Raw genomic sequence first — 56706 nt, 5'->3', positions numbered from 1 at the left:
AGCGGCGTAAAATTCATGTTATTCGCATCAGGAAGAAAATCAAAGCTCACTCCGGCGATGTCGAAGAGGCTCTCGGTTATTTTAGGTTGATTATGCAATCAACTTCGATGGCTCAGGTGCTCCACGGCGCGACTAACGATGGCACTTAGCACAGAGCAGGGCAAAGATAGGACAAAAGAGAAAAGAATTAGCGCCCAGCTGCATACAGCCGCAAAGTGCAAAGTTTCTGAATAATAAACACTTCTTAATTATACTAAAACATGTCAGTCGATATTTTAAATCGAGTCGGTTTTCGTCCTTAAATCGATTTCGTTCCGCATCTCGGACGACGATTCCTGCGGCTCCGGCATGATCTCAAGAGTGCGAAATAAAAAAAATCCGTATCGATAAGTTCGCGTTTAAAACCGAGTGTAAAGAAAATCGAGCGTCGTTGAATAATAAACATGTTTATAAAAGGAAATGAACTTTTTATCTGTTCGACCTTTGACATCCTATACAAAGACCAGTGTAGTTGATTGACACTTTTCATTTGGTCTTGTTTTCAATTCAAAGCCATCTCGTGTCGAAAAAAATCAATGGTCGTGTCAAAATTTTAAACGAAAAATCCATTGTCGAAGAGATGTGGAATAGTGATAGTGGCGCCCTCCTTGCTCGCTTCCGATTTTTCTATAACCAATTGGGCCAAGTTTGCGTTGGGTTTCGGTTCGTCGGTATCGATCCGGTCCTGATAAGATAATTCGACTGAACGGCACAAACATGCTACAGTCCGTGCACCTGTTGACTTGTAATTAGTTCGATGATCTCCGAACAGTTACCTGATTATCCTGCGAGGGAGGGAGTCCTGTCACATAGGAGCGTGGGCGTATCTATTGACAGTTTTCTAGTAGCCAATCGCAGCAGGTCAACCGTTACCGTGGTTACCATCTTTGTCCTTACTTGTGATAAAGCAATCTGTTCCTTCTACTTAGATCGCCGGATCTTCACAAAAACCGACCAACACTCCCGATTATTGCAGATTAATGTCCTTGAAGGATCTGATATGGGTTGCTTTGCAACCGCGCGCTACACGGGATTTTCATATATCTGAAAAAATTTTGTTTGTACATCTTCGTGATAAGGATGTTATAGATGTACGCAGCTCTTTAATTAGCAAAGTGATTGGAATTTTTAGGCATACATCAGCAAAACAACTATTTATAGTTCGATAAAAGTACACAGTGGCGGCGGAAATAGCACAAGTCCACTCATCGCACATGGATGCTTCAAACTGGCGTCGCTGATAATGTGAAGAAATGTAATAAATTAAGTAAAAAATAAAATATATTTCCATAACAAAAATGAAGTGAGTGAAATAATGTAATAATAAGATAAAGAAAAAGAAAAAAGAGAACACTTGATGAAAATATTTCAAAATGGAACCAACATAGTTAAAAAATTTAGTGTAATAAAAAAAGCGCAATATGGTAAAGGTAGCAACACATGAAGAATATTATTGTCGACAAGACAATATTGTGTGTTTTTTTTTTTAATTTGGCGTCGAAGTTGGATTTGAAGAGTCGATTGTGAATGAACAACTTAAGACGTTAAAAATACAGATTTTTCAAACCGCAGATTAAAAACAGAAACAACGCAAAAAGTGAGGTTAGATTCAAACAGCTGATGAACCACTCGTCTTAAAAAAGACAGATTTTTGCATATTAAAAACACGGAAAAAATGAGGTTAGATTTAAACAGCTGATCAGAGTTGCAATCCGGTGGTGCTTTCACAATCGACTCTTCAACGTCAACTTCGACGCCAAATTTAAAAAAACACCCATTATACTTAGTTCTTGATTCAGAATCGCCTAAATTATAATATTGTCCAAAAACTCTTTCGATATTAAAATGATCTACTTTAAGTGTAAAAAAGTTTGTAAAGTAAGTTACTCGTAATATTCTCATTTTCTGAAACAAATTATTTAGAATTTTTAAATATTTAAATTTAAAACTTGTGAATGGATGTTAATCATTTATTTAGTTGGGTATTTAATTTTTATTAAGTGTTAAGATAATAATTTTTTTTTAACAAAATATACCGTTTGAATGCATTAAACGCAAAGTAAAAAATATAAATAATTTAAGAAGTAAAGGTAATGTTGTTTTGATATACACTGTGCACAAAATTTCGTCAAGAACAACAAAATTGTTTTGTACAATTTTTTTTTAAATATAATTTTCATTTCAGTACCCTCCCGTAAATTAACGAGCTGTCTATTTACTCGTATTTTGTAGTTATTTAACCCAATGGCAGTGACCGTGAAATAATAGTTTTTGTAAAAAAATCTGCGCAAAACATTGTGTTTTTAGAATAGTTTTTTCACTCAGCGGTCGAGGTAGAGACAAGAGGTTTGCATTTTTAGTTAGTTTTATCCGACCACAAAAGCCAGGTGTTTCCGTGTTGATTTTATGATTTAAACTAAAATTTTGTGTAAATGGTGCGTTTATTTTCGAATAGTGAATACATAGATGTTGTGTTGGCGTTTGGTGAAGTGTGCGGGAGTGATCCTCGAGTCCAGAGAATTTTCGTGCGACTTCTTCTTGTACCCCCAGTACATGAAGGACTTCGCATATTCGATCCCAATTGATACAATTAAAGTTTTAAATGAACAGGTAAGAAATGCTGCCATAACAATTCGCAATAACAGAGGTATGCTGGAAAGAGTAGAAGAATCATTTCGTCGGCGTCTTCATTATTGTATTGACAATAACGGCGGTCACTTTGAACACTTCGTGTAATGATTAGTGATTACTATGATTACTTCATGAGAATTTTTACGGGTTAGTACTCTAATTTTAGGAGACATTTTGTCATTATCTTAGGTATGGACGATTCATTAGGGTCAGTTTAAAATATTTATTATTATTTTCATTTAATATCCTTTCGTCTCCACTACCCTTATCAATTATCATTATATGTTACAGCAACGGGTGCAGCAGTTAGCCGTTGTGCTTAAGTTAGCAAAAAACAAGTGACAGTTTTCTTACATTTGTTTTTGTCGGCGGCGACGAAGCAAATATGTAATTCACATAGGCGGGTAACGAAATTTGTGCCAAGTCTTTCAATAATTTTAATTGGATAACTTCAAGGTTTAGGAAAAAAATATATTGAAATATATTGTTTCTATTAATGAGTTCTATTACCAGTTAAAATTAATGTGTAGGTACTTATTTCTGAGACACGTTGTATATTCGAAAGGGTTAAGTTTTCTCGATCAATCACGAATTTTTCAAAATTTTGGAAACGGGTGAATGATGGGTGGTATGTCACAAACGCGCTTATGTGTTGTTATATCAAATCAACTAGTAAAAAATAATAAACGTAAATTTAAAAATCTGTAATATGACATGAATGCAATAAAATCAAATTTGGTGAAAACAAAAGAGGAATTATAAACTTGGAGCTTGACTAGTGTAGCCCATTTATGAAAATAAATCAGATAAATGTGTTTTGTTTAATAACGTGTAGGGCAAATGACTTTCTGACCGCCACTGGAGTCATTGTATTTAATTAAACCTTTTTAAACGATGGCCTGACTGTGGTGCTTCAAAAGGCATAAGATGTGCGTGTATGTAATAAAACCTTATTAAACAAATCTGAAAATATCTGGAACAAAATGACGTAACTGCAGTGTTGTCGTATCCCCAATCTCTAATAAGAATTGACCTTTGATTGACACCAATAAAGAGTTGTTGAAACAAGCCAAGCTATGTACAATACGGTCCTGGCAATGCAACGAGCTGGCGCCCTCGAACTTAATTGAGACAAATCTTAATACAACACAAACAACAAAATTTAAGTGACGTTCAACTGGGCGGCATACCTACATTTTCATTCATTACGTTAATTATTGTATTAATTAAAGAGGTCAATGGTCTATCAATATGTTTCAGAACAGTTATATAGGACAAAATTAATGATTGCTTGTGATGAACAAACACTAAAATGTCACACGGTTGTCCCGATTCATTTATAACGAAAATCATTTGTCGGGTTTAAAAGGACAAAGTGACAAATTCTTCCAGGTATGCGAAATTTCAAAGAAAAACCATTAGCTCAAATCGATTAAGACCCCCAAATTTCACAATTAGATAACATACGTCAATATTTAACGACAGTTGTTCAAATTAACTGCCATGTGACCCCAAAGTACCACTAACAAAACACCCGATCCTGTGGAAAAACGTCGTCGTAGTAATTAATGCTATCAACACTTTCGTAAGCCGGCGAAAACAAATTTCAAATTGCTTAATCTCCAGACAGAAAAATGTTGTTATAATAAATATCATATGTATAATGAAGTGATTACAACGTTATAGAAATTTCCTGGTACATTATCGTACCAAAAAAATCCTTATTTGTGACTGGAAACGTAACAACAGGATATTATTTCTTTAGAAAAAACACAATTTTAAACAAACAAATCAGACAAAAGGAAACGTTACAACAAAATTGATACAACAGTTTATTTCACCAGAAAGATGTTGTCATGATTTTAAATTTGTTTAAAAATACAATCGACTCAAACACATAAACATTTTAACTTTAACCATGTTTAACATTTGTTGTAAACTGTAATACAATTATATACAACGTGTCTCAGAAATAACAAACAAAATTGTTATGTACTGACCATTTTTTCGAAATATTTCATTTCAGTATTTTACCCGCCCATAAATTAACGAGCTGTCTATTTTCTAATTATATGACCCAATGACATTGACCGTGAAAGAGTAGTTTTTGTAAAATGGGCGCAAAACATTGTGTTTTTACAATAAAGTTTTTTCGCTCCGCGGCCGACACAAGAGGATTACACTTTTAGTGTTTTATCCTACTCTACAAGCCAGGTGTTTACGTGTTGATTCTGAGATTTGAGCCACAACTTTGTAAAAAGGGCGCGTTTATTTTCAAAAGGTACAAAATAGAAAAAATAGTATTAAAAAAAACCTGTTTCATAAGGCGTTTATTCGATTCATCCCTTATATAACTCGCGCTTCGCAACTCGTTTTATAAACTTGGACTCATGAAATAAACACTTCCTTATGAAACTCGTTTTTTAATATACTATTATAAAATCGGCGCAAAACATTGTGTTTTTAGATTAAATTTTTTCCGCTCCGCAGCCGAGGTAAAGACAAGAGGATTACATATTAGTTAGTTAGTTTTATTCGACTGCAGAAGGCAGGTGTTTCCGTGTCGATTCTGTGATTTAAGCTAAAATTTTGTGAAAATTTCGAGTAATGATAACGTAGATGTTGTGTTGGCGTATGGTGAGCGTGCGGGAGTGCTCTTCGAGTCCAGAAAATTTCCGTGCGACTTCTTCCCAATTGATACAACTGAAGTTTTAAGAGAACGGGTGGAAAATGCTGCCACAACAATTCGCAATAACAGAGGTATGTTGGAAAGAGTGGAAGAATCATTTCGTCGGTGCCTTCATTATTGTATTGACAACAACGGCGGTCACTTTGAATACTTCGTGTACAGATTAGTGATTACTCTGATTACTTCATGAGAATTTCTACGGATTTATAGGTACACTAATTTTAGGAGACATTTTGTCATTATCGTAGGTATGGGTGATTCATTACTTCATTCATTAGGGTCAGTTTAAAATATTTATTATTAATTAAAATTGTTTTCATTTAATATCTACCATATGATTCTTTTTTTTCTTCCACCCTTTTTAATTACATATTATTATATGTCGCAGTAACGGGCGCAGCAGTTAGCCGCTGTGCATAAGTTAGTAAAAAACAAGTAAAAGTTTTCTTGCATTTGTTTTTTCTTTTTCGCTTATCAGCATCGACGAAGCAAATAATTTGTGCCAAATCTTTCAATACCTAATTTTAATTAGATAACTTCAAGGTTTCGAAAAAAATTAAACATATTGTTTCTATTAACGAGTTCTATTACCAGTTAAAATTTAATGTACTTATTTCGAGACACGTTGTATAATTTCTTACGAGTTTGTTTAAAATGTACTTTGAAAATACTAAAAGATTTTATTTTCACGTGTAAACTTTTAGAATTTATTTTAAAGTTTTCGGCAATTAAACACACTCTCCGTTTTCAATGTTTTTAAAGTGGTGGAAGCAGCAAAAGATCACATCTCAAGATATCTTGTGGCAAAACATGTGATTACTGAAACTACTTTATATTTAATCGCTTGTTTTATGGTGAATGATGTAATAATAATAATTTAGTCACGCTATACCTATATAGATGCAAAATACATTTTTTCAACTAGCAATTAACGCCAAAATGTACAATCACTCTCTCCAGTCGTTACTGTCATTATTATAAAAAAAACCGTACACACAATACCACCTGTTATTTTTTGTATTGATAACTTTTCGTATATCGCACGATTAAGATCTGGAAAGGCCATGACTATTGAGAATCATGTCTGAGCTTGATTGGACGCGACCGTAATCGCTACACAAGTTCGAAAACAAAAATTCACACAGACAAAGAACGCGTTTTTAATATAAAATATAAAACAATAATGTGTTGGGGATGCGAACGGTTTAAAGCACGAATGATGAAACGTTTCTGTATTGTCGTTTCAGTTTTTGCAATGAATGGAGGGAAGAAATTAATTTTAAAAAATGCAAAAATTTTCTGATACGGTAAGCACGAAATGATATCATGGAAATAAAATGAAATTCCTTGAAAATTTCGAATAAAATATGCCACAGCCATTAAGCCAGTTCCAGTAGGGGAATCCGAGATAATTTATGTGCAGTAAGAATTTTGCGGAAGTATCTTTTTTATGTAAGCACTTGATTGTAGGTTATCAAGATATATAAAATATTAGGTTGTTTAAAGAATGCCCTCATCCTCACATACCGTTCCGCCGTAGTTTCATAAGGCGTGCTTCATTAAAAGTAATTAGTTTGAGAGATTGATGGCTTACATTTGTACTCCACACTCGGGTCAGCAAAGGCCAAACTAGAGGTGTCCGTGTGATTTGATCCCCTAATCCGCACCCTCATTACACGCCCTTTTTTAAACAGCTTCATTCCGACTCAACCGTTCAAATTGATATTTTTATCTGTACAAGCTAATTGAAAAAGTTACACCTGTGCACATTTATTGAGTCGTACAAGTCTCTTTTGAGCAACTCCATCAGAGAAAACGATTTTTGCGAACGTGTGAAATTTGCCTAAATTAACTAAACTAAATTACCACGTAACGGAATGACGGTTTGTGTGAAATCTTGGGGTTCAGTATTTAAGTCTCGTTGATCGGAAGCAAGTGGGGTGCGTACGTGATTTTGATTGTTTCACAAAACCTAGGTTTTAATTTAGAAGAGCTCCGGTTGTACCTCTAACACTATTAATCGTAACCTGTCCGGAGATAATGTTTCATTTCTTCTTGGTGTAACACAAAGTATTAGCGGCTTTTTTGAAAAGGAATCGGTAATTAAAAAGCTCATCTTAAAGTAACGGTTAAGCACGGAGTAGGTACAATATATCCTTAAATAACTTTGTTATTTTTGAGATTACGAAAAGGTTTGTTAACAAAATTCCTTTCGATTGGTTGTAAAAGCAGTTTAATTCATCCGATCTGTTGAATTATCATAAGAAGATGCGGGCATTTTGTGACTACACCTAAATCAATCGTTAAAAAGTCACTAACCCGTTTAGCTTGTATCTACACCAATTAACATTTTTATTGGGTGTGGGTTAAATCGTTTTAATAACGAGCTCCGTAAAATATTTTCCGGCATGAAATTAATAAAAAAATAAATAAATAAGTAAATAAAAACGGTGCGATGATTTATTTTTATAAAACGGGGAAATTTCATCGGCACCTAAGCTAGAAATTAGAAGTGACAGCCACTTAGTCCGGCTTCAGACGGCGCCGCAAATTGTCACATGTCACACCAACGAATCTTTTCGTTCTACCAATTTATACGAATTGAAGAAGTGTGTATTCTTTAGAACCCCTGAGATGCCGGAGAGTCCCTCCCCACAACTTTGATTCGACCAAATTACATTATTAACCCCGAAAGTGAAAAATATGCATCACAGAAATATTTTTGCACGTAAGGGGTGTCGTAAAATATAAAAAATTTAAAACCGGTCATGTCCCTTTTATAGCTCTCGGCTTATATCAAAGCATAAATGGATATTGGAGGGTGTATTATAAATGATTCCATGCTGCTTAACCATTCCATAAGATTGCTATAACAGAGGCACTCTAATGACTCTACTTAACAAGTTATTAGCCCAAGTCCTTAAAATCGCATCAATTATTTAAATTTTAAAAGCAATTTCTATTGGACATATAACAGAATCAAAAATGGCTTCCACGCAAACAATAATTAATGAATCGCCTTTTATGATAACTACCTTGAATAAAGCACACAGTATTAATAGATTTCGATTATTAAAATCGCAAAAACCAGCCTCAAACACGTACCCCATTGATGAATACATGAATAATAATAAAAAATGCATGTATTTAAATGATTATCCAATAGATTCATGGTTTTAAAATTAATTTATTGTATAATGAATTATAGAGAATTGTTGTTAATATCTATAATTGTTACCTACTTATGTTTTATTAAATTGATAATTTTAGTAGAAAAACCATATTAAAATCCCACATTACACATACATATTCGCATTCTGCGAAACTCTTTTAAAATTATTTCATAAACACTGATTACAAAAACTAGGAACAGCCATTTGAAACTTATCCATTTTGGGAAGAAATTAAAATTATGCAATAAATTTTGATGGCTAATAAATAATAAATATTTTTTTAAATATGTAAGTGAAAGATTCTAACAAAACTAAAGTGTTTCAAAATATTCCGAGTGGAGTTTCGGTTGATTTTATCGTCGCTTGCAGCATAAATAATAAAATAATAAGTAAATTCTTGAATTTTTCCAATAAATCTTGAACTTTTCATGTGATCCTAGATGTCACTACTTCACATTACAGTTACCGATAATTGTAATGTAACAGGGCGCCACCTGTGTCGTAACATTTTAATCATTTTTAACTACCAATCAATAAACACAATCAAACCAATAATTTTTTTATTGAATAAATTAAGTACAATTATATATCACTACGTCTATGACCAGACTATGTTCTCACTAATTAGGAAAAAATTGCTGTTGAATTCCTGAATCAGTTACAGAATACTTGTTAAAAATTTAATTTAGTTACATCACTTTTGTAGCTAATAACGGTAGGTCTATACTTTTGTTCAAAAGTAACTGAGTGAAGGACCGGAGGGGCATGCAGATACGGTGTAAGAGTGAACCTAGTACCGGCCACGTCAACCTGATAGAGAGCTTCTTTAGACAAGATATAATCTGTGGTGATTATTTTCACATTTGATGATTCTGGTCTTTCAATAAATCCCACACATATCAATTTGTCAGCGGAAAACCCATACCTGAAAAAAATATAATGGCGAGTGTTATAACTAGTACTTATTGGCTTTACCCTGCAGAAGTGACAGTGCCAACAAACTCGTTGTTCCTATACAAAGGTTCACCCCCCCAAGGCCAGACATCCTTATCTGGATCTATGTCATTCAGATGGAAAAAAACCAGTTGCTTGGTCACACCGTGTTCTTTTTGTTGTTGTAAGGCAGGCTTTCCAATAAAATTTTCTTTCTTGTCCAGCTTGACACTGTAGGCGTTCCCAGCTTCAAACGGTGTGGTGAAACTGGTGAGTTCCTCAGCCCAAAATGGAATAAATCTTTCGATTCTCATAAACCTCTGAGTCAAAGTACCCACATCGCGTGCGCCATAATCTCGTCCAACCTTTAAAAGTACTTAGTACTAACGTACACGAATCGATCTAAAATGACTTACAGTCATCAATTTGTAATATACGTGAAGGGCATATTCTGAAGGTACGTAAAGACAATACCCTGGTTCTCCGGTGTGCGTAAAAGACATCACCATAACATCAGATGCGAACCCTACGTTGACCTTCTTATAAGAAAATGGCGCCAGGCGCATATCACTGTTAGACAATTCGGTAAGTAACTCGTGCGCTTTGGGACCTACTACATTAATAACCGTATACATTGAAGTTACATCGTTTAAGACAATCGAAGAATTTTGAGGTAAGTTGCGTGAGATCCATTCGTATATTCTTGTTTGTTGACTAGTTGGTGAGACCATAAAATACCTTAAAACATAAATAAATAAAATGCACTTTGTAACCATTTTAAATTACTTATTCTCCGCTTGTCTTACTAGCATACAATCATTCTCATAACCACCTCTTTCGTTTTGCATCCCAGTATGCACAATAGCACCCACAGGAATATCAACATCGTTCGAACACAATCTTTGTAGATAGTTCACGACTTCAAATCCATCTGACTGATGTTAAATCAGAATTAACGCTTATACACGACATTCGCAATAGTATTACCTTAATTTCGATTTTTGAAAAGGATGACATGTCAATAATTCCCACACCTTCTCTACACGCTAAATATTCTTCTCTCATGTAGTCGAAAAACTTTGGTTTGAAAAAACTTCCAGGAGGCATCACGGGCTTTGAATCACTGGCTACAGTAATGCGTTACGTTAACAGTCAAATAAAAACATAACAGTCAAAATCAAACGGGATTAATATCTATAATTAAAACATCGCAATAACCAAAATTTCACGTTTTTCATAAAGTAGTTGAGTTTTGAATGTTGTGTAAAACACAAACGCCCTCTTACGGAAAATATAGCAATTAAATAATAAAACATACTTTTGTATGTGGGATCAAAATAGAGAGCTCTCTCGTATGCCATTTTAATTCCAAACACGGCCCCCTTAGTTTCCAGAACGCTGTAAAGGGGTGAACATCTTAATTTTCTTGCATACAGATATTCGCATTGGAAAGGGTACAGAATGGAATAATGTCTAAAAAATATTTTTTTAATTTCTGCAAGCAATAATCTTCCTTCCAAATCCAACCTTCCAACCACCTCCTTAATTCTTTGTTGCAAATACTGTCTACTGTTGTGAACATCTAAAAATCTTTGTACGTTGAAAGGAAGAAGATCTTGAGTAGGTTCGCCTTCTATTATCCATTCTGCGACGGCTTTACCTATTCCTCCAGCCCCCTAATAAAAGAACTGATTGTATTTATGAAGGATATTTTTATATTTAGTACCTGTAAAGAGTTACCGTTCATTCCACAAGCAACAAAATAATTCGTTACTTCAGCGGTTTCGCCGAGAATCCATCTACCATCGGGAGTAAAATTGTCTGGAGAATTTACTATTTCCGGTGTTTTGCAAGTAGATAATTCTGGTATTCTTTTTATAACTCTGTCCCACAGCGGAGCTAACAAAAATATAAATTAGCCTTTTCTGTGGGAAAGTTAAACCAAAACTGAAAGTAACTAAGTTTTATCGTATAATGCTACATTTATATTATAAAACGTAAAAACATAACGGAACAACCAATTAATTAATTAATTACATTTTTGGTACTATTAACAACTTACAGAAATGTTTGAAATCTTTTTTGACGTATTTCAACCAATCTCTAGGAACCTGGCTGTCCTCAAACGCAGGTTTGGCTTGCTGTTCAAACCAACCAACCATGAACCCCCCTTCATATTCCCTGGCATAAGTATAAGCGTCGTAATCCCGAATTATAGGTGTAGATTCATCAATAACTATAAATAAAACATGAAATATAAAACAAAATACGTTAAAACCTAAAGATTTGTTGCTTTCAGAAATCATTTAAATGATTAAAAAAAAATTATTTACAAAAATTCTTTGCAGAATATTATGAAACATCTTACATCGGGTGTTTTTTTTTTAAATTTCACCTCATAGTCGGCGTTGAAGAGTCGATTGTGAGCGCACTATACAGGTTACGGATCACCTGTTTAAATCTTACGTTTAACACGAGTGGTGCGTTCACAATCGACTCGTCCGATGTGAAATTAAAAAAAAAAACACCCGATACAAAGCGAACAATTAACTTAGGACGTGGTAAGGTCATTTGCTTGGTTTACATGAAAATAAATCATTTTTATATTAAAAAAAAATGTAAACACATACACTTGGTTAGACGGCCTGTTGTTGCATAAAAATGTTGGGCTGGATATGCAGGAATGCGAACTTGTGGCGCACACTGTAAGCCCAATTCTCTAGCCCACATTCCAGCACAATTGACAAAATATTCACATTTAATAACTCCTTTTGGTGTTTCTACACCATAAACTGTAGAATTTTGAGTCAGTACTTTATCTACTGGGGTATGTTCAAAATATTTGGCGCCCCCTTGTTGGGCTAGTATTGCTAATACATCACAGATTGCTCTAGGATCTGCCACTGCATCTTCAGGAACCCAGACAGCACCTATTAAGTCTTCAACTCTTAAGTACGGATGTAAATCTTGGAGGTCATTTTGACTAACTAATTCACAGTGCAGACCTGTTGGGATATTATAGGCCATTCGCCTTTTCAAAGCTATTAAACGATCACTGGTCTGTGCCAAATTTATACTTCCACATTGTCTCATTTGTATGTCATAACCCATGTCTTGCAACTGTTGGTACAGCTTAATACTGTACCATATTATGTTTCTTTGCGCGATTGGCTTGAAAAGCCCTAGAGTACCTGAGCCAAAATGTGATGTTCCACTGCCTATTTTACCTTGTTCAAGGACAATTATATCGTTCCATCCGTTTTGAACTAAATGGTAAGCAACTGAATTTGCGACGACTCCTGCGCCTGCTATTACAATTCTTGCTTGAGTTGGTGGTGTGTTTAAGTGGTTTCTTATGCCTGACGGATTTATCACGCATTTTGTTTTGCTCTTAAGTATTCCAGTACTGATTTTGGTTCTGTAGAGAAGTGACATTATTGTAAATTAAATTAAAATGTCATGGAATAAGAATAATTACAAGCATAGGAACTTGTTTTAGTCAAACTTATCATTTTATTCACATATTTATAGAAAAATAAACAAATACATAACCTCAACTTCCTCGTCTGTCACTTTGAAGGACATATTACCGCAGCGTCCACTGTGGTCCTACACACATACAGGCTGTTATCAGAAATTGTACATACAATAATAATTTTAACTGGTAACAAAACTCGATAAGTATAACATAATTGGTAAATAACATTTTTGCAAATTCACAAAATTATTTTGTCATTTTACCCCCGTTTAATTTCGCGAGCCGTTTTTACCATCTCTGTGTTTACTAAAATAAACTTTTCATTTCATTTAGAAAAAATCGACCGTGAATAAAATAATGAATTAAGCAGTGAGAAGTAAAAAGTTGTTATATAGGTTCCTAATCGCTTTCCATTGTTTTTTCTTAACTGCAACTGAAAAAAAAAAACGATAAAATAATTCCATCGTTCAGTTGTCGTCTTCCCGTTGTCAGTGATTTGTGTTAATTTGCGGAAGCAAATGGCACATCTTACAAATAACAAACTGATGGATTTTGGTTTCGTAATAAAGTGTGTAAACAAAACAGTAAATGAATCAACATGTTTTCACTTTTACTTACGTTCATTTTTTGTGGATTAATTCTTTTTATTAGACACAATAATGCTTCCATGGACGGATAAGTCAATTTCTGGAAAATTTTCGATGATTTTAATAACGCTTCAGGGTAATTTTTCCCCAAAAAGTTACTAAACTTACTGGTTGTGCTTGACGAATTTTATTACCAGTTAAAATTGTTGTACCTACCCATTTCTGATACACCCGGTATAGGTACCGTATAAATCGGTGTATAAAGTTCAAATTTTAGATCGCATTTTTTTCGTATTAGAGAAACAAACCTTGAAGTTCTCATATACTTACAGAAAATGGATTTCTAATAACTACATATTGTTTTATTTTTATAGATATATAACTTTAAATATTTGAACTTATACAGTGCGGGCAAAAGTAACGCAACAATTCGATAAATCATAAACTGTTGAGTTTTGAAGAAAGAACAAGATTTTTAATTTTAATTTCACGTTTATTGACGTAACATTTTTTATACACGATGTTCCTTTTCAAAGTAATGACGTCATCATCTATTTTTTTTAAATAGCAACCTATATTTATTCTTTATCATTTTAATAGGTCTTTTAACTATTAACATGACAGTATAAAAATTTTAACCCCTTATAATTAAAAAAATTTGAGAAAAAATAAGGCTAACAAAATTTGTGATGCAACCAACAATACATATCCCCCATACGACCAAAGACTGTTGAGCAATTATTCCACATTGATTTTGATTAAATGTGACTAATGTAATGGCAGGCATGTTGACTATGTTTTAGACATTTTATAGTAGTTTATTTGACGAGTTGAATACAACGTTTTTTTGTTCGACGAGCCCCTTAAAGGCTCCAAATCGCTTAAAACCTTTAAAATTAGCTTGACGTTTCGTTTTGGCAAGTTGTGACATTTATCAAAATCCGTTCACATAGGAGAAAATTCTCAAATTCTAACAGTGTCGGTGCAAATGCAATGTTGGCTGGCTCATGATTCACCTGAATACTGTAGATGCAGGTTGTAGCTAGTAGGCAACCAACAATACTGATTATAAATTGAAAATCGAACCATTCAAGTTTTGCTCAATTTTCGTTTAAATTAAAACTCAGTTTCAAATAATTTTTTGGGATTGAAAGAAATTACAATACTTAAATATTCAATTCCTTTTGAGTCAACTCGGTAAAAACAAGTTATGTCAAATAAGAAGGCGAATGATAGGTTTTTTAGTTTAAACTACAAAAATATCCCTTATGACAATCGACCTTCAAACTATTACACACTATTTTTTCGATTATAACTTCCACCGGTCTATACTACCTTTGTAACAGCGTTTTTTGCGTGGTTGTCGATGTGAGGGTTAGGTTTAAGAAAAAACAAACAAGATAATAGGTATATGTTATAATTTACTGAAAACATATAAAATAAAGTTGTAACAAAAAATATATTAATAATGTATTCAAAAAGAAAAACTAAACGAGCAATATAGGTAGCCAAATAAAGTAAATAACGTAATCAGATTTAGGAAATCTACCTTGCTGTAATTGATGCCTACATAAAGCTTACAAGAAAATAGCATCAAGCATCTTTAAAAAGAAATTAATGATTTTATACATCAAAAAATCAACCACTTGGTATTATATAGTTCACAGGAACGTAAATTCACTGATTTTTTGCTGTATCCTGATACTAAATTAGGTATAGGCAACTGACATTCAGTGTGAAATTAACTATTATAAAGAAAACAAGATAGTAAAAACAAAAACTGTGCACTTAAGTTCAATTTATACGAATTATCCTAATATACATATATAGATACAAAAATAGCGATATTCATATATTGAAAATGAATTAGTCGGACTAAATGATGCAAACAAACCAAACCTTATATTAGACCTCAACTGTTTAAAATTAGAAACGCCAAAATGGTTTTTTCCAATTGTTTTTAGAACAATTTCATTTGTTTAATATTACAGACTATCTGGAAAGTTGCTATGAAAATAATGTACATAGGTCACACTCTGAAGTCACAGTAGTTTCCTGTACCATATACTAGTTAAAAAGTCTATTTATTTAGTGTTTTGAGTTACCACTTAACTAGTCAACAAAAAAAAATGCTGTATTAAGTTTCAATATATGCAAAACATTTGGTGCAAGATCTAGTGATCTTTACCTTTTTGTACATTTCATTTTTTATATTGTAGTCAATATATTAAAAGTGTCAATTACTACTTCTTAATTTGAATAGTTGGGAAAACTGGTTCTTCTTTAATTATTTGTGGTGTATTGACTGTAGATGACGCCACCTCGTTGGTTGTAGCAGTTGTTGCGTTATCTCCATCAATGGTATCGTCAAACAATTCAGTAAAATCAAAATTACTTCCGTACGGCGTCAACTCAGATCCGGAAACTAAAGGATCAGCTGTGAACAATAATTCAATCACAACAATCTCTCCTTGCACATTGTACATTCTACTTACAAGCATCGATTAAATTCTCATTTTTATCATCATTTGCGTTCAGACCATAAATAGGAGAATCATCGTTAAACAGCTGAAAAAAAAGTAATTATAACATACAGACTTGTTTAATAAACATACGGAACGTTGAAATAGGATCGATTCGTCTTGTAATAATTATTAGAATATTTGTAATTATATAAATAAATTTCTTACATAGACATCTTTGAAGTGAGGGATCTTGTTTAATTCCTTAAAATAAAATACACTATGTAGTCATAAAAAGCGTTATCTAATGTAAATTCCATAACTGTCCAATAATTTTTTCAAAAGAAATCTCAATTTAAATGAAAAATTAATATATATATTTGGATTAATACCTAACGTATGTTATTAAGTAATAATTCTATTATTAAACTCACCCCTAATAAGGCATTGGCATCAACAAACGAGTTGTACCCATTTAAAATATCTTTAAACTGCTCGAGCTCATTCTGAGTTGCCTCAATATGATGGCTTAAGCCGGAGCCGTAAGGTTCACTAGTACTTGGCAAACTGAAGAGAAAATTAATGAGTATGAAGAAACACACGCCCACAAAAAAATTTACCTCTTAATTACATCACACAAGTTCGTATCACGAGTGGCTAAAGCCATATTGGTATTAGTTACTGGAGTCGGTGAAGATGGTGATATTGTATCAACTATCTTAGAATCATTTTGGTTTTTATCAATATCTTTACTAAGAGATTTAACGGTGAAGTTATTCTTCATTAAGTTACTCAACAACGTATCCTGAGCCGAAGGATTCAAAAAGACCTTTTCATTATTAACTGTAGGGCCGTTATTAACCGTGGTAGCTGCAGTCGGTTCGCTATCCAAAGTATTTATAAAATTTTCTTCATTTAGATCTGCCTCTGATAAAACCAAATCTTCTGTTGTTGGATCAACAGTCTACAAGAACAATTGGGAAAATTGTCTTTTCTGCTAATCTCAATCGAACTACTTAAACTAATTAAAATTATAAGTGCATATCACGTGATCAACTGCGGTAGATATTTGTACATGAAGTAGACCACACCCATGTACTTCAATTGAATTAAAGAGTTTGAATGTTGTCCAACATTATAATAACATAATTGTAGCGTCCCTCAAAAATTTCAATATTTTTAGCTCAATTACAATTAATTTTGTGACAGCTGCCGCAAAAATAATCTAGTGTAAGGATTTTATTAATAAAATTACAAGTTTCTTGTATCCTTTGCTGTTAAAACGGCAAATTATAAAGGGCAACGGGCGTAGGAATCAGTTGACTTTTGAAAACTGTACGCAAACCACGTCATCATGCTTTTAAGTAACAATTACACAACAATACACACCACAAATTCGGGTTTATCCCAGGTAATATCATCTTCATTATCTTCAGCCAACAAATGAGTTTGTAGTGGGGAATTAAGATCTGTCTGCTGGGAAGCAACAGAAGCAGCAGGACTTTCGATCTACACCAAGGTTTAGTTAATTTGTTGTACAAAAACCGACAGAAATCAAGACTGGATCTTCAAAAATGTTTTGGTGATTTATTAACCAAAATAGTAAAAAAAAATTACGAACAATGTTTCATCGCCACCAAAATTATTTTGAAGACTTACTAACTAACCATCTCAGGAGAATTAAAATGAAAATGCCAAATCTACTTCCCACTACCTGCTTAAACTCTTCTACGAAAACACCACAACGGATAAACGAAAGAATAATTTTAAAACTGACCTTGTCAAAACAATAAAACATAATAGGTGATGCAATTCAAATGGAAACAGCAATTGCGGTTACAACAGAAGTAATAAAGTCCTGATAATAATTTTGGTAAATATTTACGTTCAAGATTCGAAATAAAGCAAATGAAAATATGTTTCCAAAACAAACTCAAAACAATTGTTTAGTAAATTTGAATTTAGAAAATTAGGCTCTTTTCGTTGCAAGTTTAGTGTTATAACTGCTAAGAAAAAACTAACTAAACACACAGAGATGACATACCGTGTCATTTTTTATTTCGATGTGGCTTCCTTCCACCTTCATCAAGAAGAATGAAATAATATTAATTCATTATTAGTAATAACTGCAAAATCAACCAAACCTCTCACAAATCAAAATTACTTACCACTGGTATGTCCTCGTCATATAGATTTGGTGTCAAGTCCAGTTCACTATCCAATTCGTGTATTGTGGGTCCTTCTGGATTACTGTGATTTTTGTTACTGTTACTAACTTTGCTTTTTTTATTAGGACTTTCGTGTAACATTAATTGATAACCCCTTTTGACACCAACTGTCATCCTTGATGGTTGAACTAGGGTTACTAAGAATTGTATAAGCTAAAATAAAATAAGTGTAAATTTAACAAACGCGGTCAAGGACAATTCTTTAGCAACACAATAATAATGCACACAGCAATTTACATTTTCAATTTAGTCGATATACCGACACACACATCCATAATTTATCGACATATCGATGTTAAAATGCCATTTTTATTAGGGTTTGAAGTAATGTCTACAAATCGACAGTCTTTGAATAACTTAAAAATTATAATTTTAAATTGATATGTGCTGCATATACATATTGACGTTTGTGTTTTAAATTCCAATATCACGTACCGTGTATATCGAAGGTCGAAATGTCAGCATACATTTAATGAATTTACTTTTTATCAATGGTATAGGACAAATTACATATTTTAAGTATCTTTAAATAAATTTAAGTTGTACAAAAATCAAACTATGTACTTTTTTATGTTTGATGGTTGTTTTTTGTGCATTTAAAAGGTCTTACACGCCGATATATACGGTAATTTGAATCGTAACACATTATGTATAAAGGTCACAGTCTGACCAAAAAAATAAAAAAACATCTACCTTATTAACGATTTTCTGTTGTTTTAAATGTTTTTGCCTAAGAATGGCAATTTCTCGCCACAATAAAGCATTTTCTTGTTTCATTGCGTTTAACTGACTGTCAACGCTAGCCTGGCGCCCCCTGAGTTGCTTAACATCAGTCAATACTTTAGTTAATTCATCATGTTTATTACTATTTTCATTTGATGATTTTGATGTGGTTGCCTGTGAATCAACATCATTACGTCGCGACATGTCCCTTTTCGTCATACATACTTTTCTTTTAATATTTCGCAACAGTTCTGGTTGATCTTTGAGAAAAAATGGATGCGAAAATTGTATTTCATCTTTATCAGAGTCCATTGTACCATTTTCAACCGTTGACAATTTATGGAAACCATCTAAAATCGATGGATGATATAATGAAAATAACAATAATAAACACAAAATGGCATGGTCCGATCTCATAATAATTATACAATGGTATCCTGGTATGGCCTATAATAAAAATTAAACAATTATGCAGTGGTGTAGCCATATTTAGCCAAAAGTGAAAAATCATGTTGATTGTTGACAGATAAAATTGGTATCTGGGATTTATCAAGATAAATGATTTTTCATTGTGGCTGTAGCTGTCAGCGTATAGGCCACGATTTCATAATTTGGATTTCATGAATTTTGTATTATTATTAGATTCAGTTGTGCATGCACTCGATTTAGAGCCAATACTCACACATGTTCAGTTGCCTCACAAAACTGCTCATGTTGTTGTGTTTATAGTAAAGAGGAAGAAGTTCATACCAAAACTGAGCTTGATTTGGTATTACAAAACTAGTGCCAGACTAAAACAAAAATTGTTTATCAAATGGGTGTACGTGACGTTAACTAATAAATTTTTTTCTATAAATATGTACGATGCATATAATTTTTATGATGGGTGTGTTGCATCATTCGCTCCCCCTGAAAACTTTCTGATTTTGGATATTCTGCTGACAGAATAATCCCATTCTACTCCATTACCCCACTTTGCTCCAGACCTACCTTAATTAAATATGGCTGATGTTTATTATTTAAGTAAAGGTAATTAAAATATTCATGTACGTCTACGTATCGTGCAAAGCACCGAAACTGTCTTATTTACTTGCATCTAACGTCTATAAATTACTTAAGTATTTCGTATACTCTCGCTACGACTTAACACTATTTGACTGACTGAATGGACATTGAGCCTGAATGTTGGGAAATTTGTTCATGTATATAATAAAATCAACTCTCTGCTTTTGCATTTGATCCACTTACCGGACTCCAACAAATCAGGTGGTCTGTCGATGGGTCATTAACCATTTTCCATAATTTGCCTAAAAAGGCTGGTGTATTTGCTGTATTTTCTCCTAAAGGTTGCATTTTAAAATGTTACTTTGGTCTCTTCGGTACGCAACTTCACTAATACTCCTCGATATTTGTTTATTATTCAAAACTCTTTATTAAAAAAATCCACCAAATTATTACTAATTAAAAACGCAAGAGTCGCACAAACGATTAAACAAACAGATGGTGGCACTACATAACTTGCAACTAAGTGTTACCAACGCAACAAACTTCATCGAGCGGTAAATTCAAATTTAACCCAATTCGATTGACCACAAAAACAAATACCCATGTATAAACAAAATTCTCGTATGGGTCTTCGCTGTGCCACTGCCGAAATTGTTTTACAAAAACTGAATATTTTAAACCAAAATAAATTTGATTAACACAATTTTGCACTCGTTTTAACAAGAAGTCCTTTATTTGTAGTAAGGGTGAAGGTCTTTTTGAAAAATAAACCCATCTGAGACTAAGACAGGCGATAAGTGCTTTGGAATTTGCAATCGAGGCTCTCAGATACAACGTTGTGAAACTGGGATGGTGACAGTTGATAATTTCGCTTCAAAATTGTGCTCTATAATTTTAGAAAAAAACGTTGGCGGTGAGTTAATTATATTTCATCGTTAGGTAGATGAATGTCTCAATAAAACACAGTCATTATTCTTATTTACATAGAAATAAACTGTTGCCTATTTTTAATAATATCGATTTTCTTATCACCAAGAACACGGCGCATGCGTCAAATGTTCATTTTCATTTTATCAATACAATTATTTTGTAAACAAAAATACTTTCAATGTTACGTATGAATTTGACACGTGTTTTTATAACATTTCACATTTAAATCATCTTTATGTTGCGTCATTGTGAAACTTTTTGCCATTACTGATAATCTCTTAAGACAAACTCGGAATTGTATAATTTTTTTCCAAAAATATTTTCGATTTTAAAAACAATGAAATAACTTTTTTATGATGCAACTCTAAATTAATGTGTCAGACTTGATTTGTATCTACTACTTTACTCGGAAAAATTTTAAATGAATTCCTGAACGTGTTTGCACTTTGCACGCTGAGGCATACATACTGTAGATAGGTACATAATTGTAATTTCATAAATTGATTATAGATGAAGCAAATGAATGGCGTTTATTGGGGCAGGAACAAGATGGAACTTTACTGTTTAGCTGGATTCAATCGAGCAAAACACAAAAACCTGTCACAAACATTGGATTGTACTCATTCCCAACAAATGACTTGACAATTATTCATTCTTTTGGGAGTACAGTCAATTGTATCCAAGCTTCCATAGACAGTAGTAAAACATTTTTGATTTACGTCGTCAAGGAAGTTGATCCCGAAAATAACACAATTTTCACGTATAAACCCTATTTGTTAAGACTTGATAAAGAGAAAAACGAAATCTGCGACTTGGACTTGGAACGGTCAAAACAGGTTCTAGTTCAATTTCTTTATCAAAAACATTCGGTCCTTTCCGAAAGTTCTAACGTGAAGTTTTTGATATTAATCCACCAAGAATGTAAGTGGTTGAGTTGTGAGCAAGTCAACGCATAACTACGATTTTATTTAGGTATTTTACAGTATCAAATAAAAAATGATACATCTAAAATGAACGCGGAGAGTTTCTTTTACGAGTCGCTGGTGAGGAAGTTCAGTTGGGCCCAATGGGACCCTGTTCATCAAACGCTGTATTACATCCACAATCGTAAACCCAGCCGGTGTTTGGTCGAAGGCGAAGAAGACACCTTTACTAATGTGACCACTAAAACATCTCCCACGCTTTCGGGGCTGCAATTCCACGATGACCTTCCCCACGAAAGCGTCGTGAGTAGCGGTAAAAGCTGCCTTTCAGTATAAACACGCGACAGTTGCAGCTCAATATCCCTTTAAATCTACCACACTTGTCAACAGTAGCGGGAAATTGTGGTATCTACGAGGACGATACTGTACCTTTGCGCATCCACGACTGTTCTTTAGATCTAATAGTGCTCACCGATTCCAGCGGTTATGTTTGCGTGTGTCACCACTATTTGTATCAAGTGAGATAAATCTCGAAGAAATTTGGAAATGTTTTGAAATTTGCGATTTTTAGCCAATACAGCCTACAGCTGAACTCAAAGACGATGACACGAGTCTCGTCCACTTTGCATATTCTGTAACGGTATTGCACCAGAGCTGTGTCGTTCATTGTGTAGTACCGGGACTTCCCTGGAGTAAAGCAAAGACGATACGTCCTCTGTTCAAATTTTATGGTACCGCTTTATCAACGATGTTTCAGTACATATAATGAATCGCGGATATTTTAGGTGATCACATGTTAGTATTTATACCTGAAGTTTGTACCCACTTGCTAGATATAGGCGCAATGCATGAACCTTGTTGTCACGTTACCACCAAACCCATGCTGTCTGATCTTGAAACCCACAAGATCTGTCTGACGTCACTTGTCACGTTGGGGGACGACTACGTCATCAATTTGGCTACTTTAGATTTAATTGATATGACCGTGCCAACAAATCTGCTTGTGCAAACTTTCAAAGGTGACACTATTCTTGGAAATAAGTTGTCCATTATACACTACTTAATCCTTCACAGAAGTGAAATTGAAACTGTCTCCGAGGTACAATGAGTTATGTTCGTGCACAAACCGTTCATTTTGATTTTCAGTTGATCTCATGGCAAGCCGAAAAGCCTTTGAGTTTAGGGTTGCCCCAGGTATTGAAAGAATTTTTGATAGGAAGTTCGTACGCTTCGGTTCACAGAAATTTACCGTCCGATGCTAGTCACTTGATAAATTTGTTACCTATTACCACACAACACATGGGTAACGAATTGGAAGTCAAAATTAACGATAAAATTATCTGCTTGTCGCAAGACGTCCTGTGGAACGCTTCTATGATGCTTTTGTCCCCGCAGCAACGTATCGTACCGTACAGAAGCGACATTTGGGTGAAGTTGTGGGAGCAACTTGCCAAAATATCGAAAGGCAAACAGAGATTTAAGTCTAACCAAGTCGTCGAGAAGCTGTTGGTGTCTTTAGTGTGTTACCAGGTTCGCTGAGATGTATGAAGTACAACAAACGAAAATAAAATCCATTGTAGCCTGAAGCGTTGTCCCGATCCAGCACCCCGATGTCTCCAAGTGGTTCGTTGGGGTCGTCAGCGGTTCTCAACGACTTTCTTTCGATAGGTAATCAGTGCGGGAGGAAATCCCAGCTGGATGCGCTCCCGTTTTATGAAATCGAGAGCTGCACGGCGAGCAAACAGGAACATATTATTTCAGTTGTACGTTTTTCTCCACCGTATGTATTTATGATTGAATGTTAGCTTTCAGAATTTGCGCGAGCTCAGCATGCACTTGTTGAAACAAAGCGCCGAGAACAAGATGAGTAAATTTCAGTGGCAATCGCAAACCCCGATGCACGTTCACGCCGTGGCCACTAGATATATCACGGCTCAGCTGGAACAGTCCAGATTTTTGTGCCAGATCTTGTGCAAGGCTGCAACTTTTGACCCTAGACAAGAGTTAGACAAAGGTTTTGTTTACATGTGAGTGTATAGTTTTTGTTGGCATTACGGGATGATGCTTTTATTGCAGTGAACAGCTACAGGAGGAGAGACGATACATTTTATTTACAATACTTGAACGGTATTATTTGTCTGTTGAATCGATCGCTTTTCCTTTACCTCAAGGTTTTACGTCTTTTTTCACGTTCTTAGGCTACAAGACCCTCAGTTTTGATATGTTTCTCCAGTACATTCAACGGAATGTTTTAGAATTGCAAGTTGACGTCATGAAAATAATTATGGCAGGTGGGTTAAAAAAATGACAATACTGTGCGATTTAATGTTGTACTTGCTGCCAGATATTGACAATAGCAAGGGTGGATTGCAACAGAAACTAAAATTGCTGACGTTGCTACCGAGGTCACGAGCCAAACGACTTTTAAATCAATGGAATCACCCCGTGAGCCTCATGCTGAGAGCAAGAGAACACGCTCTGAACATACTATCTGGAGTAGAGACTGGTACAGCGAGATTACACGGAATACAAAAAAATAAAGCCTTCCGAGGTACTTTCCTAATTTCCCAACACAAAAATATATTTTCCTAAATATCCTTTTTAGGCTTGACTGCATTTCCTTCTGGTGACAGATTGTCTCCATTAGACACGTTTCTTGATTTACTCACAGCTAAAGCGAGTTTGACTGATTTGGACTTTGGATTGCTAATAGAAGCAACAGAAACTTCCACTGAAGAATTTATGTGATTTTATTTAAAATAAATGTGCACAATATATGTATAAATTTACTGTAAACTGAAAATAAAATTCAATTGTAAAATGGATTATATGTGACCCAGTGAGCTCTATTTTGTTGTTTTTCTGACTCATGTGAAGTAAAAATTGATTTATATACATCTGTTACCTTTGGATCTTTAGCAACACTATAACTGGACTTCATTTTTTTTACATCATGAGTGGATTCTTTCAGAGAACCTGGACGTTTGTTGTTCGTTAACGGGGCCGGGTTTTTGGTGGTCGGTTTCACATCAGGCTCAACCTGTAACAACATAAATTCACATACAAGTCACAATATATGGAAAATTATTACTTTAATGGTTACTGTGGTAGATGTACATTTTGGATCAGGGTCATTCTGTAAAACAAATGGAAATATTAGTTGTAAAAAAAAACAAACAGGGTATTACCTTAACTGAAGTTGAAGCTGCAGCTGACAAATCCACTTTTACTTTATTCTTTTCTCTCTTCTTCTTGTGTTTTTGTTGGCGCAGTTCCATGCGTTGATTCATAATTTTCAAGTCATCTTCATTTCCATTTAAAACCACAACATCCTCTTCGGTAAATGGCTTTTGACACTAAAATGAATAAATGATCGTTAGCACTGCATTAAGGTCACACCCATTAAGTGACGTTAGCTTATACAGTGCGTTTTTTTAAACTGTTGTCATGGGGAATTGCTTGGTAAAACTTATACCCCTGTTAACTTTTGTTCCAATGAAAATATTCAAACCACTTTTGGAACAAGTTTGGAAGATTTAAACTATCGGCTAGATTACAATTCAATATCCTAAACTGTCGAAAAAGTTGGAAAAAGAATATTTTGAAGCGCGCCCGCCCGAATAACTTCCTTGTCGGCTCAACCAGCACCTGACCATCTCCACTTTTGACTTTTGTCACTTTCATGACGGGAGCCGACCCGTACCCGGAGCGAACCAAAGTCGATCCGGAACGAACTAGAGTCGACCCGGAGCGACTCGTACCTGGAACGAACCGGAGTCGGCCCGGAACGACCCGTACCCGGAATCGGCCCGGAACGATCCGGAGTCGGCCCGGTACGACCCGGAACAACCCAGAACGAACCGGAGTCGGCCCGATACGACCCGGAGTTAACCTGGAACCACCCGTACCCGGAACGAACCGGAGACCGGAGTCAACCTGGAACGACCCGGAGCCGACCCGTACCCGGAACGAACCGAAGTCGCCCCGGAACGAACTGGAGTCGACCTGGAACAACCCGGAGCCGACCCGTACCCGGAACAAATCGGAGTCGAACCGGAACGACCCGGATGCCAACCCGTAGTCGGTTCCGGGTACGGATTGACTCCGTCATGAAAGTGACAAAAGTTAAAAGTGGAGATGGTCAGGTGCTGGTTGAGCCGACACGAACGCTATCCTGGCGGGCGCTCGACGTACTATTATTTCGGCGCGGTAGAAAATATTTTTTTACAACTTTTTCGACAGTTTAGAATATTGAATTCTATTGTAATCTATCCGATCGTTTAAAAAATCTTCCAAATTTGTTTCAAAAATGGTTTGAATACTTTCATCTGACAAAAGTTAACAGGGGGCATAAGTTTTACCATGCAATTCCCTATGGTAACAGTTAAAAAAACGCACTGTATACATAATTCTGTCCCCGAAAAACAAGACGAGTCCACAGTTCCATTATTTATCAGACGATTTTAATTAAATTAAATGGTTGTAAATTCGCTATAAAATGGGCTAATAAATTCACATACAGTCCCAAGGGTTTCAAGGCTAAACTGTCAAAAAAAAAAAAAATTTTCAAATTGGAACTCAGTGTAATAACCAAATTAAGTTATCTGGAAAAACAAATGATGAATAATAACATGTGGGATTGCGCAGATATGACGCCGATATTTTTAATTTTTTCTGTATTTTTGGTATGTAAGTATACACTTGTGATACATTGTTGTTTTCAGAACAAAAATCTCTATCAGAATTACTTACAAAAAGTATGGGTTCAATTTTTTTTGGGGACAGCCTGTATATAACAAACTCACCTTATGACAAATTTTTGTGTCAATTTCTTTTAGAGCCCTTTCTGAAAATACACAACCACAGGACCACAAGGCTACAAATCTAAACTTTCCAGACATTTCAAGACCAATAACTGGACAAATGTAGGGGGCAGTTCTATTGTCACTTTCACCATGATTCTTGTCATCATCTTTGTAAATAGGATTTGGAGTTAAATTTAAATCTTTGATGTCCTAAAATTTTAAATTCAGTTTTGTCAATAAATGGACATGATTGGAGACTTACCTTGAGACTTTTTATATGATGAGCAATTGGTGGCATCATTTCACGATTGAGAAGAGACTCAATCAATGAAATTTTGTTGTACAGCTTCCCATGTCCACACATAACAATTGGCTGTTGCAATAATTGCTGCGTGATTGCACAATATCTCCACTGAAATATTAATTCTGAATCCTTGTCTTTCTGAAATATAATTTTATGTTAGATTTGTACATATTGACTCTATTCAAACATACAGCTTCTGGCTTCTTTTTCACTCTCACTAATTCATCTCGACGAGGAATTGTACCACCATCACAACCCATTTTCTTATTTGAAAATAACTACAAGAATTTATAAACATTAAATACTGCTATTAACCACAAAGAGTTCTGTCAACGTTCTATGACGTGCTGTTGACTTTTAAGTACCACAGCAACACCAACTATAACAGTGATTCAACTCACCTGTGCGCACCAGTACTTAGTATTTAATTTGTGATTTTACTTAAATTTAAGTACTTTGTAGTTGCAGAGAACAGTGAGAACACCACTGTTGCAATGTTGCACTATTTTCTAAGCACTTTGACAGCAACACAGAGCATGACCATGACAGCAACCTGAAGCTACAGCTGTAAGGTTCTCGATTATAAAAGGTAACGACAACGGTTGCGCCAATATTTCCATCTCACTTAATTTGGCGTCTATGCAAGTTAATCTGTTCGACACGATACAAACATCCCGTGACACGATACAAACATCCCGTAAAATTGTGTATAACTCTGTCTTTGTCACACTCACGGCATTTGTCGATATGTCCTCTCTTTTAATTTGGCGTCTCAAAAACGAACAATGAGTTGTCGCTACCTTATTTATCATCGAGAACCTTAACAGCTGGCTACACCAGCGACCCCTCAACATTGAATTTAAAATGAAATTAACGCGGCAAATTTAAAGAAAAACATTCAACAAGAAAACTTGCTTAAATTTGATAATGCATTCCAAAAATTATTTAAAACAAAAATGACTTTCTTAAATAGAAATATTTTCTCATCATAGTACTTTTCCTATGTTTTGTTTCAGTTGTGTGTTTGACACATTTTTTTTAAACAATCAATCGATTGATACATTTACTATCAACAACGTCATCATCATTCTAAATAAAACATTAACATTATTTTAGAAATGGGTGTAGACCATCGATTTATTGTGAACATTGAAATACTGACGATCCTTTTGCTACACATGCGCTTTGATCTCTTAATATCAAATCAATCAACTGAAATTTTCTTTGATCGTTTCTTTTTAGCCACTTTTTCTCAAAGTTTTTTTTTTGTTTTACATTACAGCAGAAACTAAAAATACACGTAACACACAGTTTTAAAGGTCTTATAACATTTTTAAATTCTTCTACCAAATCGTGATTTTCAAATTAAAAAAATATATGTTGTAAAGGTTGTAAATTATCTTTTAACGCTTATATTTAGTTTTATTTTTCAAGTAGAAATCATAAAATAAAGTTTGGAGAGACAAACATGTATGATAAGGTTTATATTAATTATGTATTACCTTTTAAATTTTTTTAGTTAAAGCAACAAAATATATTTATGTTGTTTTGATACAAACTGAACCTATAAATATTAAATTTTTAGATATAACATGTTCCACGTTATAGGTGCAATATCTAAATTAGAAGGTAATGACAAAAAGAAATAATATTAGGTATACAAACAAAAAATTGAGTGATGTTAGTATTTTAAATAAATAAATTGTTGACGACAATTTAATTTATATTATTTAGTTTTTCAATTTATAATATGCGTAATAGTGTAACACGTACGTACGGTTTGTAGCCTGTAATGGTTTTAACAACAAAATTTAAATTTCGCGCCGTACTGTGCATTTAAAATTATTGGAAGAAATAATTGTTTTTTCACAATTTACAATTATTAAAACATTTTAATAATTAATTTATTGAATTGCTGTAAAACCCACAAGACTTGTGTGATGAGCAAAATTTTAAATATGAACTCAAAAGTATCAAACTGTTGTGTTCCGTTTCCGGTATCTTCCCCCTCTTTTGTAGTGAAATATTTGTGCTGAAGTTCGATGTCGGCCTCGGCCTCATCTTTTGTGATTTTATAATAAAACGTGTGGTTTGAAAACATTTCAGTTCTAGAAGTGTTGTTTAAATAATACACGACATGAAAATGGAGTGGACTCCTCAACAAGATGGACTAAGGGAAATTTTAACCTTACTCAAGGAATCACAGTCGCCAGACACAGCAACTCAAAGGACTGTGCAGCAAGTATCCTTTCTAATTATCATAGCAGAATATTGTAGAAATGATGTAAAAAGGTGAATTTTCAATTTACGTGAATGCCCATAAATGTTTTGCAAAATACGATACTTGACTCTCAGTATCTTGCAAGAGTTTGTTTACATAATTTAGGTTTTTATCAGTAAGTTTGGAGTTCCCCTGTCAATAATTCAGTCAGATTTGAATGCATTTCCTTTGTTGCGGTAATTTCCTTAATAGACGCAGAAATTGGAGGAGTTGAATAAATACCCTGACTTCAATAATTATTTAATGTTTGTTCTAACAAAACTAAACTCAGAAGATGAGCCAACTAGGTCCTTAAGTGGTTTAATATTGAAAAATAATGTTAGAACGCATTACAATAATTTACAAGTGAATGTAACAAACTTTGTGAAAAATGAATGTTTACAAGCTGTCGGGGATCCTTCCCCATTAATCAGAGCTACTGTTGGTATTTTAATAACAACAATAGCAAGTAAAGGGGATCTTTCTTCATGGCCTGAATTGTTACCAGCTTTGTGCACAATGTTGGATTCACAAGATTACAATGTTTGTGAGGGAGCTTTTGGAGCTTTACAGAAAATTTGTGAGGATTCTGCTGAAGCTCTGGATGCAGATACAACCAACAGACCTCTTGAAATTTTGATACCGAAATTTTTACAGTTTTTCAATCATTCGAGTCCAAAAATAAGATCGTATGCTATAGGCTGTGTCAATCAGTTTATAACACACCGTGCAAAAGCTCTTATGTCACACATCGACTCTTTTTTAACGGTAATATATCTCAGTTTTTATTACAACTACATCTGTATAAATATCCTGGATTTGTTTTGTTTTTAGAATTTATTCCATGTTGCTACTGATGATGACCCAGAAGTTCGCAAAAATGTTTGTAGAGCTTTGGTCATGCTACTAGAAGTGCGACTTGATAGACTTATACCTCAAATTGAGAATATAATTGAATATATGCTTGTCAGGACTCAGGATGGTGATGAGGGTGTTGCCTTAGAAGCTTGTGAATTTTGGTTGTCACTGGCTGAACAACCTGTTTGTAGAAATGTTCTGGGACCCTACCTCAGTAGGCTAATTCCTGTGTTAGTTAGAAGCATGAAGTATTCAGAAATTGACATTATTTTGCTCAAAGTAAGTTTCTTAAAAATTGTATTTTGAAGGAATTTTGTCCCCGTCTTATAATTTGCTGATAATTATGTGCAAAAATCTAAATTTCGGCTAAATATTCATTTACACTGATGCGTTTCAAAAATGTCGGCAGACAATCGTCATGCATTTTACATGAACTATTTGTACTGTAGGGTCATACGTTCTTTGAAAAAAAAAAAGAATAAATACCGCTTCAATGGTTAGACATGGAAATGACAAGTTGCGTAATTCTTAAGCTTGTTTTTATTATAATTTTTACAGGGTGACGTAGAGGAAGACGAATCGGTCCCCGATCGAGACGAAGATATACGACCTCGTTTTCACAAATCAAAAACAACAATAAAGGCGAACTCCACCACGCAAAACGGCACAAATCCAGAAAATGGTACCGTCGAAACTGACGACGATTTTGATGATGGCGATGACGGCGACGATGGCTCATTGTCTGATTGGAATTTGCGAAAATGCAGTGCCGCTGCATTAGATGTTCTTGCTAACGTGTTTCGGGAAGATTTGCTACCAATCCTGACGCCCATTCTCAAAGAGACACTTTTTCATCAAGACTGGAACATCAAAGAATCGGGCATTTTAGCGTTGGGTAAGATTTTCACAATTTTTTTCTGTAATAAAAAGTAAAGCTCAAAACATTGACGTTTTTGTTTAATATTTTTTAACAATCGCTAATTTTATTGCCGACCGACAGGCGGACTAAGTTTTTTGTCTAACTGGCCACAGATTATCTGATTGCATAACTAGCTGTTTAACTAACGCTGAATACTACACAACATTAGTGTGTAATTTTTTTGGCAACTACTACTGCCACCTGTTAGAATTTCATTTTTTGACTCCTGACATAATTGTTGGCAAAATTTCATTTACGAGTTTTATTTGTGCATATTTGTTTATTTTTTCATACTATTTACTAACATCGCTCTCGTACTATTATTTATACATTGCTTATATTTACTCATAGGTGCTATCGCGGAGGGGTGCATGTCAGGTATGATCAACTACCTCCCTGAACTGATTCCATATTTGTTCAGTTGTTTAAACGACAAGAAGGCGCTTGTTAGAGCGATAACGTGTTGGACTTTAAGCAGATATTCGCACTGGGTGGTTTCGCAGCCTCACGATCTGTATCTGAAACCGCTCATGACCGAATTACTTAAAAAGATACTGGACGGTAACAAACGCGTTCAAGAAGCGGCGTGCTCCGCATTTGCTACTTTAGAAGAAGAAGCATGCACTGAACTGGTGCCATATTTAGGTTTTATATTGGAGACATTAGTATTTGCATTTTCTAAATATCAGCACAAGAACTTGTTAATTTTATACGACGCAATTGGAACGCTAGCTGATTCAGTAGGACATCACTTAAATAAGCCAGATTTTATTAATATGCTAATGCCTCCCTTGATTCAAAAATGGAACATCCTCAAAGACGAAGACAAGGATCTTTTTCCGTTGTTGGAGGTTGGTGTTTAATTTTTGCCGCACAAAAAATTTATCTTTATCGCTCGCATTTTAGTGTTTGTCGAGTATTGCAACAGCTTTGCAATCTGGATTTTTACCGTACTGCGAGCCCGTGTACTGCAGATGCGTCTCTTTAGTTCAACACACACTCTATTTACAGATGGTAGGTTTCGGTGTTTTTTAGAGTGCAAATATTTCGTTTGAAGATTGCGTAAGGTTTGTGAACGTAATTGTTTTTAGGCCAATTTACAAAATCCCGACCAGTTTGATGCTCCCGATAAAGACTTCATGATTGTTGCTTTAGATTTATTGTCAGGGTTAGCGGAAGGTTTGGATGGTCACATAGAAAAATTAGTACAGAACAGTAACATAATGGAGTTACTTCACCATTGTATGCAAGATTCGATGCCCGAAGTTAGGCAGTCGTCGTTTGCATTACTAGGTGACCTTACCAAAGCTTGTTTTCAACATGTGCGTCCACGTATACCTGATTTTTTGCCTATTCTTGGACAAAACCTGAATCCGGAATATATATCTGTCTGCAATAACGCCACTTGGGCTATTGGAGAAATTAGTATTAAATTTGGTACGTAGAAATTCGTCTGATCTCATTCCCAATGAAAACATGTCATTGTAGGTGCGGAGACACGACATTATATACCTTTAGTTTTAAGTCAACTTATTGAGATTATTAACAGGCCAAATACTCCAAAAACACTTTCAGAAAATACTGGTAAGTCTCACTTACATACATTTGTAGTTTTGATACCTGCATGTTAATTATAAATGCAAGTCGTCTGCAACTGTCTTTATTTTTTAAACGATTTTTTAGGGTGGTGTGAGGTACGATATTGATTTTTTTTAATAACTGTTCGTTTTTTGAGCAATGTATTGAAATGGAGGCCAGTAGCAATAATAATAACACGGATTTAGACCAAATTTAATTTTCAAGTTCAATGAGTAGTAGAGTCCATGTCGTATTCCGATGTGTGAATAATTATTTGAACGTAGATGGCGTTAGTAGTGGTCAAAAAGTTTTCGTTGTGTGCTCGTTACGTGAAATTAAGATCTTGTTATTATTGCTGTAGGACCTAATAGAAAGCGTGCACAGTTACAAGTGGCGTGGTCGTTGAAAAGTTGATATTTTTTATGTGTACCAGGCATTAAATCTTGGATGAACGATAAATGAAGTTTTTGAAGACATTTATTACTTCAGAATTTTATTGTGGTGGCTCTAATTTTCGAAGTTGCCGGAGTGTACTTGAAGTGTGCGCGGTTTCTGTAAAAGTACAAATAGCTCAAATTCAATCGTCTTCATATATTGAGGCATTGTTGCTATTAATAAGTTTGTGTAAGTGAAACACATCAATGAATGAATTTCACGCTAGTGTGTTGTTGAACTGCTTGATATTTCATTGATTTGTGGATCTTAATATGTATATGTTTTGTATAAGTTGATGTAGCAACATCAAGTCAGATGCATTTGCCGGCATCTAAATGTGCAACAGTGTTGATAAAATTGGAACTTTATTTACAGTGAATCCTGAATTATAAATTGTTTTTGTTGATTGATTTGCAATGAATCGAGTTGATTTGGTTTATTTTTTCAATTCTTATGCAAAATGAGAATTGGTGTTATTTTTGTTTAGTGTTCAAAGTCCTGTTCCCAAAATGTATTTGTTTTAGTTAACACTGTGTGAAGTATAATTTTTTTGTCTCCATTAGACCAGTGACATGAAAAAGAAAACGTCAAAAAAGAAATGGGATCCACTGTATAAGACCGACCAAACACTGTCATTTATTTAAGTATTTACGTATAATTTTTCCATTTGTTTATTTACAGACAGTTCTGTTTTTATCAAGCACTGATTTTGTTCATAATTTATATGTACTTACTATCATTTCGTATTTTATTATCTATAATTGATACTTATTTATAGTTATATGACTTGTAATGATTTATTTGTAATTGAGTTGAGTTTTTTGTTGTTTTTGTTCTCGGTATAGCCATAACAATTGGTCGACTAGGTTTTGTCTGCCCCCACGATGTCGCGCCCATGTTACAACAGTTTGTACGACAGTGGTCTGTAAACCCTCTTTTTATTATTTATTTCTACCTATTAATCCAGTTAGTTTTATTTTTTTATTGTTTTCATTATTTTCTTACGAGGAAGCAAGCTTTTTTTATTAGCAATTGTCCTTTGATGCTTCCTCCTTTCACTATAATTAATATACAAATCACTCTCTTCAATTAATTAAATCAAAAGAATCAATTGAAGAGTGTTGATTTAAGAATACCGAGCAAGTGTGACACAGCATATAAATAAGCAGTTGCACGCTTTAAATTCGCTCAGTGTTCAATTTCACCATAGTAATATTTGTTAGAAAGACAGTCAAAAAATAAATAAATAACGGGGAATTTGGAATTACTAAAATCATTAACCAATAAATTTTTGCCCAAGACGCGAATTCCTCATTATCTTTTCGAAGTGGGATAATTGTTGAGTATTATTCTGTAGAAGTTATCACGTATGCATTTTAGTTTTCCGTAAGCAATGTATTTTTGCAAATTGTTAATTTGTACCTGTGAAATTATCCCATTTCTGATTGACAACTCAAATTGTAACGAAATCTGATTGGCTGAGGATGTGTCAAAACACTTGCAATATATTTACCGACGGGTATAAGAGTGCCTTCACTGATTCGCGCCATTGCAGGTGTATATCATTGCGAAATATCAGGGATAATGAAGAAAAGGATAACGCCTTCCGTGGAATGTGTCAAATGATTCAGTTAAATCCCGGCGGTGTAGTGAACGACTTTATCTTCTTCTGTGATGCCGTCGCGTCTTGGATAACACCGAAAGATGATCTGAAAGAAGCTTTTATTAAGGTAAATTGTCACAATTCGCTCTGTTTAGTCGTCAAAAACCGTCTTGTAGATTTTACACAGTTTTAAAACGCAAGTGGGGCCAGAAAATTGGCGAAGATTTAGTGATCAATTTCCGCCACAACTTAATGAAAGACTCTCACAACTTTATGGAATATGAAGTCACACAGGTTGGTACATCTTTGGTCGACTGTTGTTGTTGATGTTAATTGTTGTTATTCTGTGAAGGGTACTGGGGATAATAGACAATTTGTAGAGCCGGGGTGGGGCAACTTGGAAACGTGTCGAGAAAACTCAAGCCAGGTTTTACCAGGATCAAGAGGGTGGGTTCTTTAGAAACATTACTTAAATATCAACAAGGAGAACCTATACTCGCAAAGTTGTTATTGTTAACTGTCACCTAATTTTAGAAGTATTGATTTTTTTTTGTTTTCGTTTTTTTACATGGTAACAAAAGACTGAGTATAGGTTTAACTAAATAAAATTATTAATGTTAAAAAGAAAAACTGGGATTTCCAATGAAAACAAGTGCTTAAGTGTGTAGTGTTTAACTGTACATAATTCTAAGTAATTCTACAGTGCACTTATTTAATTAAGCATCAGTTTAATTGTTAGATAATTGAAAGTTAAAAGTTATACACTTAAGTTGAATAAATTTTTAGAGTAAGTAGCTATGCATGTGGTTTGGTATTCTAGGTTCTATTTGTTAAAACAATGTGTGAGTGCTTAACAAATTAGTTGCTCCTTCTTCAAATTTCAGAACGTTTGACTTCATCGCACGAAAACGAATTTGAAGAAGGAATTTAATAAGTGCAGTGTCGGCTGCTGTCAAATTCGGTCTTTGTAACCTTGATCCTTATGAGGACTTCTGGCTCCTAACCTAGTCCTTCCCTCATCCTAATCAATCATCCATTGTGATTCGACGGACCCGTGCGTGAATGTGTTTTGTAATATATAAAGTCATGTGATAATAAGTTAGTGAACATGAAATCCTTAAAGTTTATTTGTGATACTTCTAGATATATTATACTATAATAAGACTTGCAAGTATTAGTCGATGGTTTTTTATAGATGTATATCAGATTTGTACAGTACTTGCCAAAAATGTTGGTATCAAATTTAATTTAACGACGATAAGTGAGATCTTCAACATTTGTTTCAGTTTTTTTTTTGTAGATGCAATGTTTACTCATGGTTGTTTTTTTTTTTCTTTTTTTTTTTTTGTTAATTTCTAAAAGTGTGAATGAGTTATCCTTTTGGCTACAGAAGTCTTCGTTCCTTCTACACTCCGTGATCCATTCCTTTTGCGTGTTACACGCATTCCTTTCTCATATTTAGTTAAGTTTTATTTAAGGTGTGATTATTTGTTTAGCCACGAGTTAGCGCAAAACCGGTTTATACCTTTCATTTGTTCTTTTTTATTTTATTTTTTACATCATTAATGCACAGGCTAAATAGGTATTCATGTCCGGTATTTATCCTCGTCTTCAGTTAACAAATGTGATTGGTGTAAAGTGTTAATAACTGAACAGATTTGTGGCTTTAATGAAGAATATATTCAAAATTTTCTTTGAAGTAATATGTGTGTAATTCGACAAAGACGAATGTTATTTTGAAACTGGATCGTATATTCTTTGTTAAAGTTGTCACAGCAAATATTTTGTTTAAGTACATGTCAAATGTATTATTTTTTTATAAGTTAATATTGTTTCTGAACAAAAATTTAAAATAAAAGTTCACCAAAGCTACACCTGTTTTATTGCCTCCCAAGTTTCACCCTAAATTAATTACAAAAACTTTGTAATGCTATATCTAATAAGGAGTGATTTTATTAATTGCCTAATTAGTTGGAGTTGCTCGTCTAAGATGCCGCCGCAACACTTGGAAACTTGGGGATTTTAATACCATCAAATTTGTTGCCAAGCAACTAACCCCTTTGAAAGGGAAACTCGACGTGTAAAATAACAATCTAAGACATCATTTACGATTCTACGTAATTAAACGTTACGATTTACACCTCATCGCGAACATTAAGACATCATTTCTATCGAGAGAGCGTCTTAAATATTCTCCGCGTTAAGAATGCCAAAGAACAGATATATTACGTGTTTTGATTTCCTACGACTAAACTAATGAAAACAATATATTTTTTTGTTCGACACTGTCAGAATTTGAGAATTTTCTTCTGTGTGAACGGATTTTGATAAATGTCACAACTTGTCAAAACGAAACGTCAAGCAGTCAAGCTAATTAAAAAAAAAAAATAAGCGATTTGGAGCCTTTAAGGGGTGAACAAAAAAACGTATTCAACTCGTTCGTTTGTAAACTGGGCTTTTTTTGGCATGAGTTTCACTCGCGGTTTAAAGGTCCACTCATGCCAAAAAAGCCCAATTTACACACTACTATTTTCTACTTCGGTGTCACAATGAGCATTTTGTGATTTTTGTGACACCGAAAACAGTTTGACAATGATGAATTTTATAGCATCGTTTTGAATATAGCGTTGGTAAATACCTGAATCCATGTTTTCGACCAAAATAAATTATTAAGGGCGTAGATTGTTATTGTAACAACATTTGGGAGACAATTTGAAATTTAATTTTCAATGAAATGACATTTCTTCGTTAATACCAATCCAATTCCATTAAAATAAAAATCACTAGATAATTATTTTATATAAAAAAAAAGAAATTAATGAAGCCGAATTAGAAAAAATAAAAAATAGCATGTTACACTCGCTTCACAAGACATCTTGTCCAACTCGTTCTTTTAGAGTACTCCTCGCTTGCTCTCGTTCGACAATAGACTGTCTTGTGCAACTCCTATAACAATATACTATTTTTTATGATTTATTTTGACTGTTCTAATTTAAAAAAAAACAGCTTGAATTTTTTTTGTATTGCCGGATTAACTTTGTGTTTTCTCTTTGTTAGATTCAAGTTTAGCAAAATTAGAATCAAAACGTAGGATAGCTAAGTATTGAAGGCTCTACAAGTATAATTCCATTTCTGGTGTTATCAAGAAGAGAAATGGGTTTTCTGTTTAGAGGCAAAATGGATTATTTTGTGTGCCATTTACTATTTCACTTAGTCGCATAAAAGGAGTCGATAGTTTTTCCATAAATTCTAGATATAGGTAGATAATAATTAAGGAATTATTGTTGCCTCTAGAATTCGAAATACTGTTGATCGCAGCTTTTTTTACTTTTTGTAAAATTATTTTAGAACTTACCGTGTTTTGAAATAAAAATAAAACAATACCTTCGCTTGTAAAAACCACGTAAAAACTTAACCCAAAAAAAAAACTATTTAATCAATTTCTACCATCAAAATTTAATTGGTTGTTGTAAATTTCACTTCTTCTTAAAAGATTTTGGATATACTTTTGCAGCTTAGTTTCGGAGAGAATTAAATTTTTTCTCCATAGAATTTTTATAAAATGCTTTGTACAGTTAAAAAATAGAAAAAAGAGTAAATAATAATGTGTAAATCTATTTTGGTGTGAACGAAATCTCTGGTTATAATTAATCGATCACCTGTGTGAGCATTAATTGAATTTTCTAATAAAATTATATTAGTCAGTCGCCGACCTAGATTGCAGAGATGTAGTCAAAGTGACAACCGATGAAGTTGAAATTCAATAAAGTTTGATCGAATATGTAGTTCGGGTTGTGTTTGAGGTTCGAACGGTTTAAAGTTTAAAACGAGCGTCGATAGAAGTTCGGCCGAGTATCTCATCTACCCTGCTGCTCCCCTAAAATAGCTGACCCTTGTTTGTAGTACCACTGTACAGCCACTAACCTCATTATGCCCAATCAACGAGCAGAAAGCTTGTAATTGCTCGTGACAAGCGGACCCACATTAATCCAATATATCGTAAACCAATAATACAACACCGCTGTCGTTTCATATTATCCATCTGGAAATATTGGATATATCTTCAAACGTCTATGTTTGTTTCCCGCTTTTCCATCCAATTCGCTTTATCATTAATTACGTAAGGTGAGTCTTCTGAAACGTGTCAATTAAAAAAAGCCGATACGTGTATACTTTTATATTTAATATAACACTGTTTACTTGTACAAATAAATTTACAGGTTGTTATGTACAGGTCTTATAAATCTTAGCCTTAGAATTATAAATATAATTTCTTATAGAAAATTACTGGCGTAATTCGAAACACTTCAACATTTTAGAATTTTTGAATTCCTAAACAAATTTAAGCGATCAAAATAAATACATCGAGTCAATTTGTAGTGATAATCTAGCAGTGTGTATATACATGATTGTATCGTTCAGAACCGAAATTATGTCGACTTCTCCGTTGTCAACCCCAGAGCTTCTGCGTGTTTCCGCGCCTTCAATCTGAGATCGGCGATGCTGGAGTTCTTGTGAGCGGCCGCCAGCGCGGCGAACCCCAGCGGGTACTGGGGGTGGCAGAGGATACTCGCAGGACCCCCGCCCACGGCCACCGCTGCAGCAGCATACTAAAAACGAAACAGCACATTGCAGGCGCTCTTTACAACGAAATAAACCTCTTTATGGCATAACTTCATTATTTTTATCGGCACTTCATTTGGTTTTTAGTAGCCATAACTTTGATTTGACAATCAGATTACCTGGTGGGCGGCAGTGATGAATGCCGGATCGAAAGCGGAAAACGCCGTTCCTGGCTGGGAAAACGTGGCAGAAGAGAGACGGTCGTAATTGGATAAAGCCACCGATCCTGGAGTCAGAGTCAAGCCGCGGAGTGCAGGCACGTTCATGTATGGTACCACGCGACAGGGTTCCAAAGGGGTGCTCGCAGAAGGACTGTGGTTGTTCATCATCATACCTGCACCAGAAATATGGTTCTCAGCTTACTTTCCTGTTAAGAGCTACAGGACAGGGTTCCAGAAACATTTTCTGTCTACTTTCGACCGACACTCTAATTTTTTTCTTCGAAACGGCCTAATATTAAATGGAATTTGATGATGATGCATTACTTGGATGTTGATGTTTGTTGTTTTAACAGATAAAGAAACAGTGCTCTACCAATTCGTCAGAACAGGGAAATTATTGGAAATTAATAAAAAGTACCTAGTGCCGTTTAAGTAAGCTTATTCTTGAAGAACTTTTAAGAGATAATTATAAAAACCTATATAAGTTAATCAGTTTTAAAGTATACAATGTTGAAATATATTTTTTTGCTGTTACAATTGATAAAAAGTGGAACAGAACAATCAGAAGAAAAAATTTTAGTAAAATACAACTTAAAAACTATCGAAAGCAAAAGAAAAATATATTAAGATTCTGTCTCTCTCTCGACAAAATTCATCAAAACAAACTTGCACAGAATAGACAATCCTCGAATCCTCCATTTTTTAGTTTTACGCAATTTCAAAAATGTCGTTCCAAATGGAATGATTTGTGTTCAAGTAAGTGATGACGTCGAACTAACAACATGTCAAATATTTTTCAATCAGAGACGTGGGGAAAAAGTTCATTGGCTGCTGCAGTCCGGTTCTTTATTGATCTCGTTGTACAATTTGCAAGCTAAAATTACTTTTATGACTCGAGGAGATTTGTATAATGCTATTTAGGCAGTAAACTATGACCCAATAAAATAAGTATTAGTACATAAAACATATTCCATAATGTTGATGTAACAATCAGTAAATATCACTGCTTATGTAGGTAATATCTACATAGTAAAACCACAGAATACCTATTTTTCGAAGAACTTTATTTACTCTTTGGTAAAATAACAACCTGTTCTGGGACTTGGAACTTATAAATCTTCTAAAATTGAGCTAAGTTTACTTTTCGAATGTACGGTGGGTTGCCTAGTTTTTCTTTGTTAATACAATGTCACACTTGAGACGAAAACAACTTAATGTTTTCGTTATTTGTAGAGATTTGAATCTACTTAACTAACTATCAAAATTAAATTGTTTTTGATAACTTCTTTCGATATCTTCAAGGTGAAGCAAAATCCTGAAAATTGGTAATATTTGTGAGATCACTGTTGGCTCAGGTTACAACTTAGTAACTTATAGTTTGTTGTAGGTATCTCAAAAAATGCATCTCAAATTTCTACGACTGTGCAAAAATTCAAATCTCTATTTCTGCAGACAATAACTTTTTAGTTATGATATTTTTATCAGGTTGTCTTCATTTTAAGTGCAACAAAAGAACTAAACCTTTTTCCAGAATTGAAAGTTATATAAAGTCCATTCACGTTGGATTTTCTTTTCAAGGTCAAATAATTTTATTTTTTGGCTCTGTAATTATGTTTTGTAAATAGTGACATGCAGCTAATTAACATAATGCGATTTATCAATGCTCAATCTAACCTGAACGGTGTTTACCTGCATGTCACTATTTACAAAACATAATTATAGAGCCAAAAAATTAAATTATTTGACCTTGAAAAGAAAATCCAACTGAATGGACTTTAGGTAAAGTAGACTCAGGTTGCATAAATCCACCTGTCATTTGCAACAGCATTTTTTCAACATTTTTGAACCAAATAAAGGCACAAAGGGACCAGAAAATCATAGTTTGGGTTGAATATTTTCCATATAAGTACAGTTTTAAAGTAATTTCAAATGACTAATGCCATAAAAGTGCTGTTGCAAAGGCAAAATGTTTTTTTTTTGCAACTTGAGTGAACTATAGATATAAAGCATTCACAATTGTTTCAAATTCGGACTATCTATGAAAATCTGACATTTTAGTTGACAGTATTGTGATTTGTCATAATAAATCTATAAGCCATTCAACAAACTCCCGACATTTTTGACATTTTGAGTTTCTCAAAATGATATAATTAATGATAATCTTTTTAAATTTGCGTCGATAATGGGATGATTAGATCCTATGTATGTATGGCCAATTGAAATATTAGGTGGTTAGTACTTAAAGTTGACTCAAGTTGCAAAAAACCAATTTGGATTTGCAACAGCAATTTTATGGCATTAGTCGTTTGAAATTACTTTAAAACTGTACTTATATGGAAAATATTCAATCCAAACTATGATTTTCTGGCCTTTTTGTGCCTTTACTTGGTTTAAAAATATTGAAAAAATGCCGTTGCAAATGACAAGTAGTTTTTTGCAACTTGAGTCGACTTTATGAAATAAACTAATGTTGACTCAAGTTGCAAAAAACCAATTTGGATTTGCAACAGCAATTTTATGGCATTAGTCGTTTGAAATTACTTTAAAACTGTACTTATATGGAAAATATTCAATCCAAACTATGATTTTCTGGCCTTTTTGTGCCTTTATTTGGTTTAAAAATATTGAAAAAATGCTGTTGCAAATGACAAGTGGTTTTTTGCAACTTGAGTCGACTTTAAAAAATTTACATATAAAATTGCAAATGACAGCAAATGTCACTGGAGTTTTCTGAGTAAGTTATAGGTACTTAAGGTTATAATTAAATTGCACTAAATCAATTACGAATATTTAAAAATGAAACGTCATATGACAGGACCTGACGCCAATCTAACAAAAAATATCTCGGCCTGCTCCGTGTTTAAAACAATCGTTAACGTCTAATATTTTATGAGCTGCAAATTGGTTGTAACTTTAATTTAAAAATCATTTTTTGAAAATTAGATTTTAATTAGGTAATCGATTAAAAAGGAATTCTTTCTGAATTCTAGACTAATGCTCCGCACAAGTTGGACAATATTGAGGCTTGTCTCAAATTTAAAGATGTGAAGAAACGTAAAAGTGTTATTTTACCACACGCTTAGGATTGCACCAAGGAGCGTTGATACAGTTAGGGTGAAAATTTGTCTGGTGTCAAAAAGTAAAAGAAGAATGCTTTATAATTTTTGATATGTTTTGTAATTTATTCAATTCATCTTGCAGCGTACGGAGACGTCGAGGTGTTATCATATTTCAGGGGTATTGTGCGAAAGAGGATGTAGTGATAATAATGGGCAGACGTTAATTCGAAGCAGCGTGTAAATTCCGTCAGAATTATAGTACGATAAATTCAAGTTAGAGCATTAAATAATTTAGAAGAGGCAGCAATTTGTTACTGAAATCATCTTTAAACCAAGACTCGACCCTCATAATTCTAGCTAGCCATGAATATATCATGGGCTTATGTCCCCTAACAAATCTGCGGTACATAATCGAATTTATATACAAGACTGGGCTAAAAAAATACTGCTAAGAGAAAGTTTTCAATCAAATGAAATAATTCCCCGAGAGAGCAATTTTCCAACGCTCAGTCATTCAAATGCCGGGCGTAAGATGACTGGTCCAGCGAGGAGGACGAACCCCTGGGGCCGGTAAATTACACTTACTGCCTCGCGCTCACATCAACACCCCGCACCACTCCGCGTGGATCAGCCGCAGCCTCCGACCCCCAGCCTCCGGCCTCTGGCCCCGCTGCCGGCCTGGCCGCATTTCATAAAATTACATTTGCAAATAGGGGTTAAGCTGGCGCTAACTCCTCCAAGTATCAACTCCAAATATTACCTATTTATTCACAACAACACGGGCTGTTACGCACATATCTCAGCGCCCCGGACATCTTCCTTTATAAAGGTTGCCCAAGAATAATATTATCAACCTCGTACTTTTCTTCAAATATTTTTCGTCACGTAATAGTTGTCATCAACTCTTTTATTAATTTCTTAAAAATTAAAAACAATCAATAAAAAAAGTAACGAACAATTAAATCAACAACATTTTACTCGCAAAAAATTTAGAAATAATAAAGTGCTAGAATTAAATAACAAAAATGTTTATAAAAGTTTATTTGTCATCAGGTTTGTCTACACGAATACTCAATTTAATAATAAAAATGAGTGAGTTATGTGTTACAATTGAAAATTCTTGCACATACATTTTTTGGTTTGGTGGTAAAAAAGGAATCAATAACACAATCATCTATCATCGATCGTCAATATTTCATGTAAGAAGTTAAAAAATATCTCGGCCAGGTTAGCATCATTCATATCGTGGTTAATTTGTTGAAATATTTTGCCTGTTGATCTGTAAATATTAGCGATCCATCAATAAGTCGTAAAATAAAATTAGTACAGCTTTAAAAAAACCTGTGTGAAAAATCTTTAAATTATTATATAGAATATTATTTGTCAATAATAATAATAATAATATACTGTGTGAATGGGTACAGTCGGGAACTCATGCGATAAAATCGAAATTATTGTTGTTGTTGTTGTTTATGAAGTAAGCATGTACCGTGCAATCAACAATTATTTAGATCCAAGAAGCCTTTGAGATTTTGGACGTATGTCCACAAATCCCTAGAATGCATGGAAGTATTTTTGGTTACATATACATACATGTTTCAATTCAAATTTGGAATTTTTACCAAACTGCGCTGTATGTCCATTCTCCATTATTGAAAACACCTTTAGGAAAGTAAAATTCAATGATGAATATTTTATGTATGAAGTAAAAACCATTTTTACGCTAAAATTTGATGCATAGAGTGACAGTTGTTTGATGTTTATTACCTGACAGTCAAAGTCATAGCCGTCCCTAGTAATTGTCTATCGCACGGTACATCAAACATTATAAAGTTTTTTTTATGAAAGGAATTAATATCCATTATGCAAACTTTATAAAATTGGTCGTAGAGAGTTGAAAATGTGTTTTTCTACAACATGCTCAGAAAGCTCAACTTTCTTCTCGCAAAATAGTGAGGAAAGTTGGTTTTTCCTCTCTAGAAAAGAAAAAATTGCAGTGTTGCATCATTCATTGCCATTGAATGTTATTTCACAAAAAAATCTAAAAATCATAAGTAAATTCATTATTTTGTGATGAAATACTTTAAATTAACTTATATAATTATGTTTTGTACTTTTCTTATTGTACCTACATTATTTTTATAACTTGTAGATGCAATCAGATCACATTGGCAACACTGTTAAACTGTTAACCTGCAAATTGTCACTTTGTGACATAAGGCCATTTGACATATTCACGAAACGAAAAAGAGAAAAAAAAATAAAAATTTGCAACATGTGGAAAAAAAAATGTCGTAGAAAAAATGTTGTGTCCAACACGAGAGGAAAGTCCTTTTTTAGGCACCCTTAATGAAAACGATAATTTTACGTACTCACAAGCCGACGAAAAGTAACTCTTTTTCGGACGCTAACCGTGGCCCCATCTGTTTACTTATCTGTTTAGTAAGTTAACAACCGAGACCGACCGACAAAATCGATAATTATCCTGTCACAATAAATGATGTAAATAAGTAGGTACATAATTGTATTCCAAATAGTAAATTTCTAGTTTTGTTGGCAAGCTGATAAAACTATGAAAAAATTGTTAATATGTATTAATAAATGTATCTATTTGAAAAAGGTAGATACAAAATAAATTTGTAATTTTTCCAATGATGTGTTTTGCTTTGTACTTTGTGCGGTCGCCTAAAAAATTTAATGTGCACCTCTGCCAAAAAGTGCTTTTTGTCCTCGCCTGTTTTCAAGCTTCGGCTGCGTCTCGGCCAGAAAACTCAGACTCGCACGAAAAAGATGCACTTTTTGGCCTTTGACTCATGAGCGTAGCGAGCACTTTCCTCTCTAGTTTGACAAATAATTATATTTAAAAAAAAATATATTACGAGAATGTATTTTCCTATAAAATATATTTATTTTCCAACAGTTTCTTAAAATTTTTGAAAAGTTTGGAAGTAATCAAAACAGATACACCTCCTTCCCTAGAAATCTAAGCATCCATTGAAAAATATTCCTCAAATACCATCTGTCCCAAACATGAATGAAAACGATGAAATGATTTTTTGAACATACATGTTTCCATTTCTTTTTTATTTAGTTAGTCACATTTAGTTCAAGATCGTGGTTAAATCCATTTGACATTTTAATTGTTATTTCTTGTTAGGAGCAAAAACTATTGAATACAATTTAAAAACATGAACAACATTGAAAAAATATGGGAAAAGAAGTAGAATTATACAGACGCAAAAAAACTTCGGAATAAAGGTGATTGCTTGAAATATTTTCAAGTACCTAATTGCTTTACTTGAAAAATTAAATTAAGATTAAAGAATAGTATATTTCAAACCAAGGTAAGAAAGTGCTTTCTTGCAGACCGCAGACAAAGATTATAAACCGAGCCGTAGGCGAGGTTTTACGTGCCCAAGGTCTGCAAGGGCACTTTCTTAACAAGGTTTGAATGCTATTTTTTTCCCTACCGGCACAACTTCATTGAAAAAAGTCAAAAAAAGATGGTTATATTTCTGATTAAAACGAAAATTTTGAGAATTGAATAGTAGGCTGGGTTATTTGTTTAATTAACTTGTCATCGCATTTGAAGATTTGACGTTTGTTCGAAAATTTCATATAAACAGAAGTTGTAGTACCTACCTAGCTTATCTGTTTATTTTCCAGATTATATGATTGATCTACCAACTTGCTTTATTGAATTGGCTTTCATTTATCAATAACTTATTTCACTTTTGACATTTGTATTTTGGTACAGTTTTACCATAAACATTTTATGATTAACTTTCTTACCTTAGCGAGAAAGTTGAATTTTCTCACCTCAAATGAGGTATCCACAGCCTACATTTCTAACCGGTAGGGAAAAAAATATATTCCCTAGTATTATTAAATCATTGTAATGATATAATTATATAATACATTCATAAGCAATCGTAATAAATAAAAGGATAAGCCGATGTTGATAGGTAATGAATAATGATTAATGAAGCCTCCAGCTATTGACATCAACGGGCCTTTGGTATTAAGTAATTAGTAATTTAACAATATGTATTTGATAAAGCCTCGATTTTCGTTGAATCCCTTAATTATTTGACTAAAAATAATTGCATTACAGAAAGCATCTTTGAAAATTTTAGTTTATTTAGGGATAAAGTAATTGCTACATCTAAACTGTTTCAGCAAGGCATTACACAGCAGTATTTACACATTTCGAGAAAGATTATAAATATACCTATCTATTTAGTAACAGAGCGGAATAGTTTAAATATTTGTCAACATGGCTAAATATTTGTTTCAAAAAATACTAATTATTGAATTGGTTATAAGTTAATAGATACACAGCGATTTTGATCAATATTGACAGAGCTAAAATGTGCAAAAATAATATATTAAAAAAAAAAAACGTAGAAAAAGCCAACAAAATTATATATAGGGTGTTATGGAAGTCTACGTAATAAATTTAATCACCAATAGAACTCTTTAAAATAAACATTTTTTACATATTGACCCCTAATTTGACACTTCGCTCATGGGATAATCATCAATTGAAACGAAAGAGTGAGTGAAAATGTTTTTGTGCGATAAAAACTTTACAGTTTTTTTGAAGGAAGAAAAACCGCTGTTCTAATACTAACAAATTTCACTGTTTTTCATTCGAGTAATATTTTTTCGTGCTTTCGTTATTAATGGATGTGTAAATACATGAGGGGGTATACATTTTAGGGTTCAAATTTGATTTATAATCCATATTTTGGTTTTTATTTTTCTCATTTTTTCTTTTTTCTCTTTTTAGAATTTAGGTTAAGTTTGAAGGAGGGGGGGGAGGGGGATTGGTTACTTGGAAGAGCAACGTTGTTGAAAGGCGCCACACCATTTATTATTATTAGTATTGTTAGGATTATTATTGTTGTAACTGATTTATTTTCTGCAAATAATTGTTATTTTGTATTTATTGAATTTTAACTGCAATTATCAAATAATCAATTATTATTATTAAATTATATTTAACTTTAACCCTGTTGGAAAGAATTTACGGAAAAAATGAGTTCTATTGGTGGTTAAATTTGTTACGTAGACTTTCATAACACCCGGTATAATATGTTATTATGTTATGTATAAATTTCTTAAAACAACGTTAACTTAGAATTGAAGGAATATTGGATTTTCAGTTTTTTATTATCTGTATAGATGTAGGCACTGAGTGACGTGGGTCGACGTAATAAATTGTAAATTAAAAAAAAAGTGTGTTGTGGATTGTAAGTGGAGAATTAAAATTTTGCTTTTTCTTCTAGTTACCGGAACATAAAAATCTCCACAAAAAATATTTGATATGACAACATAAAAAACCATATTTGTGTTAATCGTTTACCTTTTTGAATCTGGCTCTCGTGCTTCCTACATTTGGCGCGTCTGTTTTGGAACCACACCTAAAACAAATCAAATTATCTAATTTACATTTTATCCGGAAAAAATGTTGCAAATCCGCGTCGAGAGCGCAATCCGAAATGGCTCCATAAATAAAAATCCAGTAAAACGGTCAGTCAAGGAAAAGAACTATGGGGCTATTCCATTAGCCCTCGTTTGACCGTTCGACCGAGTGTTTTTCTAATGTGACATTGGTTCCACACGATTTACTCAGACTAATGCCACTATTAGCAGATAATTTCCTAATGAATACGTATGATGTGTAGGGAATGGAAATCGCATCAATTAAGTGCTAGATTAACGACTTTAGGGGGGTATTAAGACTGATTGATAACGCGGAGGAGAAAAGAGATGTTTCTGGAGACCGGCTAACCGATTCAACGATTCGGTCACTCTCCTAACCCTCCGATCAAACAAACCACTTAATAAATTGATCGTTTCGCTAGCACCACACGCTTTAACCGAGAATCAACGCGCACTCTGTCCGTTTTATCAGTTACTACCTGTTCTTCTTATTTTCTACAAGCTACGAAAGTCATATATTAAGATGAAAATTACCTGCACTCGAGCCTCGCTCAGGCCCAATCTTTGGCTAAGTTCTTCCCTCATGAACGCATCAGGATAATGTGTTTCATCAAATAGTCGTTCCAGCTCATTGAGTTGCTCTAAAGTAAAATTTGTACGAGATCTTCTTTGTTTTGTTGTCGTTTTACCCGAGCTATTAACAACGGAGTGCCTGGTTTTGCTTATGTTGTCCTCCGTACTCTTCTCTTGGTCATCACCAAGTATGACTGCAAAAAATTAAACAATTGCACTCGAAGATTCGAAATTCGAGTATTTTATAGCAAATTTTAACCTCAACAAACCAAACGTTTCTTTTACAAAAATATACATATTTTCGAAACAATCATTTTACCAATATCACCTTCACTAATTAAACAATTGAATATTTAAATCATATTTTAATATATCATACGTCAAACGAAAGCCTGGGCTGAGTAGGCCTTGAAAAAGAAAACCATTTGGAAAAGTGTAAAGTTTGAATTTCCCACCGTTTAACATTGCAAAGAAATAAAACATAAATTATAAATTTTAGGTTAGTTGTCAACTCTAATTACAACTGTCAATTTACACATTAAAAAAGCAAAACAATTGGTGGTTACCAGCCCAGGATTTCAATTGAACACCTGATACGAGTAGATCTAATAATTTTAGATACATTTGTAGACATTCAATCACATCATAATTTCTCGTTAATTCTGTATTAAAATTGCTGTCAGTAATGACAGTCCAGTCGATCTTTTTAGGGTTTGCTGTCTTGTATTTCAAGTAATTGTTGTAATTTATTATTGGGTAATTTAACATTATAGCTTTTCCTTGTAACAGTTAAAATTATTAAAATAGAATCCCGGGATTTGCTTAATACTTATATGATGATTGAAGTGCAAATACGTGTTGGCATTAAATATGTTTTTCCGGCACCCAACAAGCAACCCTAAAATAAATCTAATCCCTCTGTCTGCTTACTCGTACATTTAAGGTCCCGCTTCTGATTGAGTTTGTGCTACCAAAAGGACAATCTACTTAACGTGACGCCCTTCTACTTTTTCACCGCCTTGCTAATTTCTTTACAGAGTTTTTGTCTCCTACGTTAATTAATTACATTTTCTTAATTAAAGTACCTAACGTCGAGATGTTTTCTATTACCCTCTTTAAGGTAATGTAAATGAAGAAATAATCAGTTAATTGCCGGCAGCGGGGACGGTTTTTCCCGTATTATAACGGTCCGCGTTCAAGTAATTGTTTTTCTGTTTGGGCGTTATTTGTTCGTTGTTGATTATTGTTGTTGTCGGTTGTTGATGTTTGTTGTAAATAATTGTTTTTAGTAGAGTTAGGTGGGTTGATGTGTGCGGTGATAAATCAACGTGTCAGACAATGTTGAAACGTTGATCAAAACTGTTTGGTTATCTGCTAAGGTGCGAATTCAAGCGTGTAGCGGCAGGACAGCAGGAAGGGTGGAGCGAAACGAAACGAGCCGGTAAAGCTTCCCCTGAGAGGAATTAGCGTAGACAACACTCGAATTTAATGCGCTACCTCCCAGGGGTAATAAAGCTATAGCGAAATAGGGCCTAGATTAATTTAATTCCATTACTTTAATGAGGATACAAAATATACCAACGCCGCTGTTCACGTCTAAATAAAACTGAAAACTAGTGCAGTTTATACGCAGCGTGCCAAAAGATAGGCAACGATTGGGCTTTAACGACACGCTCAAGTAATTGCTTCAATCGATTTGGGCGCATTGCACTGATTGGAATTACCAATATCGACAGCCGGGAGTGTTAACTCGCGCATCTCGGCTTTGATGTACCCCATATCGGCGGGATTAACACATTGTTTGCGCCCCTTCACGTGAAATCCGCACGCTAATTAAGTTGACGCCGTTTTAAATATGAATCGGATGGAAATTTGCTCGTGTGAGTATTGAGACGATACTGGAGGTGATTTTCGGTCCTTCGAGCCGGATAATAGAAACTGGAACGATTTTAAGATTCACGTGGTGAATAGAATGCGGTGTGCGGAGATGTTTCGTGAAGAAATCGATGTGGCAGAAATCAATGATAATTCGATAACGCGGATGGCAATGACTGCTCGTTGTTCCGACAAGTTAAATTGCTCCCCCATTGATTTGTCTTGTAATAGAATAAAGGTTTTTCTAACAAAATTGGAAACAAAATCTAAATTGGATTGTCTTCTGTTGAGTTAGATTTGATTGAATAAAAACATAAAACGCCCATTTTAGCAATTTAAATCATGCTGATAAACTCCACCTCCTTTTTCTATCTCTGTTGACCCTCTTTGTCGATAGCACGGCACATCGAACGGCAAACACGGGGGCTCTGTCATGCCAAACGAACTGTAAATAAAACAAATACAAACTCCCAATCTTGTTATGACTGCAACAGCACAGAAAGACTCATCTATCTTAATCACCAGTGATAATGCGACTTTTGTTTTTCGTCTACAACGCTACCTATGCCAATCCTGCACCAGGTTATTTATTTAAGGGATGAATTTTGCAAAAGCGACCAGTGTCGGACAAATTTAAACCAAAGTTCATGTGTCATTAGCCTCTCATAAATAATATTGATTCACCAACTAAATTTTACAAAAAAACAAAAATGAGTACTAAAACTTCATCATTTACAATTAACCTTCTAGATTAGTTTTTTCGTCTGTCACAAAAAAAAAAAACATTCGCCGTGATGCAGGGTGATGTCAAATTATAATCGGTAATTATATCTATTAACCTGAGCCAAAATAAATACAGACTGATTCACGTAACTTACTGACCCTAACGAAATTTAAATGCAGCCAGTAATACGTTATTCAGTGATAACTTGATACCTTTATTTACTATGAAATCTGGGCACTCCTGTCACTATTGACAATCACTTGACAGTTCCTTCTTGTATAATTCTGAAATAATTTTTGTTAATTAAAATGTGCTCCAATGACGAAAGAATCGATATGATATTGATATATGATGAATCAGTTTCTTAAATAAACAAAAATATTGTCGATTACTGTCATTTTTAAATTTTTGTAATTGAGACTTTTAAGAGATACATAAAATAATTCATGTTCTTGGATCAAATTATGAATGAAAAACGAATTGCTGGATGCATTTAAATTTCGTTAGGGTCGAAAAGTTATGTGAATGTGAACTTACAGATGATTTCATTTTAATGATTGTACCTGTACGAGCTAATCCAATAGTCGGCTTTAGTCATTCATGGCCGCATTTTTTTGATTACCTTATAGAAATGAGTAGGCGTGTGTTGGAACAAGTGGTAAAGGTACTATAGGCGTACAAGGATACAAATATAATATTGAAGTAAAACCAAATTGCTTCGTACTCTCTGAAGGTGCTCTGATAAGGAAATACGCCACTATAAAAAGTACATTTTCATTTTTTCATTTTGACAGCAAACTACAATCGTATGAGCTAATCTAAGAGTCGCGTTTTGTTATTCATGGCCAAATGGACTTCCATTTTTTTTATTATGTGATACAAAGGAGTATGCATATACAGGGTGATTCTGAAATATGTTTGGAAAAAAACACCGGTTATTGGTGATGATGAGAAAAACTCGTAGACAAAAAAAAATTCGTATAAAAGTTTTTCGTTTTCGAGATACAAATGATTGAAAATTTGGTTAAAATTGTTAATACACTGCTGAGTTGAACGTGATTAATTGATTATCCTGGTAGTTTAGCAACAATAATAATAATCGCAGATAAAAGATGTCCGTCAGTCACAAACGTGACATTATTCCTTTCGGTCATTTTCATTTACATAAACATTTACAAAGCAGTGTGTTTGCACCTACGACTTTATTGTGGAGTTGATATAACAATGGTTGCTCATGAAGAAGTGAAGAAATTTGGATAAATTTTCCCTATTCGTAAGCGTTGAAAATACAAGGGTATGGGGTAACTTGCAAAAGTCATTTATGCAGAATTATTTCGTGTAAAGGATATTTCAAAATTTTTTTCCAAACTTATTTCAGAATCACTCTGTATTGGAGCAAGTGGTAAAACAAAATGTATCAGTTTCCTAAATTTTTGGTAAGTTTGGTAGGTCCATTTTGAAACAGGAGATACCGTTGGCCTAGGGCTAGAATTAGCAAAGTTTGTTCGAAAAATAAAAAACTGGAGCTTCATGAAAAAATCTTTAGCCCAGCAAATGACATTTGATTGCATAGTTGCAGGTCGAGTTACAATTAAGTGTCTTAGGTTGCAAAATATTCCAAAATTTTTGAAATAATATTGTATTTTTGTTTAGAGAGGAACGGAAAATTTTACTACGAACAAAATTTAAATGTGGTTTTTACATACATTTTGTAGGGTATTATGTTGAATAAGTACGTAGGGTGGATAACCAAATGCTCCTCGATCTCTAAAACCATTATGACAGATCGGAGATCGCATTGCGACCATCCACATATCAATCGAAATCGGTTAATAAGTATTACGTTTTGACCTAATTGTTAGAAGAATTTCATGCCTTACTAGATTTTAGAAAGGATCGCCAACTTATTGTTTTTAAGCGTAGATATGAATAGTTTTCACTAGATCTGAAAGAGTTTTTTATAGTTAATTCAGTGATGCACAATACGTCACTTGAAAATTATCAAAAATTAGAAAAAAAAATTGAATTGCTGATAATTTCGCATGTTGTAATTGCGACAGGTGGTTTTGATTTAATACATTTGAAACTAGTCAAAGCAGTTTTTTAGATTAATCTTGTTATAGTTGTCCCAGAACTGCAGCGATTTTATGGCAAGGCAATAGTAATTATTACGTGCATTGAGATGCCGATAAGCGACCTAAACAGATCCCTGTCAATCATTACTTTCGTTCTCTACCTGTCAGTTTACAGGGTAGTATTTGAACGAATTTACGATTAGGGGTTGCACCTGCGGTTTAAACCTATTGTTTGTGCCGTTAACGTTTATACAATGGTACCCTGCCATAAAATCGCTGCAGCTTTGGGAGCACTATACAGAGTACTATACGTGCTGTTAAAATGTTCAACGAAGAGTTAAATATGACTTATGTTTATTTTAAAAATCAGAATAGTTCTTTTTCTTCTTCTAATAACAGAAAACGTTACCCTCACATATCAGAAAACATAATTTCATTAGAACAAAATTTGTGGAAAAAAGATTTCGTGGAACGCCGGTTACCAGATCTAAATTCGTGCGACTTTCTATGGGTTTACCCACGATACACTTGGTTTACCCAAAAGATAGAGTTTTAGATTTGATAAGAAAAGACATAAGCGTACATTTAAAAATAAAAAATAGACTATCACTGCATATGCATATCTAATGAGCCCTGAAAATGTTTAACTGGGTCAAAATGTAGTATTTAATAAATTATTTCGATTGGCATGTCGGTTGTTGCGATCTGTAAGAAAAGCTCTAGAGTTCTGGGTCAATTTTGTGATTCACTCTGTATATCATATCAAAAAAATGATTGTGTAGATATATGTTTGCAGTTTACAGGAATAACCATTTCATTACTGAGGATCAAATTGTGATATTTAATCAACAAATAAATAAACACTACTCTTTGTAAAATTGGGCGAGAATGCGACGGCCACAAAATCTATTGAATTTTGCTAATATAATAAATCTATTAAATGAAATTGTAAACTGCGAATATTATGTAAATACTATGTCATAACGTGCAAATATACAATTTTTTGTAATATCTTAATTTTTTATATAATTATAAAATTATACGACTTCTGTTTCTTATGTAGTAGAATCATAAATAAATTACTGGGAACAGAAAATTTAAATATATATAAGAAAGCTTCTACGTTTTTCAAATTAAATCTTTTAGGAAATAGTATAAGTATTTTCCTACTCTTATAAAATTTTACGAATCGAAAATAATATTTCGAAAAAGAAAGTTCGTAAAAATCAAGATTTTGCAAAATGTAAAAAATGTTCCAAGACAAATAAATCAATGTTGAATAGCCATTTAGTTGTTAGTTGTTATTTTGTTGATCTGCTTTGAAAAATACAACAAATTTTTCTTTAATCAAGTTTTATATTCTTATTTGAATTAATGTAGGACACAAAAGTATTTATGCAAATAATGTACGAATATAACATAAGTATTGCTTTTTGCATGCTACTGCTTTGAAGAAGAGTCAGTTATACTTTATTTATATTATTTAAATAAGATGAGTTACTACTGCGCTATTCAAAATACTGTTTTTAATTCAACTGCTGAAAACAAACTTACCAACAGCCTTGCGTATGCACAAGATCCAAAGGAATTCCTTTACATTAGCATAAGCATCAAAATATATTTGGTTTTTCAACTTTAACTGGCCATATCCTATCAAATCGCACATTTACCACATTGTGACAATGAATATGTATTGTAATTTATCTTGGTCGATTTTGACATGGATACACCAATAATTTTCAAAACTTTAAGAAAAATAAAAAATTGGATTTTACCAAATAAAAAAAAAAAAATTTTTCGTTAATGGAATGACATTTGGTATGGTAAATACCATTTTGCAAGTTTCTTAATGCGTAGTTGTTAAATTACCTAAACATCCAACCCTGGGAAGATCTATTTTCCGCTCTAGCACATTAAACACTGAAATATGATGCTTTTGTATAAAAACAGATTTGTACCAATCGCAGGTAAAACTTAGATTTGCTTTATTGGGAAAAGTTAACATAAATCACAAACGGAAACAATAACTGTAACAATTTTTTATTATTTCACTAGTTCTGTGCCTCAATCGTAAATTATACCCCAAAACGAATATAAAAAAAGTTGTTTTGAATCGTTTATTTTTATATTTTTTAAACTTGGCCTTACTACGATATCAAGTCTAAAAAATACATCTTTATTTGTACACGGAGTACTTCAAAGGAAAATTATTTAACCACAAGGGGTCGGTCCTTATTTGAATAGCAATTAAATTTATCTGTACTTCATTTTAATTAAATGTAGAAACCATTGATAATTCTATAAACTGATTAAACTGGTAGCCGCTCTAGCATTGCTTTGAGCAAATTGTAATTGGATTAGGAACAGTTTGCTTGTAAATTTATAGTGGCGCACTTTAGAATCAATATTTAAATTGACACGTCAAAATTATCTCGTATTAGATCAAAAAATTATAAATCTTCAGTCATAACACCGAACGTACGAGCACACGCTTCAAACTAAAATTGTCGCTTTTAGTGTTGATATTCTCATTTGTACTAAATTTTACTGATTTTTATTTTATTTTAATATTGTGCCGTATTTTGTATATATTATTCAAAATAATATATATTAGATTTTATTGCAATAGCGAACAAGCAATTTGACATTTAACATCTCAATTTATTCGTTGCAGGAGATCTTGTAACCAATGCGATTATTTTTTGGACCAAACTGTAAGAATATTGGAATTTTCCGACGGATAGGCACGCTCAAAATAAAAATGATAGTCGCACGACTTTTTCTTTAGCAAATAAAATCTGTGAGTGCTTTACAACGTGAAAATTTGCACTTAATAATTTGTAAAGATATTTTCTAAATCTCTGTGAGACAACTCACATAGTTTCCTATCGTCGCTGTGCACACTTTTATCCACATGTTCTTGTTTGTCGTCTTCATTTTTTTCACTCGCGACAGTTTCCGGACACGATTTCGAATCTTCAAGATCAATCGGTGAAGAAGAGCAGTAACTATTTTTAGGCGAAGGAGTCTTAACGTCAGCGTTATTATCGAACCACTTAGCACCCAGAGTTTGATTAACGACGGAAGATTGTTCGTTGGGAGCCACTTCAGTTTTATCTTGATTGAAGGAAGAATTGTAGAGAATTTGGGTGTTGTTGAGTCGCAGATCTATACCGAAGGACTGATGATTGGTATTATTTTTTTGTATGTCTGAGATGAGCCAATTTTTGGGTCTTTTTGTATCTTCTTGGGATGTAGTTTGGAAGTCTTCTTCCATTTTGATGGAGGGTGATGTCTTAATTCCGGAGGTCAAGTTGAGACACTGCTCACTCACCGTTGTGTTGTTGTTATTTTCGAAAGACTTAGACACGAATTGCGTTAATTTCTCCATGATAATAGTCGATAATCTGTGTTATGTTTTGGGGGATCATATGAAAACTGAAATCACCATTTCAAATCTGGGAGTTGGGTTACTATAGAAACCCGGAGTCGGAACTAGACGATGGAGTTGCGGTCCGGGGTTGCTCCACCTCTGATTACACCAACGCTGTTTCTCATTGGAAGGTCTCGATTGAGGGGTTGGATTCAGATTTTCTCCACGAGTT

General features: G+C 33.8%; 6 protein-coding genes across 15 annotated transcripts; 2 read left to right on the top strand and 4 right to left on the bottom strand.

Moving 5' to 3' along the window:
- Positions 1 to 9075: 9075 nt before the first annotated feature.
- LOC138139940 (pyruvate dehydrogenase phosphatase regulatory subunit, mitochondrial-like) lies at positions 9076 to 13230 on the bottom strand. Its single transcript, XM_069060546.1, has 10 exons — positions 12096 to 13230; positions 11528 to 11701; positions 11192 to 11364; positions 10993 to 11141; positions 10784 to 10938; positions 10453 to 10592; positions 10252 to 10400; positions 9882 to 10203; positions 9508 to 9830; positions 9076 to 9457 (listed from the first exon to the last, which is right to left on the bottom strand). The coding sequence occupies exons 1-10, from the start codon at positions 12898 to 12900 to the stop codon at positions 9205 to 9207; spliced, it is 2643 nt and encodes an 880-aa protein (XP_068916647.1). The 5' UTR covers positions 12901 to 13230; the 3' UTR covers positions 9076 to 9204.
- Positions 13231 to 14931: 1701 nt separating this feature from the next.
- On the bottom strand, positions 14932 to 20560 carry Hsf (Heat shock factor). 8 transcript variants are annotated; one of them, XM_069061505.1, is made up of 12 exons: positions 20192 to 20560; positions 19626 to 19734; positions 19169 to 19293; positions 18914 to 19117; positions 18161 to 18373; positions 18037 to 18072; positions 17382 to 17501; positions 16613 to 16956; positions 16427 to 16559; positions 16221 to 16256; positions 16026 to 16098; positions 14932 to 15967 (listed from the first exon to the last, which is right to left on the bottom strand). In XM_069061505.1, exons 1-12 carry the CDS (start codon positions 20294 to 20296, stop codon positions 15774 to 15776), a joined length of 1692 nt encoding a protein of 563 aa, XP_068917606.1. In that variant the 5' UTR covers positions 20297 to 20560; the 3' UTR covers positions 14932 to 15773. The 8 variants fall into 8 exon arrangements, with proteins under 8 accessions (XP_068917606.1, XP_068917603.1, XP_068917610.1 ...); XM_069061502.1 differs by having other exon boundaries at positions 18914 to 19293; XM_069061509.1 differs by lacking the exon at positions 16221 to 16256.
- An 81-nt stretch (positions 20561 to 20641) lies between these two features.
- pigeon (protein) lies at positions 20642 to 24650 on the top strand. Its single transcript, XM_069061499.1, has 12 exons — positions 20642 to 20861; positions 21389 to 21799; positions 21851 to 22104; positions 22155 to 22319; positions 22373 to 22532; positions 22587 to 22900; positions 22948 to 23331; positions 23382 to 23564; positions 23614 to 23828; positions 23878 to 24092; positions 24146 to 24352; positions 24407 to 24650. Exons 1-12 carry the CDS (start codon positions 20798 to 20800, stop codon positions 24547 to 24549), a joined length of 2715 nt encoding a protein of 904 aa, XP_068917600.1. The 5' UTR covers positions 20642 to 20797; the 3' UTR covers positions 24550 to 24650.
- On the bottom strand, positions 24534 to 27488 carry LOC138140439 (replication termination factor 2). Of its 3 annotated transcripts, none has more exons than XM_069061511.1 (7): positions 27312 to 27488; positions 27102 to 27188; positions 26869 to 27048; positions 26607 to 26816; positions 24996 to 25157; positions 24893 to 24937; positions 24534 to 24841 (listed from the first exon to the last, which is right to left on the bottom strand). In XM_069061511.1, the coding sequence occupies exons 2-7, from the start codon at positions 27168 to 27170 to the stop codon at positions 24611 to 24613; spliced, it is 897 nt and encodes a 298-aa protein (XP_068917612.1). In that variant the 5' UTR covers positions 27171 to 27188; positions 27312 to 27488; the 3' UTR covers positions 24534 to 24610. The 3 variants fall into 3 exon arrangements, with proteins under 3 accessions (XP_068917612.1, XP_068917611.1, XP_068917614.1); XM_069061510.1 differs by having other exon boundaries at positions 24990 to 25157; positions 27312 to 27487; XM_069061513.1 differs by lacking the exon at positions 24893 to 24937 and having other exon boundaries at positions 24990 to 25157.
- Positions 27489 to 28913: 1425 nt separating this feature from the next.
- Tnpo (transportin 1) lies at positions 28914 to 36435 on the top strand. The gene is made up of 12 exons (XM_069061500.1): positions 28914 to 29152; positions 29390 to 29938; positions 30005 to 30307; positions 30587 to 30923; positions 31299 to 31798; positions 31854 to 31961; positions 32039 to 32384; positions 32436 to 32531; positions 33806 to 33881; positions 34516 to 34690; positions 34740 to 34857; positions 34916 to 36435. The coding sequence occupies exons 1-11, from the start codon at positions 29048 to 29050 to the stop codon at positions 34845 to 34847; spliced, it is 2703 nt and encodes a 900-aa protein (XP_068917601.1). The 5' UTR covers positions 28914 to 29047; the 3' UTR covers positions 34848 to 34857; positions 34916 to 36435.
- A 2333-nt stretch (positions 36436 to 38768) lies between these two features.
- Positions 38769 to 56492, bottom strand: LOC138140315 (short stature homeobox protein). The gene is made up of 5 exons (XM_069061258.1): positions 55979 to 56492; positions 48389 to 48621; positions 47775 to 47832; positions 39306 to 39520; positions 38769 to 39173 (listed from the first exon to the last, which is right to left on the bottom strand). Exons 1-5 carry the CDS (start codon positions 56490 to 56492, stop codon positions 38994 to 38996), a joined length of 1200 nt encoding a protein of 399 aa, XP_068917359.1. The 3' UTR covers positions 38769 to 38993.
- Positions 56493 to 56706: the final 214 nt, after the last annotated feature.

The sequence above is a fragment of the Tenebrio molitor genome, chromosome X (genome assembly GCF_963966145.1).
Source record: "Tenebrio molitor chromosome X, icTenMoli1.1, whole genome shotgun sequence".
In the NCBI taxonomy this organism is placed as follows: Eukaryota; Metazoa; Arthropoda; class Insecta; order Coleoptera; family Tenebrionidae; genus Tenebrio; species Tenebrio molitor.
The sequence above is the reverse complement of the archived record's forward strand: the minus strand, read 5'-3'. Positions and strand labels throughout refer to the sequence as shown.

Bases quoted from the DNA above. Each gene is read 5' to 3' on its own strand.
- LOC138140439 (XM_069061510.1), bottom strand. From the start codon at position 27,170: ATGGGTTGTGATGGTGGTACAATTCCTCGTCGAGATGAATTAGTGAGA. The intron at 27,049-27,101 runs GTATGTTTGAAT...ATTATATTTCAG, and splicing joins TGAAAAAGAAGCCAGAAGCT to AAAGACAAGGATTCAGAATT. The intron at 26,817-26,868 runs GTAAGTCTCCAA...TTAAAATTTTAG, and splicing joins ATCATATAAAAAGTCTCAAG to GACATCAAAGATTTAAATTT.
- LOC138139940 (XM_069060546.1), bottom strand. From the start codon at position 12,900: ATGTCACTTCTCTACAGAACCAAAATCAGTACTGGAATACTTAAGAGC. The intron at 9,831-9,881 runs GTAAGTCATTTT...GTACTTTTAAAG, and splicing joins TATATTACAAATTGATGACT to GTTGGACGAGATTATGGCGC. The intron at 9,458-9,507 runs GTAAAGCCAATA...TATTTTTTTCAG, and splicing joins GGCACTGTCACTTCTGCAGG to GTATGGGTTTTCCGCTGACA.
- pigeon (XM_069061499.1), top strand. From the start codon at position 20,798: ATGGTGACAGTTGATAATTTCGCTTCAAAATTGTGCTCTATAATTTTA. The intron at 22,320-22,372 runs GTGAGATAAATC...TGCGATTTTTAG, and splicing joins GTCACCACTATTTGTATCAA to CCAATACAGCCTACAGCTGA. The intron at 23,565-23,613 runs GTACGTTTTTCT...GTTAGCTTTCAG, and splicing joins AGGAACATATTATTTCAGTT to AATTTGCGCGAGCTCAGCAT.
- LOC138140315 (XM_069061258.1), bottom strand. From the start codon at position 56,492: ATGGAGAAATTAACGCAATTCGTGTCTAAGTCTTTCGAAAATAACAAC. The intron at 48,622-55,978 runs GTGAGTTGTCTC...AATTTTTTGCAG, and splicing joins CAGCGACGATAGGAAACTAT to TCATACTTGGTGATGACCAA. The intron at 39,174-39,305 runs GTAATCTGATTG...TTTCGTTTTTAG, and splicing joins TCATCACTGCCGCCCACCAG to TATGCTGCTGCAGCGGTGGC.
- Tnpo (XM_069061500.1), top strand. From the start codon at position 29,048: ATGAAAATGGAGTGGACTCCTCAACAAGATGGACTAAGGGAAATTTTA. The intron at 30,924-31,298 runs GTAAGATTTTCA...ATTTACTCATAG, and splicing joins ATCGGGCATTTTAGCGTTGG to GTGCTATCGCGGAGGGGTGC. The intron at 32,385-32,435 runs GTACGTAGAAAT...ATGTCATTGTAG, and splicing joins AGAAATTAGTATTAAATTTG to GTGCGGAGACACGACATTAT.
- Hsf (XM_069061502.1), bottom strand. From the start codon at position 20,296: ATGCAACCTTTAGGAGAAAATACAGCAAATACACCAGCCTTTTTAGGC. The intron at 17,502-18,036 runs GTATGTCATCTC...ACCTTGGTGTAG, and splicing joins TCGAAATAAAAAATGACACG to ATCGAAAGTCCTGCTGCTTC. The intron at 16,257-16,426 runs GTGAGTTTAATA...TTTTATTTTAAG, and splicing joins ATGCCAATGCCTTATTAGGG to GAATTAAACAAGATCCCTCA.